Raw genomic sequence first — 72,089 nt, 5'->3', positions numbered from 1 at the left:
AAAATGGGTTCTAAAATAGGCTGCTGAAATAAATACGAATTGGGCCGATACATGTCTAAACGAGAGTATTGGGATCATAGGTATGTCTAAATAATGGCACTGCTCAGTGCCTATTATAGGTGCCTAAAGCCTTTATTTTCTCTGTCTAAATTTGCGGTTTCTAGTCAGCACTTTTGCCGTTCTACAAAATGCCGTTTTGAACTAAAAGAAATGTCTTCCACTCCGCAGGGCCTTGTCCAAGCATCCACCACCTCCTCATTCAAGATATTGTCAAGAAGTACTGGGACGAAAAAATTGCCAGGAAACTACTGGCCTCCAAGCCGGTTCTCAGAACTGAAGATATTGCATGGAGCACGCTGACTAAGGACATTCATTTCTACACGGCATATCATGACCCTGCGCGTGGCCAGAGCGTGCGCGTTATAAGCCTCGTTAGCTGCAAACATGAGAAGACGTGTCGTAAGCAATTCGCTCCCCTAGAATGCGTTTTCAACAAATCAGGAGTGATTCTGGGTTCCACAGGTGCTAAGCTTTATATTATATCGAAAAAGGAATATCCAAAATTATCAACAGCGCTTCTTGTCTGCCGCATAATGAAACGCTGGGTCAAACAAGACGCAAACGAAAAGCTTTTCGTCAACATCAGAAAGGTAGGAGACAATAATGAAGCGAAATTCTGGATCAATGTGACTCAGGTACCAAGGCGGAGCGATGTAAAATGCTGCTCCGTTTGCGTTAAGCCAGTATATGGGGACCAAATGACTCTACACAAGGTGGCGGAATTCATCGCGCACTACAGGGTCGTCGGCGCCCGAACCTTCTTTCTGTATGACCTCGCTATGTCTGCCGAGTTGAAGGCGCTCCTCGCGGTCTTTCAGTCGGCTGGAATCGATGTGACCGTGGTGCACTCCAAACTTCCAGTGAACTCGACGCTTACATTCATGTACGGACAAATGGAGTTTCTCGAGGACTGCATCTACAGGTCCACAGCAAAATCTGAATGGTTCCTGTACGTTGACTACGACGAACTCATCATGCCATTGCGCTTGCCAACGCTTCCAGGCATTTTAAATATCACGGGAACCCGCATGGGATCAGCTCGTGTGGGCAGCATCATTTTCCAAAGCCGGTCGTATTGTCAGGAGTATGGTGCTAACATATCTTCTATTGCGAAAGGAGAAGCACCTTTGGCTACAAGGCTTTACAGCTTGTTTAAAAGCACTGGAATTTGGGGCAAGTACATCGCCCGGGCAAGAAGTATCTCAAAACCTGGAATTCATAAAATCGCAAAACTCTGTTGTGGGGCCCGACAGGTAATGGTATCAACGAGGGAAGCCGTGTCGAACCATTACAGGCGTTGCTGTCACCTCGGATTTATGAAACATTTGCTGCCCTTTGACGTGTGGAAAACGGATGACTTGCGTGAAGAGAAAGCCGTAGCGCGCTTTACAAAGCTGGCGGAGAACGATCTTGCGATGACTATAGTTCGGAGCATCATAAAATAAATATATTCAAAAAGGAGAAGAAAAGAAGCGAGGCTGCGAGTAAAACTTCACTCTACAACAGTTAATAAATGAGGAGACATAAAGTCACAGACACGAAACGTGCTGTTACTTTGCCAGAAATCACAAAGCAAGTGAACAACAACGCTCCAACATGAACCGGTTATAATAGCCTTCAAGCTCAACATTAAAGTCACGTAGCATGTGATGATGCAATGAGGCCGCAGTGCGGGAGTAGCAGCATCCTTTGAAACTGACTGTAGCTCATGAAGAACTGAACATTTCTACAAGCACACAATGCTATTAGAGAAACGCCGCTTACTGCACTTTGCTCGTGTCTACTGGCGAGAATTCGTGTACATAAATGAATCAGAAACAAACATAAGCACCCATATTTAGCCAATTTCTATAATAGCTTAATTGCACACACAAAAAACAAGTCGTCACTAGGTGTTGAAGTGTCAGTAAGCCTAAGAAATGGTAATGAACTACTGAAGAATGAAAATAATCAGGAGTATCCTGATTAAACCACTAAAAGGTGGAACCAGGCGGACTGTTGCTATTCGTACACAGAAGTAAACGTGTACTCTTGAGTAATTAAGAAGATCTAAGGAAAGCTACGGAAGCAATGCTGCCCAGCGTGATTTTTCTACTATATATAAACTTAAGAACACGGACGTGGAACGAATGATGATAGGAGTAACACCTGTAAAGAGGAAACGATTGTCTTCGATTAGGGAGCGAATATAAGTACAATACGTCCCATCAAAGTCTTCTGTAAAAGAAGGAAGTGGGCTTCGGCCGGGCAGGTATAGCAATAAACAAGGAACCTGTGTGCAGGCAGAATAACGAAATAACGAAATAACGAAACGCAGATTAACGAAAGTCCGAACCATGTGCGCTCTGCCGGAGAAACCTCGCAAGGTTAATTAACACTAGGTTCATAACAGTGCGTTCGCATAATAGTAGCATGTTCACAACTGAGCAATTTCCTCCAGGACATAAATTATCGAAAATTTTACCGATGTTCAAAAAATTAAATAGGACGGATCGAGCAAACTTCTAAACGATATCCATCTTACCAGTACTGGGGAACGTCGAAGGAAAAACAATACTCTTTCACTTACATCCAATTTAGTCTGAACGGACCACACGCACAAGAGCATTACGGTTACAGAAAAGCAAGGCAGGCCACAATGCCCGCTCTGCTCACATAGTTGGAAAAATAAAAGAAAAAATTTTGAAAACAACTTACAATGGCAGTGTTAACCATCATCATCATCAACATCATCATCATCATCACCTATCTACGCCAACTGCAGGACACAAGCCTCTCCCATTAATCTCCAAATACTCCGGTCCTGTGCTAACTGCGACCAATTTATCCCGCAAACTCTTTGATCTCATCTGCCCATCTAACTTTCCGCCGCCCCCTGCCACGCTTGCCTTATCTAGGGATCCACTCTGTAACCCTTAATGACTAACGGTTATCTTGCCTTCGCTTTACATGCCCTGCCCACGTTCATTTCTTCGTCTTAATTTCTACTAATATGTCCTTAACACGCGCTTGTTCCCTGGCCCGCTCTGCTATCTTCTTGTCCCTTAATTTTACATCTAACATATTCCGTTCCATTGCTCGCGTAGTTGTCCTCAATTAACGTGAACGCTCTTAATGAGCCTCGAAGTTTCTGCCCCGTAGGCGAGTACCGGTAAGATGCAGCTGTCATACACTTGCTACTTCAGGGACAATGCTAGGCTGCCATTCATTATCTCAGAATGCTTGCCGAATGCACTCTACCCCATTCTTATCCTTCTAATTATCTTTGCCTCATGGTTGGGATCCGGGGTCACAACTTGGCCTAAGTAGATATATTCTTTTACCCCTTCCACTACCTCGCCCCCTACCCTAAACTTCTGTGCTGTCCCGAGGTTAATGATCATTACTTCAGTTTTCTCCGTATTAATTTTTAGGCACACCGTTATACCCTGTTTGTCCAGTGCGGTAAGCATGCTTTGCAATTCGTCCCACGAGTTACTCAGCAAAGCAACATCATGAGCAAATCTGAGGTTACTGAGGTATTCTCCATTAACCCTTACTCCCACCTGTTGCCAATGTAATGTTCGAATACTTCTTGTAAACATGCTGTGAATAACATTCGAGAGATTGTGTCTTCTTGTCTGATGCCCTTCGTTATAGGTAGTTCACTGCTCTGCTTGTGGAGGACGGTGGTAGCTGTTAACCCATTGTAATTATGCTCTAGTATTTTTATATAATGCTCGTCTACACCGTGGTTCCGTAATGCCTGAATGACTGCTGAGGTTTCTACCGAGTAAATTGCTTTCTAATGATCTATAGGGGTTCAGTATACTCCGTGAACTTCTCTATCACCTGTATCACCTGACTTTTCGTGTGAATAAGGTCCATTCTTGAATAGCCTTTACGAAACCCTGCTTGTTCATTAGGTTGACTGAAATTTAAGGTGGCAGAAATTGTGTTAGTGGTCACCTTGGTGTGTACCTCGTAGACGACTGACAGTAAGCTTACCGGCTTGTAATTTTTTAGGTCCTTCACGCAACGTTCTTATGGATTATGATTATGTTCTCGTTCTTCCAAGAGTCTGGTGCACTCGCGGTCATTAGGCATTGCGTGTACAGGTTTGTCAGTTTTACTAGTACAATCCACCTCTTTCACAACGCCACTCCGCACGCGCATGGCCCTGGCGGAGGAGGCCGGAAACAGTCTGGCAGGTGTCGGCCGGTCTACTTCGCGCTGATTCCACTGCTGTCTGCGGCTGTAACATAGCCCGTGTAGTGAAAGCATGCGGCCGGGTTGACCCCCATTGAGAAAACAAAATGCAGTACGTTTTACAGATGCAACTATTGGCCAAACCATAACATGAAGGGTGAAATTTTTGTTTCCGTCGACACTCACCAACACCGAAACAAAAGTGAACAAATATGAGCTCTCCGCAACAGCACCATGCATGAATGCCTTATTCTGCGTCCCGTCGAAGTCCCACCAGGCATTCACACCACCTGTGACGATAATCTGCTGGCACGCCAATTCCAGCTATCACCTTGTCCTATTACTCCATCGACGATACGAACACACCGGCCGGCCGAAATTTGCCGTAGTACCAAAGGCTCGTTGAGCAAGGCGGACATATACGCAATTAGATTCGAGCCACAACGAATGTGCCTCCATTTTGTTAATTCGTAGAGCGTAATAAACTTCGTAAGCTCAACGAAGCGAACGTACCTTCACACTATGTATGCTATCCGTATGTCGTGGCTAGCGACGCTTCGCTGACTTCACTTAACCGAAGCTCCATATGCGTACACGCCAACACACTTGTAGAAAATGTAAGGCGTGTTAGGTCCAGAAGAAGGATTACTGAACTTCATCTAGGAAATGCAGAATCAAAATCAACCAATGTTTCTGTCGTAAAGCGCCAAACAGAAGTACGAAGAGCACATTTTTTTCGACTGGTGGACTCGCGATCTGCTTGCGAGCTAAAATTTGCTATCGTATTTCCTGGCTTAATGAGTAACGTAGACTAAGAGGCGCTTAGGGGACAAGTGTTATTCAAAGAATGATGATCAATCTCTGTCCCAGCAATGGTATAAAAAACGTTTTCTGAGAGGTGCAAAAATATAAGCTAAACCTCAGCTTTGTGTCCGCGGCATTCGAGAACGCACGCTTGCTGTGCCGTGGCCGAGTAGCCTAGAGCTTCAGAAACACCAGCCTGCTCGAATGCGGTAGTTCGAATCCTCTTGGCGACCTCTTTTCTTTTTTTTTTGTCCTGGGATGCTTGCGAAAAGTGATGTATTTTTTTCTTGTTATAATCTGCATGCAGCCCTCGACTGCTGGAAAATGTAGTCATCCAAATGACGAAGAGCTTCCGATTTCCAAAAAAATGATGTTCCGTGCACCACATTTTTCGCCCTGATATTGCTGCTGTTTAAAAGGAATGAACCAATACTAACTCTTCAAACTGACAGTTCTTCTAAGGAACAAAATCTAACCATGAGACTACGATGAACAAGTGCGCTTACAAATAAAAATGCACCCTAAAAAGCAATTTTCTGAGATACGTCGGGACTTCGGTTGATTTGGACTTCGCTTTCTTCGGTTAAAACGCCTACAAAAGTAATCTGCACATGCATTTATGCTGGTTATGGTAAGGAGCAGAAAAAAAAACAACTGTGGAATTGAACAAATCTGCAGCCGTGTATAATATTTTGCATCGGTGATATCCACGTACCAGCTTCGTATAAATGCCCCACTAAGGGCCTGCGTTTATGCTGCTGTCTTACAGATACTAATGTCCCCCTCCCATCTCTTTTAAGCGCTACAAAAGAAATGTGAGAACATCGCTTCAATAACCTCAGATAGCCACCTTCTAGCACTGACACTTGCGGAACTGCTCAAAAAAAAAAACAAGAGTTGCACGCTTGTTGGGATGTTCCCCACGTTGAAAACGTATTTCTTCCTGCATAGTTATCCATTTTGGAGCTTTTGGTTGGCAATACAATTCACGTGAAACAAATAAACACCAGCGACGCAGCCCTGATTCCCCTTCCGCTGCAGTGGCAGCCCTCTAGCACCCCTGCCAAATTGCTTCTCGGCGGCGCCACCAGAGGCCGCCACAGCGCAATGAAAAAGACGGATATGCCCGCCATACTTCAAGAGGTCTGCTGTTATTTGGTCCCTACCAGGTGCTTTGCCCCCTTTCACTTTTTTCAAAGCCCGCCTTGCTTCTTCCGTCGTTACTGGTGGGATATCTATCTCCTGTGAACTACTTTCTCGTTCGGCATTATCCTGGATGTCCTGTCTAATGTACAGATCCTTAAAGAACTCCTCGGCTACTATGACTATTTTATCCCTATTTGGGATGACATTGCCTTGCTTGTCTTTAAGCGCTTACATTTGATTTTTTCGCCATGCCAAGGCGCCTCTTCAGTGCTTTCAGGCGGCCTCCCTTCTTTACAGCATATTCCATCCTCTCAATATTATAATTTGGTATGTCAGCTGTCTTACGCTTATTGATATCTTTCGAAAGCTCTGCCAGTTCTATTCTGTCAGCTGCGGTGGAGATTGTCATGCTTTGGCGTTTCCTAATTAGACCTTTCGTCTCCTGGGAAAGTTTACCAGTATTCTGTCTAGCCGTGGTGCCCCCGAATTCTACTGCACACTCCGCATTGACGCGCGTATATAGATTCGTCTACGTCGTTCGCCTTGCTAAGCCACAAAGTAATATTACAAGATTAGAAAAATGAGGTACACGTGGGCCACCGGTTGAACTGATTAAATATTACCTACTATGCTTCGAGCAATATGCCTTCGTCAATGGCTTTTCCACACAAAGACTAACCACACGTAATGGCTTATAACAGTGGTCGAATCGAGGCCCTTTCCTTTACCAATGCCACATCAATGATTTGCCTTTTATTTGGAAGAACAACGTGTTCTATACGCAGATGACACCAGAATTTTCCTGACAGACAAAAATAAATGAGACCTTTATAAAAAGCTTACGCCGTCCTAGCCAGATTAACCCAAATGGCTAAAACACAAGATCCTTGTGAACGTAACTAAGGTTAACAATATTCTATGTTATGCGAAGAACACAATATAAAAAATAATTTAGTCGTGAATCTTGGTAGTATTGCCTTCGAAAATGTGAAACGTGAAAGTCCCTAGGTGTATAGTCAGACAAAATGTTTTATTGGGACGAGCACTTTGAAGAAATTTCACGTAAAATTTACCAAGAATGCTTTGTGAATTAAGCAATGTGTTACTATGAAAACTGATTACATTGTCTCACAGCGTACTGCATTCAAATATTATATATGCATTCAGTGCATACAATCTGAAATATCTCTCCACTCCTGTCCCTATAAAATACTGAAAACACAGCTCTCCGAGCAATACTGTTCATGCAGATACAAAAATAAATTGAAGGCGCACATAAAATGCTCAATTTCCTGCTGTTAAAAACTTGCATCACATATGCCCTCAGTCTTTTGTATAACGTTATTCCCAACATCAGCTACTGTCCTTCCATTAGAGTTACTCAGCGCACTACTGAACAACTGGAATACGAACTAATCACTACTAAATATAGCTGTCAGGGGAAATAGGCAAAAAATACCCCATGGTGGCATGGCCCACCATAGACGACAACGACGAGGGAGTGGCTGACGGGCAGCCTTGGGTCCTTGGTGCCTGCGATGGAACAAGACGCTTTTCCGGCGGCACGCCGAAGAGCATTGGTTTGCACAATTTGCACTGGCGCCTTTCCTGGGATCAGCCATTCGGCCCCGTCGGCTTGTCGGTCTTCCGCGACTCCTCGCTGCGTCTTCTGAGGCTCCTACGACTGCACATCGGTACCGTTAGGGGATGCTTTGGCCTTGGCTGAAGTTCTTCCATTTGGGCGAAATTGTTGCAATCCTGTAGTGGTGGGGGATATTAGGGCTTTTGCCCTAGGTTCCTCTGGGACCAGCATGGCGTCTTGGTCCACCAGCTTGTTTGCAAGCAGCTTACCCTTAGAAGCATTCAAGCGGCATGGCGTGGAAAGCATTCCGGTAGCACTTGTCCCGCAAGGTGGCGGTGTAATCCGCGCAAAAAATTCCAGGCTCCTTCAAGAGCAGCTGAAACTAGTGAGCAAGCATTACATGGCTATCTCGAAAGTAAGGCAATATGGCAGGGTGGGGCTGTTGTTCCAATCCGAGGACTTAGATTATGTCGCGGACCTGCTGCGGTGCACATCGTTCCCCTCGGTTACTGAGAACGCCTTCATTCCGCCGAACCTAGTCTGTGTGAAGGGTATTGTTGGGTACGTCGATCGACCACAGTACCCTGAAGAAGTCCTCGAAAAGTTCAAAACGGCAGTCTACCGCCGTAGCATAGTGGAGAATAGCAGGCGGATTCCTACGGCGTCCATTATCATGACTTTTGCAGGACTAAAATGTCCCTCTGAGGTGATGCATGGCCACTGGTGCATAGGGTAGACCCTTTGGAGCCAAGGCCGCTGCAGTACCGGAAGTGTTGGAGATTTAGCCGGACATTACGAGGATGTAAGTCAAATCTCAGGTGCAAAAAGTGTGAAGACAGTCACGACGCGCTATCGCGCCGATCCGGCAACGATCTCTGCTGTCTCTGTAAGCAAGCCCACGAAGCTACCTATTCGAACTGCCCGGCTAGGTCTCATGAATGTTCCAATTAGGGATAATGGGAAAAAATCGCTTCTCTAGGCTTCAGGCTTCGACTCTGTTGAAACGTCGTACCAAGGGTTATGCGGCAGCACTTCACAAAACAAGTGCCGCTGCTGATGCAACCTTTCCAACCACACTTACTCCAGTAATTGAAACACTTGTCACGCAGATAATGCAGCAACTGGTCGCTCCCCTTACTGAGACCCTTGTCACGCTGCCTCATATCAGAAGCCTTCTGGCGACAAAGTTAGGATGCTCACTACCGGTTGTTTCTATTGACCACCAAGCCAAATGTTCTACATCTGAACCAGATATTGTAACTCAATCTGAAACACATGATAGCCAGGCTATTGCAGGCTGCTTCTCCAAGAATAAACCAGTATCAGATTCAGACTTAAATAGCGACGAGCAGGTCGCTCCTGAGGGAGTTTGGGTTGTATATAATGACGAGGTTGAAACAGGTGCCGCAGCTGTTTTAATGGACGTGAGTGACGTATCTACAACTAATATTCTCCCCAGAAAACAGAAGAGGCGCATCTCCCCTACAGATTAAGCTAAGGTGGCACGTTGCAAACCAGCCAGCAAAAAGGTGTCTACTACGACTGCCACTAATGGTACTTATGTACTCGGGGCAACTGTCGCGTCAACAGTACACGAATTAGTATAGCATCTCTGAAGGTTGTTCAGTGGAAGTGCCTCTCCAATAATTCTTATTTTGTTGATCTCAAGTGTCTAGTTGCCAATTATAGTTCGGATGTTGTCTTTCCACATCAGTCATGGCTTACTACTGACAATTTTTTTTTCTTTGAGAAACTATCGGGTCTTTAGGTTAGACCGAAGTAGTAGAAGGGGCGGTATACTAACCATGGTTTATTCAAAACTTTGTCACAGAGCATTTACCTCGTTGAAGCTTATGTCACCCAGTGACGAAGTACTCGCGGTAGACTTGGTTCTCCCTGGGAGTCCTCCGATCTTCCTCGTCACTTTGTACTTGCCGGTAGGCTACGGTCGAGTAGCTAAACTGGGCAGTTTCATCTCCAATAATTTGTATTGTTGCCGGTGCCTTCAATGCTCAACACGTTTCTGGGGGCTTCAGAACGGACTCTCGTGGTTTAGAGCTCTGGCACTGGCTGGAGGGGCATGGCCTTTGCTGTTATAATTCCTAGGCAATTACATCTTTGTGTACGGGTTCTCGATCGGCCTTGGACTTAACCTTCTCCACAGGCAATGTACAAGTTGCGTCCTGGGGTACATTACCCTGCGGTTCAAACAGTGATCGTTTTCCTCTCGAGTTTACAGTAGGTATCCCCTTAAATAGAATTGAGGTTAGTAAGCAAAAATTTATTAACCTTCACATTTATCCAGGGGCATTGCGGGATTGCTTTACATCAATGGAGACCACCGATTCCGCTGTAGATTCTCAGCAAACAATAGATTCGTTGCACGCAGTAGCAAAAACGCTGAATTCACAGGCAACTGGTCCGCACAGACAAATGTCTTTAAATGATGGAATAATGATTGTAGCCGAGATTATCGCTATAGAGAAACACTCTGAGGTCTCTCCTGCCCCATCAGTGTCCGGTAAATAGGATAGACTACAAGTACATGACAGCAGTGTTCAAACGTGCAGTTGCTGAAGCTAAAATGGATCACATTATAAAACTCCAGGACTTTAGTTCGAATTCTAAAAATACAGCAGCGCTTTATAAGTTCATGGCAAGCGATGGGGCGGTTTTTCTCAAGCAGTTACAGTCCTCAGGTCTTTACTTCTGCTGAGGAGGCCCAGTTTCTTGAGCGTTCCGCTAGAGGACTTGCGGTTCAGTTTTCTTCTGTTGGAGTAAATATCGCCTAAGCAATCCTATAGAAAGGCCTTGTCCATCACACGATCTGCGGCGCGGGGGCTTGACGGCGTGACTGTTGGGGCTAATAAATTTTTGCCAGAGGAATTCGAACCGGTTCTATTGAACGTAATAAATTCAACCCTGAAATTTTGTGGTATTCCAAAAAATTGGAAAGTGTCCAAGATAATATTGCGCCAGAAAAAGCCAGGTCAAGCTTTCGATGTAAACAACTTAAGGCCGATTTCTCTTATTTCAAAAATGGTAAAATTACCAGAGCGAAGAGTTTTTAAACGGTTACCTTCTTTCATGCAAGACCGGCAAGCACTTAGTACTGCTCAAATCGGTTTAAGGCGGGGATGTTCTTTTTGAAACGCTCACGTCGACTTGGAGGCGAGTATTAGCTTAGCACAAAGAGGAAAAATGGTGTCGGCATTAGTGACCTTAGATGCAGCTAAAGCTCATGACAGTGAAAGAAACTGGACCGCATAAACCTCCCTGCATAACTTTGTGCTTGAATTATGGAGTTTGTGGCCGATCGGGAATTCTTTTGTACAAACGGAAGGCTATTTTCACGAAGATTTTTACAAATTAGAGGTGTGCCTCAAGGATCGATTTGATCGCCTACACTTTTCAACATCCGTAATAGCGACATTCCTCTACTCCCAGGTGTAACAATCTACGCTGATGCTGATGATATAGCGTTCTTTACGGCCGCCTTCAACATTCACTCATTATATGAACGTTAGCAGGCCTATGTATCTGTGTTGGACACATGGCTTGGCAGCATTCATTTAACGCTGAATGTGTCAAAGAGTGCTCTACTTGTCTTTCCGGTTGCAGGACCAGTTTCAGTTTCTCTAGGTTAAAAAAGTAAGTCCTTTCGCAGGTAGAATCACTGAAGTGTCTTAGTATTACATACGCTTCTATTCTTGATTGGCATACACATAATAATGCATCAGTCAGTAAAGCGGAGAGAGCATTTGATCGCATGAAAAGGCTATGTGGAAAAACAAGCAGGAATGCGTCGGGACACAGTTTTGCTGTTCTACCGATCCTACGTCCAGGCAGTCATGGCGTTTGTCTGCGTCTTGTTTTGCCATTGCCCTATTTACAAACTGCGACAGTTATACCTGTTGAAGAGCCGCATCCTTCGATTTTGCCTTAGCCTCAGACGGTTCACATCGAAGCGGGTATTGTACTGAGAGACACGCATTCCTGAACTCGGGCTCCGATTTCTCTTTCTTACATTAAAAATGTACTTCGCATGTACAAAGCCCCCTCTGGAGCTCCTAAGCCTGTATTTATTTGTGATCCGAGTTCTTTGCCACACTTTCCTTTCGTTCTCCATCGGGTTCGACCTCCCTCGAAGAATACGCCAATGCCCTTGCAATAGTGCACACTACCACCACGCCAGCATATATCTTCTCCGACTGTTAGTCAGCCATTCGTAATTTTGGTAACCACGAGACCCACCCCCACACCACTGAATTCGTCACTCCTATACTTGCATCGAATCCTCGGCCACGCTTCACACTGGTTTGGGTTCCTGCCTACCCTGGTATGAGCGGAAACGCCTTAGCAAACCCGCTCATCCGAGCACCTTTCCCGGGTCCGCCCATGTCCTGGCCAACCTTGTACCACCCGCCGACTGTTCCTACTCAACACCGCGCTTCCCGCCTTTGCCAATCACACACCCAATGCCTATCACGCACCCTGTACCCACCCCCAGTTGCCGTCTAACTCGCGAGGCTGCGTGCCTCATTCGGCCTGCTCAAACCTCTTCACTCCCCTCCCATCACATTCTTCACCGCATCTATCGGCGCCCTGGCCATCCTTCCTGTCCCACCTGCTCTTCGTACCCATCCATCCCTCATTCTTATTGGGACTGCACCCCGCCATCTCTTGACCCAACCCTCGCCTCCATCACCTCCTGGGAGCTCTGGCTGTCTCCCCCGCCGACAGTAAACATCCAGGCTGCCCAGGAAGCTCTCTGCAAACACGCGCACCAAATCCGCACGGGTATTCTGGAGTACTACGTGGATCCAGTGAATTGATTTTTCAAAGTAGGGCCTGGACTTAGGCCCTGCGGAAAATACGTTTGTTCTCTCGCTCTCTCTCTCTCTCTCTCTCTCTCTCTCTCTCTCTCTCTCTCTCTCTCTCTCTCTCTCTCTCTCTCTCTCTCTCTCTCTCTCTCTCTCTCTCTCTCTCTCTCTCTCTCTCTCTCTCTCTCTCTCTCTCTCTCTCTCTCTCTCTCTCTCTCTCTCTCTCTCGTTTTAACTTCTCCCTGGCCGAAATGCATTTCCCCTCAAGTGCAATTTGTTCAAACATGCCTTGATTGCATTTCGGTTAAGTTGTAACAAGTTGTCTCAGTATCCCCTATTAAGCGAGAAACGGAGTTTTTCTTTCAAAGCCCCTTTACTTCGGCAGCAAAACTTCTCCCACGATATCTATTAACCGCTCTTTTAAATGAGTATCTATCCAAGTTTCCTGCTTTTTCTGTGATTTACATTGATGCATCTCAAAACGGCGAGAAAGCTGGTATGGGTATTTTTTCACAATCTCTATTTTGGAGTTATTTGCTAAGATTCCCGTACTACACACCCATTTTTTATAACAAAATTTTTAGCAATAGCTCTTGCTCTCTGTAAAGTACCGCAGCATGTCTCAGAAGTCATCATACCATCCGATTCGATGTCAGTTATATCGGTATTAAAGGAACACTGAAGCGATATGTAAACATTGCGGGATTACTAGCGCAAATTGTAGTCCGGAGTCCCCAGGCCATGTTTTGACCACTCTGGGCGCGTTTACGCGATTTTATTTAGTAGAAAAATTAATTCGAAAATGCTGTCCTCCTCTCTTTACGCTCGCCCATTTTCTGTGGCGTTTTCGTGTGACGTCGGAAGCAGCCAAGCTCGCAATTGGCTGCGCTACTGCACGGCTCCCCTGCCTTCAGACAGAAACAGTCGGCCCAGCGTTTCGTCCACCGGCCGCCGACGGGTCGTCGAAATTCGTTCGCTCAATTGAAACGAAGCCAGGACACGTTTGTGAATGGAAGAATGTGCCTTTCTTTACTTGGTTAGTTTGTACACTTTATTTGGTTAGTTTGTACACTGCATCTAGCTGCAAGTCAAGGTCGCTTCACACAAGCGCTCGACAAGCGCGCTACGACACTTCGATGACTGGTACGCCAGTAGGAAAATATAAGTCATCTTGAAGGCGGGAGAAGAGTCAGCCAAGTCAATATAGGTACTAAGGAAATAAAATCAACTGATATTTTTCCGTACAGCGTCAAACTAGGGTGCGAGAACACATTTTGTTCGCCCAGCGGCCAGCAGCACGACTACGCATCTGCGAACGCTTTTCCGTGTAAGAAATGCAATGCTAGACGTGAGATATTGTGGAAACTTGGGGGATGCTTACTGCACGAGCGCAAAGCAACAACTAGTCACCTAAGCGGCTTAAAATGCTAAAACTAAATAAAAGTGTAAACTAGTTATACATTATATACCTTGTATTCCTTAGGTCGGCAGCGCTCGCCCGTTGCCGAATGGTTTGGAGCGCTACGTATGTCAGCGCCAGTGTTTTGCAAGTCACAAGTTCGAATCCCCGCGGGTACGTCCTTTTTTTTTTTAAAGTGAACTTTTTCGTTTTCCGCTGATGTTTTCTATACTGAGTTCACCTTTTTTGGGGCGCAACGTTCATTGCTGCACGAACTAGTTCACAGAACGCACGCAGGCTGGCACTGGCGCGCTGGCGAGTTCTCGTTGGCGTGCTGTTGCCAGAAGCACCGACTGCTTGCGGCAGTGGGCACTGGCCAGAACCAACAGACCCTTGGCCTGGGGCGAACACGCTTTTTACAATACAGGCATGAGTGAGGCAAGCTCTAAATATAGGGGGAAAGCGCATGGCATTTGAGTGTCTGCGGGGACGCGGAAGGAATTCATGCACTGCGTAGGCCTCGGCTAGTGAATGCTACGATTTTAAGCCGTCCTGGGAGGCTTATCTTATGCATTTTACAGCCGACAACATGGCAGAAGCGTGGTACGATGATTACTGAGATATTGAGAATGCCCATCCAACAACGCCATTGGTTGTGTTTTACAGTACCGAAACCAAAACTTGTTTGATTGCTAACCTTGGGCATCGTCCAATCACGGTGCCCCCTCGTCCCAACGTCACAGCCATAGTTGGTGCGGCCGCCGCAAACCGCGCATGGTAGTTTTTCTTCTTTCGCGCTTTGTAAAATAATTACCGATTTGTGGACCGGATAAACGATGAAAAGTGTGATAATTTGAGCCAGTCTACGCAGTGCAAGCAAAAACGGGAGCTTGACGAATTCACTTCAGTGTCCCTTTATTTTCCTCTTCGGGCTCTCCCTTGTACCGCCCATTATTGTTTTTCGTTCCAAGGCACGCGAAGGAGGTACGTTTGGCATGGGTCCCTGGACGTACACATCAGAGAGAACGAGCTAGCGGATGATTTAGCTAATGTCGCTGTTACAGCTCCAATTCAATTCAGAATACCTAGTCTGCTCTTTTTGCATCTTCAAGATTACGACGTTCTTGGCATTTAGACGCTACTCGTTCAGACGCACTCCTGTCCTTTCACGAGTATCAACATTTAACTTTCGGGTGTAATGTTCATTTGTGTGGTTCTCGGCAGTGTGAAGTCGCCTTCTTCAGCGAGCTGCGGTGCAGGATTCCAAGCCTAAATTTCTGTCCCTTTAGAACAGCTTTCACCTACGGGACTATATATGCGGTGCCGGGTCCCTGAAACAATCGAACATTTTTTTCTCGCCTGTCGCCAATTCTCGGCAGCTAGACACCTTCAGGGCCCAATTGAGCGTTCCGGGTTGACTTTATCGGTTCTACTTATATGAAAAACGACAGTCTTTCTCGGGCTACTTAAAACCAGAAATTCTGGTCTGTCTGTATGTCTGTTTGTCTGCCTGTCCGTCGGTCGGTCTGTGACTCAGTTCAACCACCCGGCCAAAGTAAAACAATGCCGGCGCAATGGTCTTATATAGTCACAGCTAAATCTACCCGTCTAAGTCCACTGTAATGTTCATACTTGTCAACATTGTTGAAGAAGAACAAGACATCGCGCAAATATAAGGCAACAAATCAATACAGAAGTGATATTTACACTGTTCCTTTATAAAAAATCATACATGCTTGGTTTTTGCGAAATTAAATACTTCATCAACTGTAGAAAAAAGAATTCACTCCGCCGTCGCCTGCTGTCGCCAGCGGCACTATAGCTTTAAGAAATCAACCGGCAACAGCTAGGAAAGGTTCCACTAGATAGGTTCCACGTTCTGCTTGCAACGCACGTGAAGTAGAGAAACGCGGTTCTATAAACGTTGAAGTACGGCGCCTCGATTCACGAGCGTCGTCGCCGTACGGCAGCGTTGGCATCGAGACACCCCGCCTCAAGCAGTGGAACGCGGTAACTTTAAAATGATTTAAAGGAGCCATGAAGAGAAAATACAAGTTGGGTTTATTAGAAAGACTGCTTAGTCCCGATAACAATGATACCAATATCATCGCAATCTTCGAAAAAATAACGGAGATATTAACGAAAACGTGTGAAGCCGTGGCGACCCCCTAGCCAATTTCCCGCAACTTTTCTGTGACGTCACGGAACCTTGTTTGTGCAATTGGCGCCCCCCTAACTGACCTGTCGCGACGACACATGACTGGACGTCTGTAATGGGGTCTCTAGTTCCATTTTACCGCAACACTTGAATGCTAACGTGCAGTTAACGGACTGAAAATTATGTTTTATTGTTGGCCCGTATGACGTCAATCTCGCTCATACCACGTCACTGTGGCGCGAAATTTGAAAGTTATTAAATACTTCTTGCTTTTTTTTCGTTAAAAAAACATCTTTTGGGGCTGCAATGCAGCTGAGTGAGATACTGTATCCTAGTTCTTTCAAATTAAACGAAGTTGTATTTTCTCTTCATGGCTCCTTTAAGCAAACCTTTGGAGTCCTTAACTTGGGAGGAGTGCGACGCGAGAGGAACAACATGAGCGGTGAGCGGGAAAGCGTAGGGAGGCATTTACTTGCTAGACGTCGATAAAGACTATCGTCTTTTGTCGACATTTGCAACCAAAGGAGCAGATACGCGGCCAATTTTTATCTATATGCGAAATAAATTTGGGTACGAAAAAAGGGATATATATAATTCTATTCAAACTTTTCTTTCTGCTTCAGATATTTTGAATTGCAGGAGGGTAAGAATTATGGGTAATTTGGGTTTTAATCATAACAAAGTTACGTTTTACGTTACTCCTTCCGCCACGTAGCATCTTGTGTGGAGTGTGTGGAGTCATCGCCACCCTCGCCCTAACTTCACACCATCTCGGCGTGGACGCTATCGTTGAGGGCAGCCGGGCCCTTTAGATGCTTACACATACTTTGCATGTCCATTATCATCATCTCTTCATCGATTTCATTTTTTTATACATCTGGTGTAGCAAGCTAGGCGCCTTGGCCAGGCTAACCTCACTAGTATCATTAAAGACTATTCTCTCTCTCTTTGCATTTCCCCATGCACGCAGGACAAAACCGCATGTTCAACCACGTTCGCCGTACCTGACATTAGAAGTATCTATGGATTATTTTTCTCCTCCCATGCTGCACCTCCCCCTTTCTAGAATAAGCTCTTAGGCAACATCACCGCAGCACCATCGCCCAAAAACACAGCTCAATAACAAAGTTTCTCTTATTTCACCGGTTTTCTAAATTTTACAAGTGCTTGCATAACCAGTTTCACTTTGTTCAGTTCTTTTCATATGTGTTTCGCAATACGGTTTCGTGCTTTTTTTTCGCTCTGTTCTTTTAGCCACTCTTATTTCTTTCCTTTTTTATGCGCCGAGGATGTTTCACCCTCATTTATGACTGCCATTTGTCGTGTTATAGTTCCTGCATTTATTACGAATCTTTCTAAGGAATTTCCATGACAGGTAACAGAGAGACAGAGAGAGAGACGGAGGCAAGGGAGCCTGAAAAGCAAGATAAAGTTTGAGGAGTGACTTCGTGATATCGAGGACGAAAAATGTGCCGCGAGAGTGTTGAACTACCTGTATATAAGGCGCATGGACACGCGGTGGAGACGGAGGACCAGACAGCTGGTCAAGCGGTACGGAAAGTTGTTAGGGGAAAGAGCTGTATGTGATCAACAATAGCCGTGAAGGAGAATGACCCCGCGGTCTACGCTAAAAAGACGACGCTCTCAAGACCAAGCGGTAGCTGCTGGGGTAGAAGAAGGGGAGGTGTGGCAAGAGGCACAGGTACAGACCAAGCGAGACCGGTCTTGGAACAAGACAAGGCCGATTGAACGTGGCATGGTGCTGTGGAAACCTGCGTACGACACCTGATCTACATACCACAGCGACGCAAGGCCGTCGCCAGCCATCACCAGTGTTCCGGGCGTCACCGCCAAGGCCCTGGGCGTCGTCGACAGTGAGAGGAAGGCCTGGGTTACCGGCTACTTGGCTCCGGCGTGCCGATCGGCGCGTCACCGGGCGCGAGGCGGGGTCGAGCCCTTCGACTCAGCCAGCTGAGCTTCTCTCCGGCGTCACAATATGTGGTGACGAGTCAACCACGACTGCACAAACACCAATACGAGGGCGACGTCGGCGACCTGCGTCCACATCACACTGACCGTGACCATGACCGTGTTCTGTTCTCGGGACGTTTATACGGGGACGTTCGCGGAACTTTTAGTTCTGGGCATGTTTGGAGAGTGTAACCTTCTGTTTGGTTGATATGTGTCGTGTAACTTCATGTAAATATGTCTCCTCGTTCGCACAAAAAGCATTCCGTTTCCGTCACGTGACCCGGCCCAATCATTACAGTGTGTACACAGCCGTTAAAAAGCAGGTACAAGCACCACAGACGACAAAGTGAGCACAGAAAATGGAAGCGGAAAAAACCATGGAGACTTATAGGACAAAGAAAATACAAATCAGCAAGGAAGGTTTCTGTGGTAATAACAGAGGCGGTGCATTGCTATTTGAAACACGGGCGAGATGTCTGAGAACGCGGGTATACACGTGACGGGTATCTGCAGGCAACGGGATGAAGCATGTGTATGCTGCGGCAGAGGTCGGGAAATGATAGACAATATTGCCAGGGACTGCACAAAGATACGACCACCGCGGGGATATGGGGACACGACGTTAGCGAAGGCTTTGGGGTTTGGAGTGAGGCGGAGACTCAACTTGAGGGCCGTAGTGGTGACGAAGAGGCGGCTGGAGCGGTGGTGAGAAAAGTATGGAAGAGATGGGTATGCAGGGGAGAATCATAGAATCATACGGAAGAGAATTTAGAACCGGGGAGGATAAAAGGGGGGAGGGAGCGATGGGAGTTGAAGCAGGGGTGAAGGGGAGGTTGGGGGAGGCAAATCTATTAGGTTACTTAAGAGTAGGGCAAGTAAGTGAAATAAAGCATGCTAGTCGGTTGCCGAAAACCGACGTCCTGATACAAAGGGAACGCCACTATTCATCATCATCATCAGTACCCGGCTTGCACTCACGGGGGAGGGGAACCTGGCTACGACATTCCTGAAGTTGAGCAAGAACAACAGCCGAAAGGGACCTTCGTGTAAGTGTTCAGCGCGAAGGAAGACCCTAAAAAACATTAGGGCAGCCTGCACTCACGCGCAAGACTTGAATGGCGAAGCTGTTGCGGGTGATCATCGACGGACACAAAGTTGAGTTTTAGTATTGTTGTGATGTGCAAGTTGACGAGCGGCATGGTATTTCAATGACCTTATTCACGTTGACCAAGACCGTAGTGTGCTCGTAGTTCTTGCGAACGTTTTTGCGCGTCACTCCTCAAGCGTGGCTTAGCGTCTCTAGCGGACGCTTTGCACGCCGAGCCTCTCCAAGCACGGCATCTTCTACGGCAGTTCAAACTATCCGCAGGTGGGCCATGTGGAGTCAATGATCCCCCCTGCAGCTTCGACATTTAGGTCGCGGCTCTCCTACGGCACATACGCATGCGCCCGACGACACGAGGACGAACAAACAAGGGGCTTACGGTATAGCAGAAGAACGGAAAGTTGGGCTAGTTGGTATGTGTTCATTTTGGTGGAATGCAGAAGCGCTCTGGATGGTATATATTTGTAGGTTTTAAGTGCGAATGCACTTTATAAGCCACCCCAAACCATCCATCGCCGGCGGCGGCGGCGGCGGCGTCGGCGTCCGCAGTGCTCCTCTATATTTAAAAAAAAAACAGCATCCGGCGCCAGGTTTCGATCCGAGGACTTTGGGCCGCAGCCCGACGCTCTACCAACCAAGCCACGGACGCGACGGTGATATCAGTGTTAGTGACGCGCCTTATATCTTTAACGCATTCAAACTACGTCGTCAGCGGCGTGCGTTGGCGACTCACCGGCGTTATAGCGGCTTGATAACTGCGTGGTGTACACGTGATACTACAAACCCGATGGAAGAGATGGAAGAGAAGGCGGCGAGGCGGTGGGCTGCGGGGGCCGAGCGCAAGCGCCGCAAGCGGGCCGACAACCGTGCATTCGCACTTTCACATTCTCCCCCTCGGGGAAATGCGGGGGAATTTTTTCAATAAACGAGTAGTTGCGAGTAAGCGCCGTGCTGTCTACTTCTTCCTTCGTCCTTGTTTTTTGAGCGCTTCTGTATTCCACCAAAATGCTTACGGTATAACGTTTTTCTTGTTCCGAGCAAGTGTCGCCACGATGCGACGAACACTGGAATTTCTTTTTTCTTTTTGCAAATATTCGCCAATCTCACAAAGTGGGTAGGCTTACCTTAAAGAAAGTACGCTCGACGCACGCGTGCATGAGCGCTCGGCATTTTCTTGGTATTTTTAAACTGTGGACCCCTTACGGAAACGATTTGCTCAGCAGTTTTGCTGTTATTATAGGCGGATTGAGTCTAAAATTTTGTTTAGGTCAGCTCAACTCTTGGGCTTGTCGGATACGGGGCTAAAGACAAGAGAGATTCATTGGGGTGTGCTTACGCTTGCATGCGCTCCTAAAACAATTTTTTAAGATATAGTGCGAGAATTTTCATCCCTAAGCTACTACCAACAAATGACAGCCTTACGCGGGAAGACAGATTCTTTTACGATTTCTAGGGAGAATATCTGCATGCGGGTCGGCGGTACGTGTGAACATCTTTTTCAATTCGGGGGATCCATTATAAATAAGTGTCCCCTATTAGCTTGGTGATCAAAATTTACACAAATGTTTCGTTTACGGGACGCAGTCAGCGCAGCCGTTGCAGTCGTAATCAATAAACTAGGTTTGTTTTAGCCATTCTTTGCTTCTTTTGTTAGGTCCTAAGGGCATCAGTAGCAGAGATGTAAAGTGGAGCCCCGTTATTACGTTTTTCACCGGACCGGGGAAAAAATCTAACAGCCGGTAAAACGTAAGAGTGAGGAAAGCCACGAAAATGTGCTGGAATCTAACCGGCGTCGTTAAATCACCCCCTATCTAGAGCTCCACTCTTGCCATCAGGTCTGTATTAACCTATTACCTCTGTGCTGTGATCGTGCATACATATTTTAATAGGTTTCTGGAGATTCAGTGTGGTATGTTGACGTGCTGCGAACCGGCCTGCCGCTCCGGGTCGCTTCGGCAGCGGCATTTCTTCAAGGCGCCGTTGGATCTTGGCGGGTTGAAGGAGTGGGAAAGCGCGATTCCGCGGCAAAACTTCAAGGTTACGTCACAGACATACGGCTGTGACATTCAATGTGAGCCTTCACACATCGTAAACTGTTACGAACACATCGTGAACGGTCAATCTAAGGATACCGCGAGGCAAGTGGACCCTGAGTGAGAGCGGGGTGCCCCGTATTTCCCCCAACGTGCCATAGCACCTTTCGAAACAAAGATGCCAAAACGTCGTGCAGAAACCAACGGAAAGGAAGTGTTGCGTCTTGCCCAAATGATGGGCCTTTGTGCGACAAAACTAGCGCAAGTGGTGGTCCGGGTGGTGTAGAAAATGCCCAGAGTAGCAAGAAAGGAACAGCAGACGAAACGCCGAGACCGATATCAACTAAGGCCCCTAAAATTACTAAGGTAGCGCCATTCTGTGATCTCGCCGCCTTTCGCCCTCACCAGCGCTCCTTTCCTCCTCCATGTTTTGCTATTTTCTTTTTCTCCGGCCAGCGCCGCCCGCCATTGCCCAACAGAAAAGTCACTTGGTATTTTTCTTCTAGGTCCGCCGCCAGGTCGCCTTGACGATGCCTCGCCGGCTGGGACGATGCGCAACGCCGCCGCTGCGGCACCATTTCTGGCTACCGAGCCACTGAGCTTCAGTGCCGGCTTTATCATAGGCGCTAGCTAATAGCCAAGTAAGAATTAGCTGCTCTTTCCGAACAAATGTCGCATCGGTGTCACTTTATGTTGCTTCTCGGTGCCGATGTGTTGTGCCTTAGGCAGCGCGAATATCCTCAGGGAGGGAAAAAACTTGGTTCCGTCCGGGAAACGCGACGTAGAAAGGAGAAAAGTTTGGTTGCATAGATTTGAACGGGAATACTTCAGGCCGACGCTGCCATTACTCTTCTGCGAGGTAAGTTTCTGAATGCTTGCTCTTGCTCTGTTAAATTCTGCGCAAGCTTTAGCGGTCACTTACGAAGAAATGCGTAGTCCCTCCGCGACCGTCGTCCACCCTTAGTTCTGAGTAGGCATTGCGCGCAGCAGCGAGTTCGTCCCGTCGTGAGCTTTGATTTGAATAAGATGCCGTGTATTTGTCATGTTAGCGCTTACCTTTCAGCATAATTATCAGCGGCATAGCATGTTCAGTCGGTTGTCGTAAAATTTTCGTGACGCGAGAATTGTTCACCTGAATTCGCGCTTGTTTTGGCTGACGGCAGCATGCGTCTGACCATGGAGCGTGTGCGTTCCAGTTGCGTACCGGCCCGCACCGCGGTAGTGGAAGGCCGCGTTCTTTTCCAACTGGCCTAATCTAGAAACGCTGCACGGCACCATTACAACAGAGCGACGGCGCAAACATCACGCACTTAATTCCGGCGCTCGGATGTGAAGCTTCTGTAGTAAGCACAGTGATGATGGTGATAGCACTTTCGACGAATAGTCATCAAGTGACGGCCTCTCCAACTCGCTTGCGGCTTCTTGCAGTCAGTTCAGCAACAAAGCCTGGCCAAGACTCATCAAAAACCAAAATGGCGGTGCCCAAGCCGCTTCGGAGTGTAACGCCCGTTCTACATGGAGCGAATTTCGCCTGCGAATCCGCTGGAACGAACATTCGCACTTGCGAAGTTCGCAATGCCTGGAATTGTCGTCTACATGGGGCCTGGGAACACCGCGATTTTCGCATTTCAGATGCGCCTTGTTTGCAGACTGAATTAAGTTTGCCACCAGCAAAGGTTGTGATTTTATCAAGGGTGGTTTTATTTTACTTTCTTGGCAAGTTGTTTCTGCCTGGTTTGCGGTAAAAATAAGTTTATTTGCGGTTTTATATATGAATCGTCAATTCTTTATCAATATACGCACACACAGCAGAGAAGACAAACGTTTTGGTGTGCCCGCGCTTTTGTCGCGCTCATACAAGCAACGCCATCTGGTTTCCAAGCGTGCAAGTGGTGCCGAGCTGTGCTCCTATTGGCCGCAGGTCCGGCCCCTCTACGCCGCACACGCCGCACGAGCGGCGTTTGCTCGACCGCTTCAAATGTTTGCTCGACCGCGTCAAATGCTCGACCGCTTCAAAAAGGTGGTTTTGCCGCACGAGCGGCGCCGCATCGGCGAATTCGCAGGCGAAATCGCTCCATGTAGTACGGGCTTGAGGTGGCGACGCATCATACGGGAACGGGCCTACAGTTGCGACGTTACAGCGGGGTTCGCAATACATTATATCCCGGGACCGATGACAAAAATAACAGCCAGGAAAACGCAAGTCAGGAACGTAACAACGGGGTCCTACTCTATTTGGTATTGCGTTTTCATTTATACCACACGTGAACTACCCGACCACCGAGTAGAAATGTGAGTATTCAAAACCCAACTGATCGCATGACGAACAGAATTGTCTGTTCCAGTGTTTGATGTTGCCCGCAAATAAAATTCTACCTTTTGCTCTGCGTTCTTGAAGGAGGCTGATACAGAATTACATATATTTCCTTTCTACGATCACCCAGTCATGCGGGGCATTACCTTTGAGGCAAACGGTATTCTGAAACTGATTCAATCGCTCCGTCATAAGGTGTGTATGGCACGAATTCGAAAATCCTAAAAAAATACTAAACACATATCCAGTACGATACTTTCGCTCAATTTCCAGCAGTCGCTATCACCTCGAATGGTGCCGCAGAACTGTAAAGTGGGCAAGATCATTACAGTAGACAAAAAGGTAATCCACCGTAACAAAATAGCTGCCATCCTAGTTCTCTCACTAGGCTATCGTGTAAATTAATGGAACATGTGATGTATTCCAAAATTACAAAATGCTTAACGTCCTCCCACTTCTATCAACATCGCTTTCTTCAAGGCTATAACGCGACACCAGTTAGATTTATTTATTAATGAAATTAGTACTAGCCGGGACATTAACGTACCTGTAGACTCCTTATTTCTAGATTTCCAGAAGGCATTTGATAAGGTCCCACATAACCAGTTATTTCTGAAGTTATCTCCTCTAACCTTTGATGACGAAGTATTCGTTTGGTTGAAAAAACTTTTAACTACACGTAAGCAGTATGTATTCGCCAACTCGCTCTCTTGTAGCCTATCTCCCGCTTGCTATTTGTAATTTACATACACGACTTGCCAACTAATATCCAATCAAATACGTGTAATCGCTGATGACTGCGTCCAATCTACTATAGCCACGATAATACAATTTCCCAGCGTAACCGTAGTTTTATTAAAAAGTGGTGTGGTACAAGGTTTCTCCCACTAAATGTCATTAAAACCTCAGTATTATCATTCCATCGAAGGCCGGTCTACATTTCGCATCGGTATGTAAGTGGTAATTCTAATGCTTCATCGGTAAAAACCTATAAGTATCCAGGTATAACTTCAACCAATGATATCAATTGGAGAACTCACATTACAAACGTGATTAATTATACCAATCGCGTTGTTTGGTATTCGGGCCGAAATTTACGTTTTTGTTCTCCATCCGCTAGAATACGCGTATGCAATCTGATCCCCACCTTTCTAGCTTATCTAATACACTCTGATCTGTGCAAAACCACGGGGCAAAGTTTATTTGTTCTTACCCCTACGATCACACCAGCGTCAATAATCTAGATAGAATACGCGTGTGCAATCCGAGTTCCCCACCTTTCTAGTTTATCTAATACACTCTAACCTGTGCAAAACCACGGGGCAAAGTTTATTTTTTCTTACTACTACTATTACACCAGCGTGACTAATCTAAAAAGGCAAGCTAATCTTCCTCCACTTGAAACATTGCTCAACGTTACGCGGCTATTTTTATAACTTGTACCGCGTCCACCACCCAATGGCTGTTTACCCCTCAAAGACGCTCACGTTTGCCCATTGGAATTCTTTTGTCAAAAAAGCGAAAAGACTGAAATGATCTTCCCGCCGACGCTGTTGTCCACTCCACTCGTAACCGTTTTACAAAGCCATTCAAGAAATTCTGTACCGACTTTCAACCATTGTATTATTTCTGTATGCACAAACCTCATTTAAAACTCTTGCACAGGGAATTTTGAGGTATAATAAATATACTTTGCCTGCTTTTACAAAAGTCCAGCAGTTGCAATGATGCTGATGTTAATACCCCCTTTATTTTTCCAAAAACCAACAAGGAATGAGCAGTGGGAGTCTCTGGGTTCTTCCCTCAGATGGCGGCCTGCAGCTCTCGAGCGAGAACGGCATTTTCGGCCAGTTGGACGACCTTGATCTGTATCTCTGTGAAGGTGAATGACCAGCGATTCTATCGAAGGCACGGCGTTATAGTGACAATTTGTGAGAAAAGTACAACCAAATTTTATTTTTCGTGATCAACAAAATTGGGCTACCTTCTGCGACCATCGCCATAGAACTCTGAGAACTAAGCCCACGTGGCATCTCCTCCGCTGTTATTTAGGCTCCAAACCTACCAAGATCGCCACCCATAATCACGCCCCCCGTCGTCTTCACAAAACTTCTCATTCGAACGATCAGCTTCTACACTGGGTCCACCCCCTTAGCCCAGAGAGCAACACCTCTCCTTTCTGCCACGCTATTACATGCCCCTCTCCTTCCCACTTCATTTTTACTGCAAGCACTTGACCAAACCCCCTCTTGTCTGACTAGAAACACCACTTCAGGCCACCAGAGCACCAACAACAAAATTATCCACAACTTGGGCAATGCCTCTCTAACAGCTTTACTGGATATCTTTAACCTTCAAATTTCCAACGGCACGACCTCTTTCCAATGGCGGCAAGCAGACACACCCCTCATGCTGAACAACAACTAGCCAATCCAGCTCTCAAACTGCACGTCATGTCCCTCAACTCCTGTCTCTGCAAACTATTCCAACGCACAGCTCACACGCACATCCCTACTCACCTTGACATATTTCCCCTCGAGGTCTGCTCCGAGAGATCAAGGAGCACGTCATCGATAACCTGAAGAAAATTCACCCCAGCGCCGTGTTAGCCCTCGACGTTAAGAGTAAGTTTCAAAACGTCCCACAAAGCTATCTTATGAATCCCAGAAACTCAATGCATTGCGTGCACGTACAACTATGTACGGGCCTTTCTTACCAACGGCCCTGCAACCCTTGGCTTTTGAACCACTTAGCTTCTATACACCTCCTGAAGGAACACCACAAGGTTCAGTTAAATCACCTCTCTTCTTCAATCTCGCTCTCCTGAAGCTCCCACTTCTTATTTAAATCATTCCTGGTCTGCACAATCCTCTATACGCTGACGACGTAACTCTTTGGACCCACACCGGATCGCCTGGCCTATAACAAGATACCTTCCAACAAGCCATCGACACCATCCTCGCATATCTCCGACCTCGAGACCTCACTTGCGCCCCCAGAAAGTCGGCACTCATCTTCAGCTACCGCACCAGTGTGCCACCTCCACTTCTCGCACTCGACCCTGCACCAGCAATCAATTCTAGACCAATTCCTGAAGTGCACACCCTTCATATACAGTGGAACCCCGCTGATACGCGCCCCGGACTTACGACGACCCGCTTCTTAAGGCAGATCACCGCGGTTCCGGCAAACTCCACATAGAAACAATGCATTAAAACCCCGATGATATGATGCTCGGCTGCACGCAGTCCGCTTCATACGACGGATTCTGAGGCGGATAAACCAGCGTTTTTCCCATATTTTACACCGCTTCGCCGCCTTGTCCCGACGTTTCTTTATTATGAACCCCTGTTTGACGCTGCTTGGTGTGCAAAGGTCCGCATGCCGGCAAGACAATTTTCTAAACAGACGCATGCAAGCAAGCGGGTACTCGTGAACGGGACTTACACATCGACGGCCCCACGCGCCAGCAGTACCCCAACGCGCCCACCGGGAGATGTCGAAGTTCAAGAGGCAAACTGACCGTGAATTTGAACCTGAATTTGACCATGAATTTGACCGTGAATTTGATTTTGTAATAGATGAAGTTGAGCGCCAAGTTCTGTATTGTTTCAAGTTTATAGAGCGGTTCATTTAATAAGGGCCCAACACTATGCTGAAGTACTCAGGGCCGTATTCTGAGTCCGTCCTCCACTCCATTCGCTCCCTCCAGTCGGCTGAGGGGAGGATTCCGCAATGCTTATGCATGGGGAAATCGATTTCAAGGACCTCCTCCACTGGAGGCTGAGTGGAGGAAGCACTCAGAATACCGGGGTCAGTAATCGATGGTATAAAGGTCTCGAATGCAGGGAGCTTCCCATAAAGAGGCGCTCTGAAGTTCCCGGCGCAAAACAAAAAACCAGCTGCCTGTACGTCATGAAAGTACAAAAAACTGCGCGTAAAAGACAGGACCGTGACAAGTAGACAGGACAAGCGCAGGACAGGACAATGCGGCACCAACTAGCCCAACAACATGCTGTACTATGCCTGTACGTCCTCGAGCAGTCGTTATCAATATGAGCGCGCTTTCTGGAGCCACGTGTAAGCGTTCCGCCAAGATGGCGCCTAAGTGCTAAGAGATGGTACACGTTTTGTACATATGACGTATTAGCCCGGCGTCCTTTCAGCCATATTAATAATTTCATTATGCCCCGATATAGGATGTGTGCTTTTTTTCCGCTATGATGGATCTGCAGTAAGGGACAGGAGAGCCGCTGTACCGGTCTGCACTAGCCCTGATAATTCCTGTTTAGCCTCCTTACCAGGTCAGTATGGGCAGCGAAGTTTGCGGCTAATTTGGACCTATATGAGCAAGGTTATAAGACCTGCATAAGACCGTGGTATAAGACCTGCATGATCCTGGCAGTATCGGACATGTATGATCCCGGCGAACTCCTGTATAAGGAATATAACAACGCGATTGCTTGTGTCGCGTACGGTACCCCAACAGGAGTCATGTGCTCAGACAGCGCTTTTTAAGAGACGTGTGTGTGTGTGTGTGTGTGTGTGTGTGTGTGTGTGTGTGTGTGTGTGCGTGCGTGTGCGTGTGCGTGTGCGTGTGCGTGTGCGTGTGCGTGTGCGTGTGTGTGTGTGTGTGTGTGTGTGTGTGTGTGTGTGTGTGTGTCAAGAGAAAACATCGGAAACCAAAATATTCGGAAAATATTCGGAAACCAAATGTTTTCTTGACTGCCAGCCCTTAGTCTGTCTTAATTGACCGAGCCCCTTATTTCCCATTTCTGATTCGCTACATGCATAGCGAGGGCCTCTGTTATGGCAGTCTCGGCGCCAAAGGTAGCTTAAGAGCGTTCAACGCTGGTCGACAACTCTCGACATGTCGCAAACACTCGAGTCGCGGCCAGGGAGTTAAAAAGGAGTTCCCCTTTACCCCGAGTAGTGCGAGTGGCGCTGGCTACCACCCCCAAGTGCAGGAAACAAAAAAACGCAGTCCGAACGAACAACAACTACATCCACTGCAGAAACTCTGGCCCTGGTATTTGTTTTAAGTGTGAATACACTTTATAAGCGACCCCAAACCATCCACCGCCGGCGGCGGCGTCGGCGTCCGCAGTGCTCCTCTATAAAGAAACAGCATCCGGCGCCAGGTTTCGATCCGCGGATTTTGCGGCCGCAGCGCGACGCTCTACCGATCAAGCCACGGACGCGACGGTGATATCAGTGTTGACGCGCCTTATATCTTTAACGCATTGAAACTACGTCGTCAGCGGCGTGCGTTGGCGACTCAGCGGCGTTATAGCGGCTTGATAACTGCGTGGTGTACACGTGATACTACAAACCCGATGGAAGAGATGGAAGAGAAGGCGGCGAGGCGGTGGGCTGCGGGGGCCGAGCGCAAGAGCCGCAAGCGGGCCGACAACCGTGCATTCGCACTTTCACATTCTCCCCCTCGGGGAAATGCGGGGGAATTTTTTTCTTGGAGAGCCTTTCAGTTTGATCATATGCAAATGTTGTTTCAAATCGTGCGCCATCAGCCGCAAAGGGTTCACACAACATCCCACAGATGGCGACGAGTGTACTGGCCAGTAGGAAGACGCATTGAAACATCCCCTTGGCGAGGGGCACGATCAAATGCAGAGCATTTCCGGGGGCGCACGACGTTAAGTAGTTTGCGTTACGTTAATGTTGTTGCACTTGTGGCAACTGCTGACGAGAGAGCGCTCGTCAGCAGTAATTTCAATGAATCAACGATATAAGGCGCGTTCATAGCGTCCCATTCTGTGTGGGCTTTGTGGCGCAGTGGTTAGAGCACCATGTACATTGCATTCCGCCCGCAGGGTCGAGGGATCAAAACCTGGCGCCGGATTGTATTTCTTTTTTTTATAAAGTAGGGAGGGGTGCGGTGCGGACTACGGACGTCAACGCTGGTGACATCGTGAGTTACTGAAATGCTCTGCATTTAAAATACCTTAATATAAACACCCCAGAAAGTGGAGGGGGGAAATAGCCCGCCGGTAGCGTCCTGTCATCGCACCAGACTCGTATTCTGGAGGTCGTGGGCTCGAATCCTACCCGCGGGCATTTTTTCTACACTTTCTGTCTGTCCGAATTCTTTATCTGTTTCAATGACCTACCACATACTCCCCTTTGCTTGCCGAGGTTTTCTTGACTTCCAACCCGTATTTCTGTCTTATTTCAACGAGCCCCTAATTTCCTTTTATGTTTCGATATATTATATATACATATATATATATATAATAAACGGTTAGGCTAGTGAAGGTTAAAGTAAAAAGGGACGCAGTAAAAAACATAACAAGCTTATTCAAAAACATAACTTTACATGGACGTTTCGGACGGGGACCGTCCTTTATCAAGATTAATACCTGACAGAATGGAAGTGGTTTATATACGGTTCAAGCACTTGAGGCTCCGCGGGCGGTGACATACGTTTAAGATTGCAAGCGAGGAGGAAGAGAGAAAAGGGCATTTAAGCGTGAGAGAGAAAGCCAGCAATAAGGAAACAAACTAGAGAGGCATAAATAAAGAGGCGAGTAAGGGAGAACTAAATTGAGAAAGCAGGAAGCGGGGGGGACAGGCAAACTCACAAGTTATAAAGAACCGAGAGGACACGACAGACAGAAGCTGAGGAGCTTAGGGGACACATAATTGCGTGGTTGACAGGGGTGCCGAGTTGTAAACGCCCGCGTTAAGCGCCGGCGAGCAATATGCAAGGGGTGTCATACGTGCGCGCGCTTTGAAGCCTCCCGTGCGGGGGGCGCGTGTTTTTGTCGGCCCGCAAAGACGATCCTCCATTCACTTCCCACCCACCCCCCTCTTTGATTCACGTCGGTGCCAAAGCCGTAATGTGTCTACGCGTCCGAGAAACCTGGGAAGAAACAGGCTGCCCCCAGTCGCGCCGGCGATAAGAGGGATAAGCTGTCGTAAAGTCGAAGTGGGAGTGATGATGCCTGAGTAGAGTGACATGAATCCCCTTGTATGCAGAGACAGCGAAAAGAGTAAGTCAACAGGGTGGAAAACAGGAATGCCGGTACAACAAATAAAAACAAACCGGCGCACACACGCGCACACAAGCAATAAACACGAACAAACGCCCAAGTGGCCATGGAATCAAGTAAAATGGCCAATTACTCGGCCGATTAACCCAAACAACGAAATCAACCCAGTGGCCGATAAAATTGGCAAAATAAATAGTGACAAGACAGTTTTTTTGATGCGCGAGTACGCGGGGCGAGACAAAACACGATCAATGGTCTCAAGAAGAATGAAGTATTGAAACAATTCTGTGCATGTACATTCTTAAACAATTCTGTGCTTATACATACACACGTGTACACGGACAGCTGCTAAATAACACAATGTCTATATACAATTACGGTGACCAGATTATTCACATAACCACAAGCTACCGACTCTTACGTTGTGTGTATCAGTAAAAAGGGCAGCAAATGTGTGCGTTACGGAGACAAAAACGAAAAATTGCCCTTTTGTTCCTTTATTCCACCTGCAACTGTGTTGAATTTGTGGATTAGAAATGATTCAAACATCTCTTATTTGTGGTGTGTTCTAAACTTCGATTTCAGCACGGTCACCGTGAATTTGTCAAAGGAGCGACCCAGGCAGGTGACGTGTTGGAGACAGGGAGGGGAGGCAGCGTCTTGGTGGGCGACCTGTGCTTAATAATTTGTACTCGCAGTGGTATTTCCGTCTGACCTATGTACTGTGCGCTGCATATAGTGCACTGAAGAAGGTACACAACATTTGGACTGTCACAGTAGAAGGTTCCACGTATTTGAAAGGAGAAGCTAGTGGCAGAGCTTTGAGCAACAAGAGTTTTTGGTATCATGGGGCAAAGCATACAGCGAGATTTGTTGCATGGTGCACAGCCTTTAAATTGGGAAGTTTCAGTTTTTGAAGAAATTATGATTCCTGTGAGCTTTTTTGCTCGTCTGTATACAACGCGGGGCGGTTCAGGGAGGACACGTAGCATTCGATTACTTTCCAGAAGGATGTTGTGATGCTTTCGCAAGATTGTTCTTACGTTCGGAGCGGAGGTCGAATATGTTAGAATCAAGTTGGTTCGAGGTTTATCAGTTTGAACGTTGCTGCTGCTTTTTATTAGTTCGCGTGTGTCCAGTGTTTTCGATTTTTCAATGGCATCGTTTATTACGGGAAGAGGATATTGTTGGCCGGTTAAATTTCTGCGTAGTTGCTCACAGTTGCCTGCAAAGTCTTGAAGGTTGGAACATATTTTTTTTAATCGGATGGACTGCCTGTAAAGAATTCCGGTTTAGCAATGGCGAACATGGCTGCTGTGAAAGTTTAGGTACTGGTGTCTGTCAGTGGGGTTTTAGGGGCGAAGCTCCTTAGGGCGTGGGTCTGTCCATCCTCGACGTATGTATGTAGCCACCTCTAGTTTAGTTCTTGGATTGTTTACTAGATGGCGGGGAGCGTTGTAATAAAATCCGTTCGCTGTTGGCGCGCGCTCGGAGTCGCCCGATGGATAAGGCTGCAGATGTGCGAGCCCGCGAGGCAGAAGCGCTCCGTGAAGTTGCGCGACGCCGCCGCCAAGATCCTGCCGTACGAGAGCGGGAGGCCGAAGCGTGTCGTCTGGCTGCGCGACGATGCCGCCAAGATCCCAGCGTTCGAGAACGAGAGGCCCAAGCGTCACGGCAACGGCGCGAGTACCCTGCCGTACGCGAAGCGGCACGGCTGCGGCGCGAAGAGGATCTCCAAAACGTCAGAGAACGGGAAGCGGCGAGAAAACGCGCGTATCGGCAGGCAGACCGCGATGCAGTGAGAGCTCGTGAGGCGTCTGCAAAACGCATCAGGCGAGCTCAGCGTTACGTTACGTTACGTCTAGACGTTACGTTCGGACACAGATGTAGTGGGCGAACTTTCACTGAAGAGTCACGGTTTTACCGATGATTTCCCCTCAGGAGCTTCGCCCACTCATCATCATTCACCCCGTGGATATGCTGTGAATTTTTTAAAAACGATGTCAGTTCACATCCAGATATTTGCATGGTGACGTCCAAAAAGTTTATGCTACAGGCAGAGTACCAGTAAGAGAATCTGATGTCGCTGTGGACATTGTTGAATGCTTCAATAACCGTACGGAGATGTGGCCTCTCCGTGAGGCCACATCACAAATATGTTGTCAATTAATCTCTTATAGAAGAGCGGTTTTAACGGCTAGTCACCTAGGAACTTGTTTTCCAAATTTCCCATGAAGATGTTGGCATAATTTGGACCAATCTTTGTTCCCATATAGGTGACATTGATTTGCACATAATGGTTATTATTGAACTCCAAGTTATTCTTTTCTAGAATTATTTGCAAGAGTTCTCCAGGCGTCTGACTGTCAAGTGATCGGTTAAGCGGCTCCATTTCCTCATAAGCAAGTGTTACTGAGTTTATGCCATCTTCGTGGGGGATGTTTGTGTATAGCGTGGCTACAATCAGGGTCACTAAACGGCTGTATTCAGGTATACTGAGGTTAATTGTTTGGGCAAGGAAATGGGTGGTGTCTTTAATGTAGGAGGGGAGAGAGCATGGTATGTCCCGTATCAAGCCGTCCACAAAACTGGATATGTATTAGGATACTTCTACACAAACTACGGCAAACAAACAGCCATTTTCGCAGCCATTCAACTATGGAATTCATTACCAATAACAATTAAATTGTCTTATTCTATGCGTTCATTCAACAGTAGTTTAAGATCGTTTTTGCTTAACAATCTTTCCGAATAATAAAGTAGTTAATAATAATAAAACAGTTAATCCTGTTTTTCCAGAGCTAATATTGTATAATTTCTTGTTCTAGTGCTTCCATACTTTATTGGCGTGTTACACTGATCCGTACCTAACTGCGAAATTTTAGTACTTGTACAAAATATTGCTTCTTAATTGCACAGTAATTTAAGACCATGCTTGCTAACTTTTTTTTTCTTTTTTTCTGAATAATACTTTTTGTGCTTCCCCTGTTTATAGTACTCAAACCTTTTTTTTTTTCTGAGATATAATTGCAGACTTTTTTAATAGTGTTTGCATATCCAATTAGCGTGCTAAACTGACCCGTACCTCGACTGCCTACATATTTTTTAACAACATTTTCGCATTTATTAACAGGAGGTCCCCCCGACAGTTTTACTTTGGGACCTCCTTCTGTACTAATAACTACGTGCAATGTGTATGTACCGAAATGTTCAATACTGTGCCTATGCCAGACACGATCGGTCATCCTGGATTGTTTTCTTTGTGGATTTTAGGCAGAGTATAGGACCTCGCAGTTACTGGACATAGTGGTAACAGAGACCGCGCCACCGATTAAGTTATTTTTTGTTCTTTCACAAGGCGGTCCAGATTTTCCTTTATTTAAAGTCAGGAGTTTGGTCGTTCGGCAATAATTTGTAAAAAGAAGTGTTATCGAATTGCCTTTGGGCTTCGGCTATGTAGTCTGATCGGTTCTTATAACCACTATCGCTCCTCCCTTGTCTGCTGGCTTTATTATTATGTCGGTACGGGTGCTCAAAACCTCCAGTGCCTTTTTTTCCCCGCGGAAAAGGTTTTTACGGTAGGGTGTCTGATTCTGATATGATGACACAATGCCACATTGAACTACCCTAATATAGATATCCAGGCATTTGTCTCTTTGCGCCGGAGGTGTCTATTGACGACTAGATGGGATTTTTGCTTCGCCATCCATGTTTCGCGGCTTGTCCAGGAAATATTCACTGAGTCCTAAAGATCTAGCAAAGTTTTCTACGTCTGTGTAGAGCTGAAATTCATTGACGGAGCCTGTAGCAGGGCAAAAGTTGAGGTCTTTGGAAAGACCTCTATGTTCTTCTTCCGATAGTTCTACATCTGAAAAATTAACAATACGGTATTCTTTCTTGTCTATAGTTTGGGGTATGATCGAATGGCCAGCGCACGAAGATGTAGAGGCTGCTTCTGATCAGCTGTCAGAAGTGGAGTGTACGCCGTCACGGCGAAGCTTCTTACGCGTTCTTTTCTGCAGCTCGCGCTGTTTGTTTTGTATAAATATTTCCAAGAGGCGGAGTTCATTTTCTGTTAAAGTATTGTCTCTGGTGAGCTCTTTTTTCCTGATTTTAGAGCGACAGTAAGTAGGGCCGGTTATGTGGCATCACATAGTGCAGTAGCTTTTTAGACGCCTGAGGCAGGGTATCTTTCCATTTTTGTTTAAGTTCAGGTGAGAAGTCGGATGTAGCCGGCTCTAAACGGAGCCGGAGACCCTTTGGAACAACATCAGATTTTTTATAAATGATTTAAGTGTTAACATGACATTCAAACCTAACTTTTTTCAACAACCTTCCTTATTCTCAAAACGATACTGGAAACCGCGTTAACAGAAGGTTCACCTGGGGTGACAGATAGTCAGTTGGACTAGTTGGCCTAGATGACGTCCTTGTACGCCCTTCGGAGGTTGTAGCGCGGTATCATGCCAGTCTGCACAGCACCGACAATCGGAGGTAGGGGTGGTAGTGGTGGAAACTGCTCTGGGTTGGGTACAGTCGTGGAGGGGGTGTTCGTCTGGGGCTTGTCCTGCTGCCGTTCGCGTTCTCCGATAGTCTGGGTGGTCCTGATGTTCGCCGAAAGCGGGGGGGGGGGGGGGGGGGGGGGTCGGTGGTCTCTGTGCTGCCGGCTGCAGTTGTCCTCTTGACGTAGCAACCTGTTCGTTCAGCCAAGTTGGCGGTGCCCTCCTTAGTTCTCGTCGCAGGAGCTGTTGAAGATGGTTTGCCATTATGGCTACACCTTCGAAACTAGGATGCAAACCATCAGCTGCCAACGCACGTACTGGTGGAATCCATTGCAGTTCGTGGTCGAGGTAGAAGACGCCCTTCACCTGGCGACAGTGCTTCCGCAGGAGGTTGTTAAACTTGCCACCCTCCGAGTTGCAGCGGGTGACGAATGGCGGCTTCAGGTTGCGTCGGCACCGATTTTGACTCCGTGAGAGCACGAGGGTCGCGTAGATAGCTCTCGCATTAGGCAGCAGATGTCGAATGGCCACCAACATTTCCTTGTACCTTTCAAACGCAGCGTCGGCCGGGCCCTCGGTGATGTCGTTCGTCCCAACGTGCAGGATCAGGGTGGTCACCATCTGCGGCACGAACTCCAGCAGTTGGGTCAAATCTTCGATGGTTGCGCCTGACTTGGAGATGAACGCCGGCGTTCCCTTGCGTCTGCGGTCAAAATGATTGAAGAGGGGCTTGCACTGAGAGTCGCCGACAACCATAGTGGTTGTCGCGTATTTGGGGTACTTCTTCGTTGCATTTTCCATTGCGGGAGCTTCAAAGGCCATAGTTGAATATATAAAATGAACGGTTAGGTTAGTGAAGGTTAAAAGTAACTTGAAGCGTAGCAGCCCGCAGGTACCCTTCCTTGCCCAAGGCTAGGCCTGTTTACCTGTGTTGTTGTATCACGGCCTTGTACGCGGTAAACGTAGTTCTGCAGTACCTTTCAGTCCTCTCTGAGTGATTGCAGGCGCTTTTGAGAGCCTACCCAGCTGGCTCGCTCGAACCAGTAGTGGGCGTCCTTGCAGCTGGAGCGTCAGTTTTCCGCCACTATTAGATATCTTAGGCCAACAAAGGATATCTGGTAGATATTCAATAGCGGAACAACAAAGCACATGACAAGTTGTGTATAAAGTGTGAAATGCTTTCCGCCTTGCATACTGCCATAGAGGGGACTTCAACGTGTGGTTGTGTTCAAAGTCAACACTAACGGTATTCAGCCTAGAGTATCTTGTTCGCTTGCACTCTTCCGCGTATTTGTATATATGAATATAAACTAATGAAACTTGGCACTGGCAGTTAGTGACTGAAGCTATAGAAGAGAACGAAGAGAACTTTATTCGGATCTCCCGCGAAAATAGCGATTCCTGACATTTCCAAGCAGGCATACACTTTTTCGAGACCGATTGTTCCTCAGCATGCTAAAAATTTTCACGCCGCTCCTTCTGAACTAACCGAACACGCGTGTACTGTGCACAACCGTCATGTTAAACAGTCAAACACTGACCTTTTTATTAGCTTAAGGGCAAAATAATTCGCACCAGCCATAATCCAATTATATCTTCCTCTTATAAAACACCGGTAGCGCGGAATTCTGGAGTAATAGTTTAATCACTTTTAACATGAAGGGCAATAAAGACATGGGTAACAGGCTAAGCGGACCACAAGAAATAAATCCAATATCGAATTACAGGGGGCATTGGAGTATGACAGATTTGTTTCACGTCACCCAACCTGTTACAATGTCAAGATCACTATTCGTTCACTGGTTTGACATCAACTTGGCAAGTGGAGGAACGAAACTTATGGCTGACAACGATGAAAAGTTTTCGACCCTAATACCAAGCACATGTGGGTTAAATACGAAACATCGAGCAGTGCCCCACCGCATATGACGAAGATAGGACTAGTTAAATGCTATAATACGATTGCACGTCCGCACAGTTGAGGCAGCTCGGTGCCCTAATTGAACGACAGTAAGATACCCCTTGAAAAGTCTGAATTTAGTAAATAAAAATCAAATGCAGCGCATTCATGTAGAGCAAAATATATGGACATGAGAAGCTCTTAGAAAACAAGCAGTTCTAGAGCGAAAAAGTCCAGAGTACCACACGCAGGATAGTTGCCTGCACAGCAAGTAAATCAAACGCATTCACAACAGTTTACTACAGCGGGAGGTGAGTTGGATCAGGCACGGTGGAAGATTCATCATCCAAACTGGCTTTTCAGGTGGGATATCCTGGCGTGATTCTTTTCTTTGCAGCGCCCCTCGATGTCTGTAAGGTGCACGTCGTACAAGAGCCATGCGAATCTTTTTCTTAGCTTGAGCTCCTTCAGGTAGATAACCTGCACAAAACGGTTGACGTTGGCGTTAGTTGAGGTACGTGCACATTGAAAACTAACACAAATTCAATCTTTCTGGTGGCTTTTGTCGGCCTGCGGCCACCCAATATGGTGTGAATTATCGACTCGCTTACGAGCCACGACGAAATGAAGACTATAAACTTTTTGTGATGCTCAAACGCCAACGGTTTTTTTCTACCTGTGTGCCTGTCCGTCTGGCCATCTGTCGAATTAGCCTTTCAACCACAAGTTGAAACTGGTCAAAAAGAAATGTAGCTGCGGAGAACCGTTTTAATCAACTAAGACTGCTGGCTATACTACCACACTCTCCCTTTATTTAGCGCAAAGAAAATCGCAGGCACATTTGAGGCAATATGGGCGTGCTGAAATGCCGTCACTCGCATTCTTCTCGTAAAGGATGCACGTTGGGATGTTTTTACGATAGGAAGTAAGTAAAACGCATTACAAACGGTGCAGACACAACCAGTTACCATGATCACGCCACCATGACCGTAGCAGCGGCAAAATGGTAATGTTACCGCCTCCAGGTCGGTCAGCATAGTCCACTCAGAGGTTGAGCAGCAGGCTGCTGCTGCTCTGGCGTTTACTTCAACACCGGAAACAATTATATTCGGCGATTCAAAAACTGCAATCAGAAACATCCCGAAGGGTTGGATCTCTCCTCAGACGCCTAATATACTTCGAAAGTCTGCAAGAACAACATTCACGGGATCAACATTATGTGGGCACAGCACAGTCGGCCGTACCAATGAATGAACATGCTCACTCCGAAGCTCGAGGTCTCGGCTTACGAGGCTACCCTGATACAGCCGAGGTATTGTTTCGCGTGGGGGTGGGGAACGTTTGCTTGCTACATCGATATTTACTGCCCGCTATCGACCGGGCCCCAAGAGGTACCCAACCACGCGCCGTATATAGACAAGTAGCAATCTGTAGCGTGGCGACTATTGCAGAGTAACACCAACCCCAAGACATATAGTCGCGTATGCCTTGAGCTCTGTGACGACATGCGTAAATGACGCTCCGCAAGGCCTAGCAAATTATATGGGCGTGTCCAATGAAAAATCGAAATATTCCGTATTCGTTATTGGGACTTCGGAGCGATGAAATGCCATCTTGCTCAGCTCCGACACGCAGACTCAAATCAATGCAGTCCAAATGGCCGAACAATGGCTCCAAGGCTAAACGACTCCTCCGCCATTACGGAGGAAGGAGAGGCGAATATTCCGCGATCGCCTTCCTTACTCCATTTTGAGCACAAAAAAAAGTTTACCTATCTCTCGCTCTCACTCTCGTTGATTGATTTACTGTGGGGTTTAACGCGCCGACGCAACGCAGGCGATGACGCGCGCCGTAGTGGAGGGCCCTAGATTAATTTTGACCACCTGGGGATTTTTATCGTGCGCCGAAATCTCGTACACACGGGCGTTTTTGCTTTTCGCCTCCATCAGAAAAGCGGCCGCCGCGGCCGGGAATCGAACCCGCGACCTCGTGCTCAGCAGCGCAACGCCTTAGCCACTGAGCCACCACGGCGGGTTCGCTCTCACTCTCTCCAACACGCACGAGACAAGAGCAATCACACAGGAACAGAGTTCCCGCTCGTGCTGTCCAGGCAGGACAAGAAACAAAATATAAAGAAAAAATGCGCCCTGTAACAACAGATGGCGCGCGATCAGTGCGAAGGCGGCAATATTGAATTGCACTGAACAAACCTCCGTTCAGTTCATCACGAGAAGACGGAGGTGTGAGAGGAAGGGCGTCAGCTGGGAGCGCAGAATGTACTGGTAATTACGCCGCAGGAGCGGTAGACGACTATCGTTTTAAATGCAGAGCATTTCTTTAACTCACGATGTCACCCGTTCTAGGCGTCCGTAGTAGTCCGCATCGCTCGCCTCGACATGCCCGGCTCAGACGTTTCGCTATCGGCGCGATCAACATTCGATAGCGCGCCCAGGCACGTTTCAAGGACACTCTTTTAGGACACTCTCTCCCCTTTCTCGGACTCAACGTGCGCCGAGGCTGCCAATTTTACTGCTGACGAGCGCTCTCTCGTCAGCAGTTGCCACAAGTGCAACAACATTAACGTAACGCAAACTACTTAACGTCGTGCGCCCCCGGAAATGCTCTGCATTTGATCGTGTCCCTCGCGAGCGAGGTGTTTCACTGCGTCGCCATGCGAACAGTTTGCCACGCTTTGGTTTCAGTTCCGTATCTCCCCGCCGCGGCCGTGGAGAGAAGGCGGCCGGCCGCGACTCTCGCCACCGCGGCGCTGCGGTTGCGAGTTGCGCTAGGAAAGCGAGCGTCGTCTGCTAGCGGGGAGCGGAACGCGTTCCGCTCGGTATCTCCGGTCTTCGCCACTCTGTGCACTGCAAAAGAAATTGTTTCCGCTGCGCGCGTGCTGCATTTTTCGCGCTAGGAAGAGGGCTGGGTAAATTTTTTTTTAACTTATGAAACCATACGCGTCAGCACGTGTCCAGCAAGTTTAGTTTAAACGTAGAGTAGTTACTGAGTTCATTTTAAATGCAGAGCATTTCTTTAACTCACGATGTCACCCGTTCCAGGCGTCCGTAGTGGTCCGCATCGCTCGCCTCGACATGCCCGGCTCAGACGTTTCGCTATCGGCGCGATCAACATTCGATAGCGCGCCCAGGCACGTTTCAAGGGCACTCTCTCCCCTTTCTCGGACTCAACGTGCGCCGAGTCTGGCAATTTTACTGCTGACGAGCGCTCTCTCGTCAGCAGTTGCCACAAGTGCAACAACATTAAGGTAACGCAAACTACTTAACGTCGTGCGCCCCCGGAAATGCTCTGCAGTTGATCGTGCCCCTCGCGAGGGGGATGTTTCACTGCGTCGCCATGCGGACAGCTTGCCACGCTTTAGTTTCGAGTTCGCCTCATCTTTCGCCGCCGCTCGCTTCTTCGTTCGTGCACCGGCTACGGTTGTCAGAGAAGGCGCTTCAAATCCTACCGCGTTGGTCGCCCCTTTGTAATCTGCACTTACGCTACTATAAGTTTTTTCGAAGACATTTGCACTGAATCAAGCAAAAGCGCGGTCATTTTTTCCCCTGGTGTCACCTGAGCGACCACGAAGTTTAAGCATTTGTCTTTCACTCCATGCTGTTACGTAATTCTACGCCTGCTTAATAGAGTCTTGAACAGTTAAACTAGCCTCCAAACTCTGGACGTCCGCTTGGCTGCCCTTTAATTATCTAGCGCGACACTGGCAGTGGAAAGACAACAGAAAAGCGATGCTGATTTATATGTTCGTGATAGAAAAAATTGTAACCGTCGTGCACTGTGCCAATTCCGCACCTTTACGTGTGTTTTCATTCACCGCGTTCTTATTATGGGTGCAGTGACCTATTTTACAGCAATATATCGTGGGGTAAAACAATTACACCATCTTCCCGTAGGGGAACCCTGAGTAGTATGCAAAGCAGCCATGGGGTCGATTCAAGTGCCCATTAGTTTTCAGTTCGTCATTTCCGTTAGGTTGAGGTACGTTGCTACCGTTAAATTTACCATTTGGTTTCCACGGTAACTACCACACTTTTCACTTACCAGAACTACGAGGGGGGAAATTGCGTTGACCCCACGGCAGTATCGCATACTACTCCGGGTTCCCCTGCGGGAAGATGGTGTAATTTTTTTGGAGGGGGTGGGGGTGTTAGAGTGGAGAGGTATTAAAGAGAGACAGAGAGAGAGAGACGGAGACGTTGTACGTGTATGACTTTGTCTTTATTTAAGAATTATCATCATCATCTTCAACGTAGGTGACGTCGAGCAGTGGTTGGCGTTCCGCTTTGATTATGGCCACCTTATGGTCTGTGGAATGGCTGTTGTAGTGGATGAACCCTAAAGCTGCTGAAGATGAGGTCGATGCACGTTCCCCGGATGGTCGTGCGCTGCTTGTAATCACGGCCCGCCGACGACGATGAAACGTCGAAGGCGCGTGAAGCGTGCTCGTCTCGTGCCGTCCCAGGAAGACACCGGCAGCACTGTCGCTCCAGGAGCCCTTAAAGAGGAGGCGTGCTCGTCTCGTGACGGCTCAGGAAGACACCGACCGGCAATACTGTCGGTCCAGGAGCCATTAAAGGGTAAGACACCACCGGGCGTTCAGCAAACCGAGCATGTGCAATGGGGGTGTGGACGGCGCAACAAAGACAAGGCCCGACCATGAGATGCTTCCCATCTAAAACCCTCAGGTATGATCGTTAACGTTGCAGTTGACGCGGTGACAACGATGGAGCATGACGGGAGAGGCTGAATATAATGGAATCGAACGCGTATCATCTCGCTTGGCTGCACATGTCGTCGAAAGATTATAGTCTTCCGCCCCCCTGCTAAGCAAGTTTCCCTCTTCTCTCCACCGCCCAGCTTACGATGTTCCTCTCCGGTCTCCAGTTTCGGTCCGTTAATGATAAACGCGATGAATACTTGTTGAACTGATTTCAACTTTCCCGCGTTAGCACTGTTGGCACAACTCCTGTTGAGACTTTTTATTAATGTTGCGCCTCCCGCTGAAGCCAGAAGAACGAGGCTTGTTGAAGCAAGCACTTTTGGTATTTTGTGGCTAAAATATTCTTTAACACGGGCTTTTCCAGTCCGCTATCCCCAAGCGTGCAAAGGCTGCTGGATGTACCAGTTATGAATATATGCGTTCCCTCAGGTATCCCGAACGTTTGATTTTTCTGAACTAAGTCGACAAGTATCAAGCCTGCTTCCAAATATAGTTTTTCTGAAATGTTTTGACTATATTAACGCCTCGTTCAAGAGGTCTACTTTTTTCCGGATGCTTGAATCGAGGAATAGACAGACTAACAGGATGAGAGACCAAATTTTTCAAGTTTAAGAAGCCAAAGAAAGTTTGTAGTCGTCGAAAGCGTCTTGAAAAGAGCATCACGGCCCGTTAATGATGAATGACACGGAAGGCCACATAGTTTAATCATGCGTTGTAGTGAGGTATTTGGTGTTTATACGTACACGCCACCACGCAAACATCATCTTACCCGATATGAAAAATGGCGCGGAAGAAAAACTTGTAAAGGCATATAATTTGAAACTCATTGTGAAAGCAAGCATACACAGCAAAGCTATTATACTTGCAACCAATATATTGCACAACGTTTTTGGTGATCCGTGCATATTGCAGGATATAGCTGCCCTAAAGAACATTTCCCATGAGGAGGAGCAGCCGGGGTAACACGCACCCAAACTTGTGGGTAAGTCGTAAATTCTGGTCCTTTTTCTTTTTTTCGCTTCTTTAGGACTTCTTGCCCGAGCCCCTGTGCCGAGCACCGGAAGTATTTTGCCCTTGCTGCTGTATGCACTCTGCCTTTATTATATTCTAGCCCTTCGTGGGCCACCGTGTTTGTTGTAAAAGGCACCGCTTTCTATAAAATTTCGTTACCCCAAACTTTAGGTTTTATAGCTTCATAGGTCCACACCGCTGCAAACTGCTTTGGGTGAGCAGGTGATGGTCGTTACAGAGTTCTTTCCTGGAATACCCAATTCTATTGGGTTAGCAAAGCAGCAAAAGACCTCCGTGCACACAACAACCGTGCACAGCCCGTTCCTTTTATAAGTGTGACATAATTAATAACGAGCAGGGATTGCTCTTAACCATTGTACTGATACCTGGCCTCGGTGTACACCCCCTTCTCGGATACGCGGAGTGTTAACATAGGAGCTGTCAAATAACTTCAGGCCTCCCTGTCTATCGAGCTTCGGGTATTGCCCCTGAAGAAATGTCTTCCTTTCATTCACTCATGCCTAGTAGCGCAGCAGCTCTGAACGGGCTCGGCGTATGGCATGCTTTTCTCCACTTGGGAGCTTATGGATGTATTTATCAAACGGGGCTTGTACCTTCCGACATCTTCTGAAATTGCACCTCAAAAACTGGCCGGCACGCACTCATTTCGGCATAGTAGTGATGCCCACTCTAAGCGCCCTCAGTGGTTATGTAACACTAATACATCCGATCTTAGGGGTGTATAGGCTTTCCCACTCTGGTATTAGACGGCTGATGTGGGGATTCAAGAAGGTTGTTCCAGCTATTCACGTGTGTTTAATGGTGAAGCTAACCCTGAAGACGTCAGGTGCACAGCAGAGCTGCTGCAATCTTTTATTCCCATACTACCACCCCAAAAGTCCCGCAAAATACTGAAGAGCACTAGAATAACTGCAAAACATTCAGTTTTGTGCGGTGTGTACAAACACATCAGTGCTTTCTGACACAAACGTCAAGTTATTGTACAAGATATGTCAGCCACAATTCATCTTAGGCCTTGAACCGATCTAATCTTCGCCTCTGTATATAGTTTCAGACAGGGACATAAACCAGAAATGATTTTTTTCTTCGAAATTTTTTTCTAGGAAGTGCATAAACGAGAAGTATTCTGAATCCCCCATCCACTCGAGCCTCTAGTCTAGAAGCCCCTTGAAAGCGATTTTCGCATGTAAAAGCATTGCGGTATCCCCCACTCAGTCGAGTCTAGGAACAACATGTTGTGGAGGGCAGAGTGTTCCTTAAGGCAAAGCTCCGCCTTTCCGATAGCCCATAACCTCAGCAGAAAAATATTTCTGGCAAGGGCCCTTGTTTCTGTCGAACGCCTGCCCCAATATTTTCTCCTGCAGCGTCAGTTAGGGAAGTGCAGATAGTGTCGGAACTGGTACACTTACCGTTAATTTCTTAATATAACTGTGTTCCCTTTGCTCCAGCGAGATCAACGCGTTCCTACAATCGCGTTGCTGCCCATTAGCACGCCACTTTTCTTAATCAGGTAAAAAACAACAAATTTCGGCTTAGAGAAATCATAATCCTTCTGACAAAAATATGTTACAGTGTGACGCTTGACTGTGCCTTAAAGCTGCGGTATGGAGGCATTACGTCTTTGGGGCTGCAGTTTTTACTTGCAAAAATTTTGTTAACTTTAAAAACTAGCGTCCAAGGTAGGGCGAAGGACGACAACCTGTGCAACTTACCTTCTCGTCTATTGTTGCCTTTGTCTCGGCAAGGAAAACAAATTTGTGGTCTTGTGTATCCGGCCACACGTACCCGGCGACCACCGAATTCTTAGACTTCTTGGGCCTCCCAGCACTTTTGCTGCATATCTGAAACAGCAACGGGGTGGCTGAGCGTTTTGTATGAATCGCGCACGCGTGCGACAAAGTCCCCGTATGCATGCAATTTCAATAAATGCACAAATGATGAGCCTGTCTTGCGTGCGTCTGTCTGAGATACCCAAGGAAGCATCGCAGTTTTGTCTATATGATCACGGGTAAAAGTGGATTATTTATTGTTTTTCCTAACATGTCACCATCAGACTCACCTTGCGGTGACACTTACAAAGCATTGTATATTACAATTCTGCGGGAAATAGCTTCGCTGTAAACTTGTATTACTGTGCTCGCCGTAAGGGCCTCCGCAAAGGTTTCAAAGTTCACGCACCGACTTCTGACCTGCCTTGGTAGTTCGGTATAACATTGATTGATTGATTGATTGATTGAATGACTGATTGATTGATTGATTGATTGAATGGTTGATTGATTGATTGATTGGTTGGTTTATTTGATTGATTGATTGATTGATTGATTGATTGATTGATTGATTGATTGATTGATTGATTGATTGATTGATTGATTGATTGATTGATTGATTGATTGATTGATTGATTGATTGATTGATTGATTGATTGATTGATTCATCCTTCTCTTTCACTCAATGCTCTACTTAGTTGTTTAAACACCCCTGCTGGTATGCGCTAGTCTGTGAGTAACACTGCTTTAGCTTTCACGGCACGCTCCCAGATGGCTGACTGTTGAACCTCGAAGTCCTGTCGGACTAAAATTATTTTTGCTCACCTAAGTGCGGATTGTGAATGCTCCAGAAAATAAATTAAGGTGGCCAAACTGACTCATATTTATGGGTAATGTTGGAGTGATTTGTACACAGTCACAAGAGTACGCAGGCTCGTTCAATTGCAAACGATGATAGCACTAACCGCCCTGAAGTCATGAGCCGTAAGCATAGTCTAATTCGTGTCCCTCATAACCGTCTCTTACTCACAACTGGGATTCTTTTCGGGCAGGATCTGCTGTTCTCGCCTGATATACGGACGCGCAAAATTCAACCTCGGACGACGAAGATTCTATCGCCGACCGCTCCGCCACTCCTCATATACCCGACCTAGTTAATCGCTATCAGCCAGAGCCAAACCTTGTGCACCTACCTGAATGCATGCATGAGAGTTGTGTGTTGCAAAGGGGACAGAGTGGCTATCGCACTCGGCTACAGAGCGTTAGCACCACGAATGGCTCTAACCTTTGCTCAATCGTGCAAAAAAAATTAAATCTATTTCCACACAGTGGGAAATGTACTGAAACAGCTGTTTTTTCCTGACGGCTCGAACGTCAGCGGGCAGTCGCCCGACAACGACAGCGCCGTCGTCGCGCAAATTTTACGGTGCGTTCGATAAAAGGAGTCGTCAGCAGAGGGATGCTCCTTCCCATGTCCCTCCCCTAGCGGGAGGTAGAAGAACCCACCAATGCGACACCACTCCACCCTCTATCGATGGGGATTGGAGCCGGTTTCTGCGAGGCCGCTGGCCGGTTTGGGAATTTGCTCTTGCACCTGCGCGACTCACGCCGAACAGCAGGCGGGCGAAAGTGCTTTGCCTACAACAGCTGTTTATCGACAAGATTTAGGGGAAATCCCTAAGGGGGAGTAAGTTTCTACGAAGGAAAGGTCAATTGTGCAATAAGGCCGACGTGAAACTTTCCTTCGTAGAAACTTGGAAAATTCGCTATCGCGCTACAAATTGCTAGCCACCTGGTTAGATCAGTTGATAGAGCGGCTGCTCCAGTTAAGCTGTGGTGCCGGATTCGAATCCTGGACCAGAACGAATTTTTCTTCAACTGCGAAGTTTCTGACAAAGCTGTTCAGCTTTCTTTGTAGCCGTACAGTTGCATTGAGGTGGATGTCAAACTTTCCTTCCTACCTACAACAGCTAGGTGGTTAAAAACACTGCTCCTACTTGCATAAACACCGGTTTTATGTCCTCAGACCTGTAAATACTTTGTTCTCTGGACCAATAAAGCCTGGTAACATGTGTCTTAAAATATGCCTTTACTGCATCCTTTTATGTACCCGCGCTGGTCCGCAATTTTATAACAAATAAACACGCCTTAACTCACTTCACATGGGTTCTCTGAAGTCCAGCTTTCTACAAAGGCGGCACACAGAACTGTTCCGTGAAAATGCCAGACGAGAATGCGCAGTACTTACAATGTCGGCGCTGGTTGCTCCTGCAGATACACAGGGCTGATACTGAATGCTATCTGAGTCGACGGCATTGTCCTTGAGGATGTACGTGTTGACGGCCATCTCCATCGACAGACCAACGATAACATCCCTCCTCGAAATCGGGAAGTTTTCCGTAACAAATGACGACAAACGTTCCTGCGATTTACGTACCGGGATATATGTTCAACACTACGTAATATCAGACCCTTGACCAGAATGCGCGCGCGTTTTGAAAGGGAATTGCGGTAAAGGCGTGACATGATCTGCTTTTTTGACCGAGTTTGTCGTCGCTGCAGTAATTTATAGGCAGATTGATGCCGGAAAGGCATGGAAACGACTCGTGCCATGTCCTGTTATTGTTTGCGTGCACGATCAGTGATCTGTTCGGTTATTGATCTGGCGTCTATAATTTAAAACTGATCGATTGTACACATCTCTCCCCAATGATTCGTGGACGGCGCGAGATTTCGTAATGAATAATTCTTAATTTAGCTCGTAAAACAGCGGCTGTGTCATTAATTTGGATAAGAATCACAAAGGTACAAATATCGATGCAGTTATACGTACGTGACGTACTTGGTGTTGAAGTGTTAATATTGGGAGGAACGCAAAATTATGCGTGTTCTACGATGAAGAGACCAATTTTACATTATGCTTATTTGTTATCACAGTGGCATCAAACGCGCTTGTGTTTAGTTATGTGCGCACCAAAGCCACGTGCATCGGAGGTGCATATAGGTAACGCGGTCGGTGTACCGTAAATGATATTGTGCTAATAAAAACTATAACAGAATTGCTTCTTTCAAGTCGCCGTAAAAATAACGCTGCTTCTTCTTCGTTATCAAGAATATGTTTGTTTTACTTTATATTCCTACATATTGCTTTTTGCATGTGCATTGTTTAAGCACTGCATTTCAGTAACACTGCCATCATATCACGAATGCCCTTAGTACCTTGCTGTTACGCACTATTTTTAATGTGATCTTACTTAGTCACTCTACATACAGTTCACCACGAGCAATAGCGAAGCGCGTATGCGTAAACCTCGTGTTTCAGAGTGCTGCACTTTTGGAGGGGGCGAAGCACTTTCATTATTGTATTTGCTCAATTCTCTACGGAAGGCACTTTTAATCTATAGCTACTCTGAGGCGCTCCTATTGTATGGTAAATTCTCCATTCTCGAAAAATGTTCCTTCACAGCTGCCACGTGAGTTGTGATTCTAAGAACACCGATATAAATTATGACAGGCTATATCACTTCCCGGATTGTCCTGCGCCATTATATAATATACACCGTGTTTGAGTGTCATTTTAATGGTACTGGAAACAATGCCTGTACAGAGAAAATTTTGTTTTGCATACGACTGTCATACTTAGAGCTCTCCACTTTATTCCCACTCTTTGAATGTATATCTGCGGAGCAACTCAATGAAGTCGTAGTTCAAACACCAAACTAGTTTTTCTAGTATTTATACGTGTAGTGAACTATTCGCACTACTAATTTGGTTTGAGAACCACCATATATGAAAATAATTTGTTTTTATTTCCTTTCACACTCAAAATGTTTATGAATGGAAAGTCGTGATTGCTTCTGTGCGAATTCAAGTGCCTAAGCAAGTGCAAGATGTACACAGTCTCACTGACACGCTCATGCGTGTGAGGCTGAGGTACCAATTTTTACAAACATGCAAAGGTTAGAGTCCAGAAAAATGATCAGACACCCCTCCTAAGCACGCCGTTCCAAATACACTGACATTAGAAGAGTGCGGATTTTCAGTGGAACAGCACTAAACACCCTAATGCATAGCGCAACAGGTGATGCCCTATCGGCCTGCAATCTGGATTGGCCACTAGTGCACAAATGTAGGGGTATGGAAACACTCGCTTTCTCCGTACGTAGTCTTGTTCAGCATTTCCGCAACATTATCCCAACTGTGACCCCGCTAAGAACTTCGATACATGGCATTTATTTTGGAAGGAGGCATTGCAGCCCATTCTTCGAAACATCGGCTTATACCACTTTTTTCACCTCCTATTTATATACATAAGGCACTTATCACAAATTTGACACTAAGTCTTCTTTTTCAAATCAAAACAATGTTGCAATAATGATCTCCTCTTCTCCCTAATGACAGTGACATGTAATCGTGACTTACACTAAACCTGAGATTGTCATACGTGCATTCGCTGTACCCACTGGCTTTACCGTTCAACACGACACCAATCCAGAAATGTGTTGCCGAATTTCAACAGCGCGATGAACTGTAACTTCTTGAATTACATAATACAATAACTTACATTACAACCTTTTCCTTTAAGTCACATACGAGCACAGATGACGTGATAGGCAAATGAACACATTTTCATTGCAAGACCATAACATCCAATACGAGGTGCTGACATGAGCAGTCCATTCAAGAAAACACAAGTGGCACATGGAGTCGCATAGAACATCGCAGCTATTAGCCTCAAATTGCATCGGAATGATGCCTGGTGCAATAGGGCTCAGTGAGATGGCTATTAAATTGGCTTTTTGCCTGATTAGTTCGTGAATTCTTCATGGTCAGCATTTAGAAATCAAACAAAATCACCAAACAACGACACATATGGCTGCAGGCCACGTACGTCTGCAGGGCAATTCAAAGTTTATGTGCAAGTGGTTTCCACTCATCAGGCACAACTCTACAAATTAGATGCCAAGAGAAAAGGTTACAATACCCCATTTTGTACAGCAGCTTACTACCCTAGAAGCCGTTTAGAAAATTTTCTGTACTGCGGTAAAGTAGTGCCCCTCGTTGACACTGGTCGCTGAAAGTTTGAGACAGTCCGATAGCGCCCGCGCAGGGCACCTTGAGTAATCTTGGTGACGGTATTGGCGACACCGCAAACCCCGAGCCTCCATACTCACGCTGTATCCTACCGTGGCTAGGAGTTTTAAGGTGAAAAGTAGAAACCACAAACGGTGGCCATCGGAGCCGTGGTCAAGCTCCGGCGGATGGGCTCCCTGTCTGTTTACCAGGCAGGGAACTCCAGGACCTCTCTCAGCATCCGGGTAAACCGAGCGAAGGAAGTACCCCCATTCCCTGCTTTTTTAAGTGCGAATGCACTTTATAAGCGACCCCAAACCATCCACCGCCGGCGGCGGCGTCGGCGTCGGCAGTGCTCCTCTATAAAGAAACAGCATCCGGCGCCAGGTTTCGATCCGCGGACTTTGCGGCCGCAGCGCGACGCTCTACCGACCAAGCCACGGACGCGACGTGATATCAGCGTTAGTGACGCGCCTTATATCTTTAACGCATTCAAACTACGTCGTCAGCGGCGTGCGTTGGCGACTCAGCGGCGTTATAGCGGCTTGATAACTGCGTGGTGTACACGTGATACTACAAACCCGATGGAAGAGATGGAAGAGAAGGCGGCGAGGCGGTGGGCTGCGGGGGCCGAGCGCAAGCGCCGCAAGCGGGCCGACAACCGTGCATTCGCACTTTCACATTCTCCCCCTCGGGGAAATGCGGGGGAATTTTTTTCATGCTGCATGGTTCTTTCAAAGTTTTCTAAACCCACTGATCGGACCCCCAAAAGGGGCCGCACCGAAGCGAACTTTCCCCCATTGCCTCCCCTATCGTTCCAAATCCTGACAACTTTCCCCGGTTTTTGATCATTGCATCCGAAAACAATACAAAGCCAGTGACATCTACATCCGTTTTCTTAATAGCTAAGTGCATTGAACGTGTTGTAGGAAAACACCACAAATCCAAGAAACTAACCTCTGGATAAATTCTTGTAGAAGTAAACAACCCGGCACAATCAAAAAAGCTCTTTGAACAAACCTTCATTGGCGACCTGTAGTTTTCCATCAAATATGCCGCCTCGTTTTACTGCCAAGCAGTATATGTGAAACACTACACCTCCCCCAGTTTTCATCCCGGTGAAGCCAGTATACTCGGCGCCACTTGAGGGCTCCTCAGCGACACCGGCTACCCCTCTTTTGCAACAGTTATTCCCCTCGCAACAAGCGATGACTGCTGCACAAATTGCGCAATCGATTGAAAACGGCGGGAGCGCCGTTATCGGATTATTGCGGAGAATCAATGCAAGGCGAACGGGCGTAAACGTGACCGAAAGCCGCCACCGCCGAACATGTAGCTGTGGCTGCAGGCGCCTCTAATTTCGCCTTCAGAAGTAACTGCTAATCCCTCCAGCCCGTTTGAAGAAAAACTTGCCAGGTTGAAACGCCGGCGTGAGACCGGAATTTTTTTACAACTTCAGAGCCTTTCCGAGCGACAATTTCGCCGGTGTATTTCACGCCTGCGTTCATCACTGGTGGCCGGTTTATGCGTGCATGGTTTGGGGATGGAAGGAAAGGGGCATCCACGCACAGCTGGGCTTCATGCCACTACCGATTGCATGCTTATGCTGCTGGTTGCAGATATAAACGTGGAAGTCTCGTTGCTCGATGCGTTCTGTCTGTCAGCCGTCCTCCGGAATCGAGGTTTGAGTTTGGGTTGGTGTGTTTCACAGTCAGTAAGAGGCCTACGAGGGGCAGGGAAACGGACAGCTACAGTTCCGCCCAGTATGATACAGCTTGAGGCCTTTCAGGTTTCAACTCGCTATGGTCTTGGGCCCTTGAAAGAAAATACGTAAACAGTGGAAGTGTGTTCTACGTTGATGTGGCAGGAGCGTCGCCCGTAGGGTTCTTCACTGCCGCTGTACTTCACAGGAACAGATAGTCCATGAGCTATCCTGCCCCGTTCCTTACTCCACGCAAGCTAAGGCGATAGGAGTAAGCCTCGAACCCGAAGTCAATGACTAAAATCACGGACTCTCCATCTCTCTGTGGAAGCTATTTTGCGGGCTAGGTACCGCCCTTGGACTACAGTATTTTAAAACGGGAGTGCAGCTCGTACACCCCGCACCTAAAGAAACTGTGTGGTTTTGGTACCGCGCACGCGGCTGCCCGAGCGTGTGCGTATACCAACCGGGCGCCTCACTCATGCTGTCTCCGCTGGGAGATTAGGAAACCGCTTCTGTGGTTTAGAGAAATCGTCACCGCGATGACGGCCAGCGTTCCCCAGCCTCTGCAAATGGCCTGAGCAAAGCCGATGAGAAAATACTACGGCGCCTGCAGACGAACACATTTGTGTGTCCTGCAGTAGAAAATCATTTCGACCCTAAATCAGATGGCCGGTGTCTGCACTTTGGGGAGGTTTCCGATACCCTGCACGTGGTGAGGGCATGTCAGCAATCCTGCTCTATCCCCCAACCCTTCCCCAACCAGATAAGCATGGCAGGCAGCCCTGCTCAGTTTATCGGGCAGGGGTACCAAAGGGCTTTAGCTAAGCGCGCGAGAGCGGCGGCCTCGATCAAGGGGTCCCCGGAATAGGGACTGCACCTGTGCGTAGGGCCCCAGTCCCTAATTGTCTTTTCCTTTCACTCCGTCTCCTCCTGTATGACTGACGCATGTCATTCGCTTGGAGGCACAAAAGTGGGGATTGAAGAAGCGTCGGCCGCACACTGGAGCGAATGGGCGTAAAAACCACAGAAAGATGCTGCCGCCGCCGTTACCGCTTCAATTTCCAGCTGGTCGAGTACAACTGCAAATTTACCAGGATGAACAGCAACTTGACTGCTTGGAACTCCGAAGGTTAGCCAGCATTACTTATTCAGCAAAAGGCGTCCATAGCGACATTTTCGCCGGTGCCTTTACTTCTAAGCACGAGAACATAGATTGTTGCAAGTTTATGAGTGCACGGGTTAGGAGTGGTGCGATGCGCTGGCGTGCATGTGCAGCCATATCTTTCATGCCCTTACTAATGTATGTCCATAGTGTTGGTCGGAGGTATAACAGTGGATGTCAAACGGCCTGATGCGACCACTGTCCTCACCGATGTCATCAGCGGTCGAGCGGATTTGGTTGGTGTGTTACAAAATATCATGGTGCCTAAGACGCCGGAGAGAAACGGACAGCTCCATCTTTGTCTGCTCTATCAAAGCAGGGGCGCCTCCCAGTGTCATTCATCTAATATGCTCAACTGGATATGCTCAACTGGATATATGCTCAACTGGAAACAACACGTTTTGTTTCGTGCACTCCTTGGAGTGCGTCGAGCTTCGCGGGTCATCCTCATGCGGAAGGGCACTGATTTTCTCTTGCTGTTGCTCAATAATATGTATACGTATGTAGCGTGCACACAGTTTCAGCAGTATGGAGCAGCATTACTGATATTATTTCAAGTATAAACGTTTGTCCCGGCGACCAAACCAAGTGGCAGGCAGACAGAGACATGCCAAAAAACTTTCTTTTGGGTTTCCCACGAAGGAGAATAGTTGTAAAGCAAGTTATTCTGGCCTCCCTACTTATATTCCTGTAAATGTATCCCTTCTGAACAGTTAGGGAAGCTACAGTTATGCTGTCAGCCATTACACTGAAATGTGCTCCCGGGCTAGCCTGAAACCACTCTCATTACTGGTAAGATATTGGAAAGAAATTGCCTCCAATATTCCTGACAAAATGCCAAGCTATTTGAACTATGAATCCGGGCCTATTGAACTGCTGTAATGTCATTTTGATTACTAATCACACCGCATGAGCCATCAGCAAAGCTTCAGTACGAAACGAAACTTAACGCTCATTTCTTATCAAAAGTTGTGCAAAAAATAAATACACCGAAAAGCCCATGCTGCGTCCACGCACTTTACAGCGTTATGTATGTCTTAAGGCAAGACACCTACAATATTTGACCGAGGATGTCGCTTTACAACCTGGCAAAAATTAATTCACTAAAACCACGCGGTACTCGACTCGGGACCATAAGAAGAAGCCCGGGCAGCGCGCTGAAGTCAATGGAAGTTTGCTAAAGGTCTGCAAAATACATCCGCGGGTTACGCAATGCGGAAGAAAAATGTTTGAAAACGTATATCGGCATATCGCCTTGCATCAATAATATCCCAGTATTATTCTATTTCCGCGTACCTCAGCGTTCAACATCCATTCCTCTATAGTGCGTGCGCCCAAAACCGTATTCTATCCCATATGATTGCATGGAAGCGTCAAGGAATTATGTTAAGTCACTTCAGGTACCTAGCCTATCAGAATAAACCAGAGTTCTTGATAGTTACTAGGCTAACCAATAAATGGCGATGGTTTATCATACTAACACTTCTACAATCTCAAGGAATTACTCGAACAAATTATACTTTTCAAAGCATTTCTGTGCCTAAAGTAAGGATGCCAATTTGAGATTTGCCGAGAATGTTACAACTTTTTCGTTTGATTTTATGCCGAGCTATTTTACAACTCTTCTTCTGCGGGAGATTTTCGTACGGCATAAGAAAAATTTTTCAAAGGTACAACATTGCACCCATTTCGACAAACCTTCGAGATGAAACCGGTGCTGGAGCCCCATTATCTACCGCCTAACATTAGGGGTTCTCCCAGGTTACACAGAACTCGGCAAGTCCACAGCAGGTGTTCAGCGTCAGCTCCTGACGCAGTACGCACACAATAAGGGCAGGTGACTGCAAAGAGCGCATCGTAGCGACAATTCCAAGCGTCTGTAGCTGCTGGGAAATAATGAACTGCTGGGGATAACGCCACCCCAACTCGAAGCACCCGCAGCAGGACCTTCTCCCAGCAAGTGAGCCAACTGCGAAGGGGAGTTTCTAGCGATGGAAATAGAGCACGCGAGGCTGGACAACCAACCATTGCGTCGCAGCCGCCAACTCAGGGACATGAAGGACGGCGGCTGGGGGCTGGTGAAGGCCACAGCCAGAGCTACCTTGTCAGAGGGATGTTGTCAGTCACCTCATGGTACAGCCAGCGTGGCGTCGCAGCACAAAGGCTGGCATCATGTCAGGCGACTTGCCTATTAAACAGAACCGTATTTTCAAAATAAAATTTTCTTTGTTCTCTCGGGGATAAAAAGTCCCCTGCTATAGACAAATCGCTGAGGTTGCAACTCACCAGGGATGGGTACTCGACATCACCCGTCTTCGGCGACTGATGTGCAAATGGCGGCATGGCGACGCAGCCTTTATCGTGCTCGACGGTACTGGTGGAGCTGATGATGATCACTATGTCCGCAAATGAGTGCCTGCGCACAAATACGAACAAGTCAGGGCTAATATTTGTACCTTCACGAAGCAAACGTCATTCCTACCCTCATGAGCTTTCTCTTCAACCTAGTTTAGTAGCCTTGAGGAGAATCTAGGTCCTCCAAAATTTGTAAAACCCGACAAAGTTATCGAAAGGTCGCATTCGCCTTCAATACGCGCCGTCATTTGGAACAAGGTGCCCCCGACATTTCATGACCACTACGCGACCCTGCAGAAGGCGCGAAGCAATAGTTTTGGATCCCATTCATGGCCTCTACACCACGGTTATGAGAACCATTTTGTTTAATGCCCTTTTCAGCGCTAGCATCATTCCTTCCCCCTGTAACCTTGGCTTTAAATAAGGCAGGAACGCATGACGTCGCTTCGTACCATCTTTTTGACATCTGGGCATACAGCTTGGCGCATCAGCCGCGCAGTCAGCATCTTAACGTCCCCGCATTGCCTTTTTGCCGGGCTCATGCTGGCTTATGGGAACCATACGTCGGTACACTGGCTCAGATAGCCCTACTTCAGCGCCCGGGGCCATAGAAGCTTTTAAATACTAGGTCTAGTCTTTGTGTATGTTGCTAAGGTGCGAATGTAATTCATAGACCCGTGGTCTTCTTGTCATAAAACCGCATCGTCCACAGCACTCTCATACCGCGTTACGCTGGTGCCTAATCCCCTGCATATTCCGAAAGGCGCGCATTCGCCTCATAGTTCCCTCTGATATCACCCCCAATAGCGCTGTGCTATCACGGACGCGTTAGAACGGGGCAAGGACATTGCTTGCATTTCTACATTCTCATATTCTTGCTGTCTTGTTTCATTTAGAATAAGCCAAGTCTCCCACTACGCCCGAATTCCCCTTTCGAAAAATTACACCATCTCCCCGAAGGGAACTATGTGGTGATGCAATGCGTGGGGGTTCCGTGTAGGTTCCACACCGGAGCAGAACCGGCGCAGGCGGTGTCTCACAGCAGACTGAACGCCGCGCAGTGCGCGCACCTGCTTTTATAGAGCTGGAGGAGAGAAGAATGGAGGAGAGATGCGCATGCGCAGTGGGGGTGTGGACGGCGCCACAAGGGAGGGACATAGCCCCGACCATGAGATGGCTCCTGGACCGACAGTGTCGCCGGTGTCTTCCTGGGCCGGCACGAGACAAGCACGCTTCCCCTTTAAGGGCTATTGAGCGACAGTGTTGCCGGTATCTTCCTGAGCCGGCACGAGACGAGCCGAGCGGCGAGGAGGAGAGCGGCGTTATAAGAGCTGGCGTGGAGAGGGGGACGGGGGGAGGAGAGGTGCGGACGCCGGACGCCGACGGACGACGGATGGCGGACTAAGAGATGCTTTGTATCTAAAATTTCGCTTCTGCTTCTATCAGACCACCTTCCCGGGACGTATAAACGAGCCTATATAGACACGGAAGCCGCGCAGATGTGCTGATCCAGCAATGCTACCCGAACAGAGTAGGACTGAAGGCGCCCTTCTGCCGCTGTGCGCCTGAGAGAAGTTGTATCATGTCCGAATTCGCCACGATGTGGCTGCCGACGAGCAACCAAGGAAATAAAACAGAGATTTTTTAGATTATTGTTATCCGTGCATTGAACTTGCTATAATTTGGGAGGCGTGTACTGGGTGCACATGTTGCCAGTCTGTGGAAAGTACTGCCGCTGTGTAGTTCCGATTGTTATAGCTATTTCTGCACAAAACTCCATGACTTGCAGTAGCGGAGATACTCTAGCTTCCGAGCTTCCGTTCACTCCTCGCGCCGCACCCATTGTTGAGGTCTTCCTCCGGGCTCTGCCACGTTCCCGGTACGCCCCTGCTTCTTCAGCGTGACATCCATACCCGTAACAGGAAATTTGTACCATAACATATTCCGCATCCGCTAGGAGACTAATCCGCTCAATTCCAGATTTTCATAAAAGGGGACCGAAGGAGAGTAGTGTAAGGCTTCGACCCAAACGACCGACGTGGATGACGTCAGCGGGAGCGCAAGTGGAGAACGACAAAAAAAAATTCCGAGCGTAAAACATCCTAAAAGTCGGTATGGAGTAAAGGATGATCAGCGAGGATCCCACGAGTCGACTAAGAGATGATAGGACAACAAAATATTTTATTTCCCCAAAGCGTTTGTTCCCAGATAGTCACTGAGCCGAGTGAGGTCACCGGTCCGAGCGTGCAGAACTTAGAGGGACAATCCGAGCTCCTACGTCTTCTTCCTCGAGGCCAACACTGCCGATCATTCGTGAAATCAGACCATGATAGTGGTTTGCCATGGGCACATGAGCTCGTTCGCCTGCTATGGCGCCTTTTGCTCATTACACTTATTAATTTGTCTATTTATTGGTTTGCTTGTTTTGTTTGTTTCCACACAGTGTGATCCGATCAGATAATCTTGCAGGAAGGATAAAATCATAAAATATGCAATATTACACAACACAGGCCTCCATACAACATTTCATTCACCACTATGGCGGTTTGTGCAAGCAAGCGAACTGTTTCGGTATATTCTAATCCCCACGTAACCATAAAATTGGGAGGTAAAGGGACAAGAGGAATGCGATTATGTTTCGTAAGTAGATTTTACAGGTAAATATTTATAACCGAAAGGTATAGGCGCTTCTCGTACAAATACGAGAAAAAATTTCATCCGTTCAGCTGTTATGCACGGAGGCAATTTTTTTTATTCGATTATGACTAGTAAAAACCATCAAAGTTTTAAAGTAGTCAGTGCGGCATTGGATATGCTCAATCTGTTAGCGAGAGCGTTTGTCACATTATTCAGTTTTATGTTGTTGATATATACTTTGAACTATCTATCATTAACTGCTTGCTAACTAAGTAGTAGAAGGGATTCTGCAGTGCTTGTTTCGCACGCTGTTTCAGGGTTAAAAGACATGTCTTTGTTCGGAGTTCTGCGCTCAAATCAGTTGCCCTGTATTTGTTATAAACTTAATTGCTTTCCTATTTACAATTTATAGTTCACAAGGTTGTTCGTAGAAAGAAACCAAGTCTCGTTTGCGAACTACCGAGTTGCCTTTATATATGTTTTAGCCGATCTTCTTCCTCCTTGGAGTCGCTGGCCAATTGTTCTCAAAAAATCTCGGCGTATGGCGACCGATGTGGGGTTGGTGAGCGTTGAATACGACCTTACGTCATGTGTTACATTTCGGCCAATACATTAGGCCTTATTATTGACTATCAGACCAATATTATGTACGGCGTAGCAAAACATTTGATATTTATCGTTTTAAGATGATTGTTACAGCAGAACATTTCGTTGCGCTAATGGTCGTGTGCTGCAGTTGGAGTACCAAGCTGTGACTGACTTCAGGGCGTGGTTAAGTAAATGATCTCGCGGGGAATTGATCTCTACAAATAATACATCCTCCGAAAAAACACTAACTCTTACTCTGGCCTCTGCAGATAAATCATTCATAAACACTAAAACAAAGTAGGCGCCAGAACACGGCCGTATTCCTGGTAAACCGGACGTGAGTATGGGTACTTGATAATCTTGAGTGCATTGCGATCTGTCAGCAAAGTATTATCTGATCCGGTAGGAAATCGGCCTTCTATGCTTTCTGCTAACTTTGCTAGCAGTTTTTGTTCGGTACCCGATTCACGCTCTTCAGAAATGGAGCTTGACATAGCCTGTTTTCTTCTTTCTGTCAAGGCTTAAAGGGGCCATGCAGAAAAAACACAAGTTTTAATCGACCACATTTAGGGGAAATCCCCAAGATGGAGTACGTTTTTGTGAAGTAATATTTGACATACACCTCACTTCAGAAGTGCGGCTACATAGAAAAGCTGTACAGCTTTCCTTTCGTTGCCACACGGCAGCGTTGAGGTGGATGTCAGATATTCCTTCCCAAAAACACAAGTTTCGTTCATTCGAAAGATTTTGTCGCTACAATCATACTGACACCACTTTTAATGCACACTTCGATCAAATATGCTGTATAATTAGGAAAAAAGAGAATATCCATCCGACACACCACCTCATTTCCCGCAACAGAACCTATGATGTCATATATACACAGCTGTGCGATTGGCTGAAGCCACCAAAACCAAACGAAAATTAGGCACGGCTTATCAGCTTGCCGAACGAGCTATTTCCACTTAAAGTCATGTTACTGCAGTAAGAATGTTGCGGTAAGCAATGAAAGGTACGAAAATACACGTAAGCATAGAAGAACCGATGCGCACTGCTGTTAATACTGGGCACACTATGCTTGTTTTAGCTGCACTGCAGCCCCGAGCATTGGAGTTGTCTGACACGGCACTGGCCGATTGGCGTAAGCGACGTTGTCTTACGTGATTCTGTTTGTCGACGATACCCCATGCTTTACGAACCGATTGCATTCAACGGTAACAAAAACAAGCCAGGTGCAAACACGGACAGCGGTCCATGACCGAGTATGGTAGCGCCATATGCGAGAACTTACGGCAAGCAAGGCTGAAAAGCCGAATGACGCAGTGGAAGTTCATTTGAATGCGCGCCCTTGTGACTTCATTGCTTTCGTCACGAAAACACAATTTCGCGGGAGAATCAAAATTTTATTTCAAAGTGAGAATTTCTCTGGGGGCACTATAAGCGCTGGGGGCACTATAAAACAAAAAATCTTTCGAATAAAACAAATGCATTTGTCCGCAAGGCCCCTTCAAGGAAAGACGGGAATCAATTCGAAAACGACATCCAAGGGAAACATTAATAAAATATTGCGTTTGCAAAAAAGAATTTTACAACACATAGCAAATGTTGACGGGATATTCCCCACTGGAAATTTATTTTTACAATATAATATTATTCGATTTGAACACAACTTCGAATTTCGCATACTGCAATCAGTGTATTTTTGCGGAAGTGAACATCAAACTTTCTTACACACTTTAGCCTCTCTTACGCCCTGCGGCACTTAAGTTATGATCAGAAATAGTGAATTATGGTTTATCCCCTACTTTCGAACGCAATATAAGTTACAGTCGCTAAAACATAATTTACCCGTGACACTTAAGAAATTCAAAAATACAGCCTTTAATTCTCAAAAAAAAGTTACTGGAGTATTTTATTAACGTCAGTATAAATATTTGATTTACAGAATGAATGTAGGTGGTGACAACGTATGCAAGATACAAATTCTTATGAGGGCGAAGAATGTGTACACGTAAAATTTCTCGTGTTTTTGAATGGTTTCTTTTGTGGTCGTGTGTATGAATGTGACTGAAATTGTGTTATGATTCCGGTACGTGTATACTCCATGTCCTGCGAAGTTCTACACGCGACTTATTTCTGCAATTTCTATTTTTGCCTGCGGACCTTTTGCAATTTCTATACGATAATCGTATCCTTTGTAAAAGTTGTATTATTTATATCATTTGTACAACTTGCATTACGTTTGTTTTTTCATAGCCTAAAGGGCTACTTTTTGCGGTTTTGTTGTTTGTTGTTTTTGTTGTACATTGTTGTTGTTATGTACAACAGCTCCTAGGCCTAGTCAAGCTGCAACTCGCAGCTTATAGGACAGGAGGCCATCCAGCTGTTGATCTGGAGAATAAATGAATAAATGAAATGAAATGAAACGAAGTTGGGTTAGAGGCGACAGTTCACGACGGGAACTGCCTTTAGTGGTACAAAACTGACCTGATAGTTGTAGAACAAATTACGTGCTTAAGAACGATGTGTACAAACCGTTTTCACGATTTGCTTGTTGGGGATATGGTCTAAGTTGGAAACACGTTTAACTGCGACTTGCGTGAACGGAGATTGCTTTTGGCATTTTTTTAACCCACAGGTAGCGAACTAGTTCAATGCCATTTGGTAAATATTATGCATCAATATTTTGCTATTCATTCAACACATCTTTTAAGAAATACATTCGATATGTCATCGGTTCCGCTCCCTTTTTAGAAGCTTTTCCGATGAGAAAATACGAGAGCGTTTCTAGATGCTCTCAACGAGGAAACGCGCCCATCGGTATGTCGTGCTTGCTGTGTTGCGTTTTCAATGCATACCATACACCTGTAGGATTAATATATTTAAGTACAGGCAAAAGAAATCAGGAGGTATTGACAGCAAACTCCCAGTCTTTTACTTTTGATACCTTTACTATCATACCTGAGGCTTCTGTGTTTAAATGGCGTTATCATATCTCCCACACTGCCAATTCGTTAGCGTCAGGGGAACAAAAGAGGTGAGTGTTTATTCCTTCGAGTGCTAAGAGCCCCAGTAGGGAATAACAAGGCCGCGGTATCCGGGAACGACACCGACTAAAGCGGAGCTGGACTTGATTAAATTCCAGGGTAATAACTCGTCCCACTCCAGCCTTGCATGCCTGAGCTACTAGCCATGATGCACAGCTTGGTCTGTGAGCGTGCGCTAGTCTCACACGCTCTCTTATTCACCACACTTGTGCGCGGCGGTGTCACTGAGCCCCCAAGGCTATCAAATATTTTTCATGGCATTCTGGGATGAACAACTAGACAACCAAGCCCCACCCCGCCGACGCATCTTTCCTTGGACGTGTTGCCGTCTCGGAGCAGGTACACAATATACATGTGCATCTGACCGACGAAGTCAAAATGCCGGCCGTTCAAGCCTTTTGCGGTAGTGCTCTCTGATTTTGCCATTGGTGTTTGCAAGTGTGTGCGCTCAACATAAGGGGGTACGGGAGGCTCTTGTGTACATCCGCATTCGCTCATGTTTTGACTGCGCTCGTGCGCAAAGTGAAACAATTAAACGAAATGACAACATAAATATACCGTACAGTATGGTCTGAGGCATCCTATTCTATAATGTTCACCAGCTATTTAACACTACGTGACACCTTAAGGCCCCCATATGTTTATTATCCATTTCCATGTCCCTGCTTGGGTATTTACATTAGAAAGAATGCAAAGCAGTTCCACTGATCGTGAAAGCTGTCAAGCGCACAGCTGTGATTCACAAGAGGGGCTGTGGTGCCTCTCTGTACTAGTTTCAGCACCAGCCTGGCGTTGATGCAGAAAGTAGTCAAGAGAGGGCGCCGCCGTGCTTGAACAGGTAAATAAGAAGTACTGTGTTGTGTCTTCATTCTTTTTGGTAATTAACACATTGATTGATGATTTTATCCCTTATTTTATATTACTGTGCCCTTATTTGCGGCCTAGGAAGGGTGGCCCCCATGGCAACAACGCCGTGCAAAGACCACCTACAGTGCCACATACCTCAACGGCGTAATGGGATGAACACCGGCTTCAGAACACGAGGGCCTAAGGTTTCATCCCGAATAGGCGAAGTGGCGATCATGTCCAAGCCTCTGCTTGAGTGCGTGACGCCGGTCCAGCTAAGACGACCATCTTCCCTTAAGTGTTATGCACTTAAACGTTTAGGCAAGCTCCACCTAGCGCTCAAACATTCGAGGTTAGGGATGGAACAAATCGCCCTGCGAAAGTGGATGGTGGCTACTATACCCCTTTTAAGAATCTCGGTATGTTCATAATTTATTAAGCTATTACTGCCCCGGTGAGGGCTATATTTGTACTCATGACACTCTGATTTACTATTGTAGGCCATCTTTCCTTCCCACTCTGTCTCTTTAAAGAAGTACTGGCATGAAATTTTCGTGTTACGTTTTTTTCACTGCTAGGGGGGCCTACCTGCCCACAAATCATGTAATGGCGCATTAAACAGTTCATTACAGCGTTGTTATTTACAGGCTCGTTAATTCGTGTCAGTTTCGGTTCGACAAAACGAGCACCGAGGCAGCCGCCATGGCATGGCGGAAGTCGCGACGTCAACGTTCGTGTCGCACCAATCCCGGTGTGGACGCGTGCGCGTCCATACCGACCGTGGTCTCCACCACCATCTCCACGCGCCCGCGGAGCATGAAGACAGTCCCGAAGTCGTGACGTGATACAGACGACGGAGCAGCGCGCGCCTACCTCAGCCAGCACGTTTGCCGTTTGGCACGTCATGGGAGCCCTGACGTCGTCAGTTTGGGGCCAGGAACAGATGGCATCGTGCTGATGGCGCTGTTAAAGGGTACGTGTTCTGTGTGTTCCCGTGTGCGCAAGGATTAAAATGGATTTAAAATGTTAGACTGGAGGGCTACTGTTGACACATGCAGGCAGATAGTTCCATATACAGAAGAAACCTTTTATGTTGTTATCTCAGCTTTGAAGTCTCGTTTCAGTACTCTTTTGGGTCAGCGGTATCGAAACAAGCCCAGTGATTCACTTACTCAGCGGCTTGCTTGTACAGCGTATTAAAAAGGTTGCGACTGGAGGCGTTGCCGTAGTCATTTAGGCCCATGGCGATGATCGTCTTCAGTGAAGTACCAATCTGCCTACGTTTCAGTTCCTGCGGACAAAAAAGTAGCCATTTGAGAAATGTACACCAAAAAGCCTATGGGCACCGCCCCATCACTCGTTGGCTCAATAGACTGTACTATAAAGCAAGGTGCATTTCTTATGGTAAAGACCTAAATGCAGCTACATTTCTTTGCCACACCCTTTCTCAATCACCTCGTGACAGTGAACATGCTCTCTGGCCAATCCAGCCAGTCCAGTCTGTGTAGGCATTAAAACATATTCTTGCTTGGCAGAATATTTGGAAAATATTTTTTCTTGAGCTACCTAAACGCAAACATTTTGGTCTTTCTTTCGATGTGTACCTCCGTCCTTATGTCATTCCATTCCAACGTCACGCAAGAAAAAAAGCGTAGAGTAATTCAGACGCATGTCTACTGATGAGTACGCATTCTTACGCCACATATGTCCATTCTGAGTTGTTTACAGCCAGATTCAGCTAACACATTTTAGTGTTTTCGCTTTTTCCTTCCGGCAGTGGTATATGCACTTTTATAATCCCAGAAATCGGCTGAAAATGTCAAGCAGTGCCTGGTTGCAAAGCTACTTTATGATTTTAGGCAGTTCAATCAATCAATCAATCAATCAATCAATTTATTAATATCTCCAAATGATACATGGGGGTTATATACAGAAGGAGGTCCCAAGGTCAAAGACTGTAGCGGGACCTCCTGCCAAGAATAACTTAAAATACACTGAATAATAGCAGCAAATGAAAAGAGGGATGTGTACAAGAATGATGTAAAGCAGAGTCAATAAGTTAATTACATGGTAGCAATAACTATACACTATCAATTTAGAAAAGAAAAGCACTGAAAAACAAAGCATCAGGAACAATCTTGGTTACGTCTGAGACAGGGACATCAGGTAGCACTTTAATTCTTTTTTGAATTTGTGGAATGTGTTCGAAGACTTAATGGTGGGTGGCATAGAATTCCATAGACAAATAGCCGAGAAGTGCGCTGTCTGTTTGCCGTAGTTAGTTTTTACTCTCGGTAAAATGAAATTGTGCTTAAAAGCAAACCAAGTGGTGTTAGTATTAACAAGACTAGCGGCCAAAAAAGAGAAACACGGAAACTCATTGCGAAGCACCTTAAACAAAAAAATACCTAGGTTATAACTCACCAGTTTGGAAACAGACAAAATACTATTTGAACAAAGCAATGAATGAGCATTCGCGCCATACGTGCTTGACGAGATTATTCGAATAGCTTGATTTTGTATTATTTGTAATGGGTTCAGGTGAGTGTCGTATGTATTGCCCCAGCATGAGATGCAGTATGTAATATGTGGATGAATAAATGAATAGTATAGTGATATTAGCGTTGAATGACTGAAGAAAGATCTTGCTTTAATGAGGATGCGCAAGCCGTAAGCCATTTTTCTCTTTACGTTAGCAATATGATGATGATACTTCAAGTTGGAGTCAAGTAGGACGCCTAAAAATGAGGAGTATTCACTAGCGAAAATTAGCTGATTGTCAATGGTAACAGATGGTGTGGATGCTATGGCCCTTTGGTGGGAATGGAAGACAACAAACTTTGTTTTAGAAGCATTAATTTTTAACTTATTAAGATTACACCACTGTAACACGTTACGAAGATCTACATTTAGTTTAGACGTTATATAGAGACAAAACAGTACTGTCATAGTTGTAGAGGGTGGTATCGTCTGCATATAATAGACATTTTGAAGAGGCAAGGCAATTCGGTAAATCGTTAATGTATAACAAAAAAAGTAGTGGCCCCAATATGGAACCTTGGGGTACGCCAATGTTAGTTGTTCTAGGTTGCGAGTAGACGTCACTTACGGAAACAACCTGAATTCTATCTCGTAAGTAATTTTTAATGAGTAATAATGGAGGACCACAAATTCCAAGCAATTCAAGTTTAGTAAAAAGGATAGAGTGATTGATAGTATCAAATGCTTTAGACAGATCGATAAAAACTGAACCAGCGTAGAAGCCTTCGTCAATAAATGATTTTAGCTTGTCGGTAAGGGAAACCAGGGCCAGATCAGTGGAATAACCAGGACGGAAACCAAATTGGCATGAAGAAAGAATATTAAATTTATTTAAATAGTTTGTTAGACGAGCTGCAATTAGTTTTTCAATTATTTTACTGAAAAATGGCAATATGCATATGGGCCTGTAGTTAGGAAGCAATGATCGATCACCGTTCTTAAAGACTGGAATAATTTTTCCCTGCTTAAGTTCCTCCGGAAACACGCCGTTTTTAAACATTAGATTAATTAAATGAGAAAGTGCCTCCGAAATGAGATGAGCGACCATTTGTATTTGGCTGGGGTGAATATTGTCAAGCCCGGTGCTGGTTATTTTTTGGTTGTGTATGGTATTAAAAATTTCGTGGGGTGTTGTAGGTGAAAGGAAGAATGAATGCGGTAGCCTTGCGTAGTTAGGCTCATAACTGAAAATATCACTTTGATCATGACTGAAAAAGAAATTGCAGAAAGCGTTAGCCATATGAATGGGTTGAACGTACTCGATACCATTGTGCGATATTTTGGAGACATGATCGTGACGCATGCGTCTATTTAAGAAAGAATTTATGATTTCCCATTTTTTCCTTAAATTATGGCCAGCTTCTGTTAATTTATGTTCGTAATACTTTCTTTTGGCGGTCTTCAGTTGCGCAGAAATGTCGTTAGCTAGTTTTTTATACCGAGCAAGTAACTTGATGTTGAAAGGCCGTTTTTTTTTGTTTTTTTGTAAAGATTATCTCGCCTGCGCATGGCCGATAGGAGTGTATCGGTCATCCAGGGATTGTGTGCAAATGGAAATTGCCTTTTACATTTTCGGGTACAGGAGTTAGAAAGCAGGCATGATGAAATTATCAGTAAAAACTGGGAATAGGCTTTCTGCGTGTCATCTGTGTGCATAACTTCAGACCAATCTACTTTTGCGATCGCTTCAACGAACTTTTCTTTGTCCAAGATATTTTTTACAAAAGCAGACGAACGTTGGGGCTGGGTACCGTTAAATTTGATAAAAATGGGGCAGTGATCAGTAATATCGATGTCAAGAACACCAGCTAGAGGCGGAGTAAGTAGATTAGACAGGGCGTGATCAATAAGAGAACCACCGCCGGTACTGGCATGACGAGTTGGAATATTAATAAGACACTCAAATCCGAAGCTGTGAATTGTATTTGTATAGTTAATACATCCGGAAGATGTGTTATCAAGTAAATTTATGTTAATGTCACCCAAGATAACCACATTTTTGTTTTCCAAGCACACACTGTTCAATGACTGTTGAAGAGCTAGGCAAAATTCAGGAATCGATGTTGATGGGGAACGATAAATGCAGCCACAGATAAAAGATTTGCCATCAATATTTAGAAAAGAAGGATCGAACTCAATAAAGACAGATTCACAGTTGGTCACCGAGATGTCTAAATCATACCTTCGCTTATAGGACATATTAGAAGACACAAATAAAGCTACACCACCGTGGTTACTTGTTAACCTGTGACAATATTCGGGTGAATAGGAAGGGAAGCAGTACAGGTCCTTATCGTCGTCCGATAGCCAAGATTCAGTAATTGCGATGATAGAAAAATGGTTATCAAAGGATGAAAGTAGATTTTGAATTTCGTCGAAATGTTTTCGCAGACTTCTTGCGTTGAAATGTATTATAGATTGAGAGTCGCTAGAAAGAAACGATCTTAATTCATTAGCCAAGAATAATGGGGATGTCTGAGGCATGATAATGATCTACATAGGTTACGTCTGGTGCAGTCACTTTACGCGATTTTTGACAGGTCGGATTCTTTGCGGATTCGAAGAACTTTACTGTCAGTAGTCTTCCTCGCCTTGATCTGGCAGTTGTCCGTCCATAGAAACAGCCATTTCTTTTCCTTCTTTAGAGTTAGTGCCTTAGCGAACAATGACTTGTTACCTGAAGTCAAGTGATCATTAATGTAGACCGGGGTGTCTGGTGATGCCACAACACCAATATCACCGAGACAAAGTCTCGCCTTGCGTGCTTGGCTAATGAACTCGGATTTCTTGGTTCGGGAACAAAATCTAGCAATGATATTTTTCTGGTTTTCCGAACGCGTCGGGACCCGATGAACAACGTCGATGTCAAGGGGTTCTAGAGGGCACTCAATCTTTTCCCCAATGGTTTGCATTATTGCGATGCAATCTTCGCCCTGAGTGCAAGGAACACCCTTTATTTCCACGTTGTTCATCCTCGAGTACTGTTCCAGGTCAGCTACCTTTTCAGTCAGAGCCGAGTTTTCCGACTTCAGTGCCTTGTTGTCGGCGACCAATGAAGCGTTCTCACTGCGCAGATCTTCAACAAGCGAGTTCATATGCTCAAGGCTCGACACTAACTCATCAACTTGCTTCTTGAGCTCGAGGATATCAACGCCGGAAGTTTGCATTTTTAGCAAGAACCTACCCAAAACAGCTTCCGCTGTTCGCTCAGTTTCAGCGTCAAGTCTTTGTTGCATGTCGGCAACCATCTTTGCAAGCTCCGCGTTCGTGGGCATATCGCAACGGCAACGACAAGAACAGTGCAAGTGGCAGCAATTACAGCAATAAAATACAAGGAACGCGAGGTTCTCTGGCAATTAGACACTAACCTGCGCAGACAGAGAAGAAAATTCAGGCGACTGTTTCGAGTGCTGTCACTGCTGCCAATGAAGCGCGGCACCCGATGCTGGCTTGTTTATAGCTGTCATCGCTGAAGGCAGTGCCTCCAAGCGATGGCTGGTGATGATGGAGCAGAAGGATCCGGGGATCGCTGATCAGCCTGGTCGAAGCTCACACGTGCCGACGATCAAGGCCTGTGGAAGGCCCCAGATGATCACACGGCAAAAGGCAAGGCTCCTGTAGAAACAGCGGCCGGCAAAGGGGCTGCGCAGACAGAGAAGAAAATTCAGGCGACTGTTTCGAGTGCTGTCACTGCTGCCAATGAAGCGCGGCACCCGATGCTGGCTTGTTTATAGCTGTCATCGCTGAAGGCAGTGCCTCCAAGCGGTGGCTGGTGATGATGGAGCAGAAGGATCCGGGGATCGCTGATCAGCCTGGTCGAAGCTCACACGTGCCGACGATCAAGGCCTGTGGAAGGCCCCAGATGATCACACGGCAAAAGGCAAGGCTCCTGTAGAAACAGCGGCCGGCAAAGGGGCTGCGCAGACAGAGAAGAAAATTCAGGCGACTGTTTCGAGTGCTGTCACTGCTGCCAATGAAGCGCGGCACCCGATGCTGGCTTGTTTATAGCTGTCATCGCTGAAGGCAGTGCCTCCAAGCGGTGGCTGGTGATGATGGAGCAGAAGGATCCGGGGATCGCTGATCAGCCTGGTCGAAGCTCACACGTGCCGACGATCAAGGCCTGTGGAAGGCCCCAGATGATCACACGGCAAAAGGCAAGGCTCCTGTAGAAACAGCGGCCGGCAAAGGGGCTGCGCAGACAGAGAAGAAAATTCAGGCGACTGTTTCGAGTGCTGTCACTGCTGCCATTGCCTTTGCGCACGTTCTTCTAAGTTCTGTGGTAGTTCTGCTTACCACAAGACCATTCGCGAACAGTCTACAACAGTTTCAGTTTGGTTTCTGCATAGCGAAAGTCATATTTAGCGCTACTACGCAGTTACCCAACTTCAAGGCTCCTGCCATGGCGCCTGGAGCGTCCGTGACTGATCCTCGAACAAAGCACGCCCGCTCCTGATTTACCCCTACCCTAACCCGATTTCTACTATAAGAACTTCAGAGGCAAGTCAAAAGCTCACACCCAGTCGCCAGATATCTCTTCCGCCAAGGACAGCTCTTCAAACCGGCCTTACACTGCCAGCTGTTCGCCTTCCAGTTTCGTTTCCATGCGAGGGTATCCCCGGCTGTCTAATGTTGCTGCTTAGTTGAACTGTCTATTCGGACGGAGTCTCCGATACGTTTTTGTACTGTTTCATTTTAAAACTGTCAGGTGGCGCTGCAATAGAGGAGGCTCATTGTGCTGATCTTTTTCAGCACATTGCGCAACTGCTACTCGGCCAAAGACCGCAGGGCACGATTCTAGCGCATCGTACCTCATTTTTACGAGCAAGGCTACAATTGCGAGTAAGAAGATGATAATAAAGCTCAGCTATATGTTTTGAGAGATAACCGACCGTGAACGTCAACAAGCGTCAACCACGGCGTTACGTTTTTAACTTCAAGCATGTTTTTTTTTTTTTTTCGCATCGCGTGCTTGTCCGAAATATTGTGCTCGCTGTAAATGCAAAGTCAGTCATTGACAAGATGTTTTTACGTTATTTGGGGGCAAATTGATGCCTCTGATAATGTCAAACCACCAGATTTACTCTAAGGAACCACCCGAAATTGCACATTTTGAATTAGAGGTTGGGCTTCACCGCATGACACGGGCACTGTGCGTGCTAACATATTTTATTTATATCTGACAAACTGTTCGGCGCAAGTCGACATTTTTTCTAGGGCGTGTTTTTAAAATGTTTCCCTACAAAATGTATATTCTAATTTTTTTTCTACTACTGGTGGTTTGATATACACAACTCTTTTTTTTTTTGTCCTTTTTTTCGGCAACTTGACAAAAAGTTTGATTTTTGTACTTTTTCTCACAACTACGATGTACAAAATATTTGAAAACTGGTGTTATTGGAAAGGCCGTTAAATAATCTGCATTTTTTGTTGCTGCATTTAGTGCCTAACCAATTTTTTTAGCAGGAAAAAAATGTTTTTGGTACCCCTAAAAATTGGTGAATTTTCCGGCGGTAGCTAAAAAAAGGCGGTACGTCAAAGTGTGATGGCATGTTCCGCGCTGTTGGTGCATGGTGTATAAGGTGTGGAACCAATTTTTTAACCCTTCTTTGCCACGAGTAGCCGTACTGTAGCTTTCCCACTTTAGTTGCTCCGGCTAATTGTGATCGCATATCCAACTTAGAGCCATCTCTCCTAGTAGAAACGAACACATAGTCCGGCGCGCTGTTGTGGGACGACCAATCACAACGATGACACGCTCAGTCGGGCAAGTCATAGAGTTGCATACTAATATACGCTAGAGGGGACACTAGCGCTAGTGTCTATGCGAGCCGCTGAATAGCGGCTTCAACCCCCATTATGCGGCCATGCCTGGAGGATGCGTGATTTTCGAACTTAGCTTTACCCAGCAGTTGCCTTGGCTTGACTCAAAGTACTTTTTTTCAATACAAAAACTATAACTAATGTTGATTAGAGTATCAATGATTATTCGTGAAAAAAAAAATTGTTTGTCCTGTTAATTTTTTTATTGCAGTTCAGGAGAATTCTATCAGACCGATTCAGACGGGAAGATATTCGGAGAGTGTCGATCAGACGGAAGATATTCGGAGAGTGTATACACGGTGAGCTTAGCGGAGCCGACGATTAGGCTGATTAGGAGGCAAAGCGTGTTTTTTTTTTTTTTTTTTTCATGTGAGTTGATGGCGTACGGCTGAAGCAGGGCGGCTGTACTGTAATCGACAAGTTTGCGTGGTCCCGGGCGGTGACAGCGATTGTGCGTGCGTCTTGTTCACACCAATAATTACGGGCAGCTGATTACCTGCGGAAGGGGGCAGCCTAGTATATTACGGTTGCATTGGCGGAATCTTTCTATGCATGCGACCTACCCTCGCTTGTTTCCCCGCTTTCTACAGGGATAAGGTGGTGACCACGATCAACTTGGTGCTGACCCACTCGTCGGACGAAGCTTCCGCGATATTGTTTTGCGAAGAAAAATTAGACGACTGTACCCATATACTTACTGCTGGTAAAGGTTTTTTTTTTTTTTTAGCTTAGCAGCTACCGCGTTCGTGTCGTTTGCAGCAGCCCGGAATGTCGGCTGCTGAAGGATGTGAGAAAGCAGACGTGGAGCTGGTTTGCAGTTTCAAGACAAGACTGTTTATTTTCTAGAGATTCGAACGCCGAGAGCGTCCCCGACAAGGGAAAGAAGGGGATCCCCCGCGTCCTTCAAAAGAGAGGGAAAAGGCTCCCCAAGCGGGCAGACGGCAACGGCACCAGGACTAACGCCAGGAGTTGGCCGGACAACAAGTTAAGCTTTCCGCCTAAAAGCGACCTTTGAATAGGACGGGGTAATGACCCCCATTAAAGGCGTACTGTCGACGAGCCGGCGGCAGACCGGAGAGAAAGGAAAAGCCCCGTCTCGCAAGAGCCGCTTGAGCTGGGGGGCCGAACGGCTTCCGCTACAAAGGCTCCCCCCTAGATTGCGGAGCTTTTAAAGAAAGGCAGCAGCAGAATGGCGAAAGGTCAGAGTCCACTGGTTATCACTGAAAACGTACGTGAGAGGCTGCAGGAACAGAAACCTCAATATGAGCAGGCTTGGTGTGGTCGACGGTGACGACTTCTCATTTGCCCCGCACGTCGATTGTGATGGTCTTGTTATTACATCCCAAAACTTTGAAAGCGCCGTCGTACGGCGGAGTGAGGGGCGGCTTTGTTGCGGCGTGTCCCACGAAAGCATGTGTATCCGATTCCATGCCGGCAAAAGTGAAAACCTTTCTGTTGCGGGCGATGCGAGGTGCTGTTGACCTGAGTTGCGCAAGCCATGCGCGCAGTTTCGTGATATGGTCAGAGGCTGCTGGGGCAGAAAGTGTCTGGTCGGAGAAGAATTCTCCCGGGAGGCGGACTGTTGAGCCGTACGCAATTTCCGCTGCGCTGAATTCTAAATCTTCCTTCACCGCTGAGCGTAGGCCAAGAAGAACAAGCGGGAGCTTCTCCACTCAGTGCTGGCGATCGAGTTTCGCTGCAAGTGCAGCTTTGAGTTACCTGTGCAAGTGCTCAACCCTTCCGTTGCTGGCGGGGGGGTAGCTGGTTGTATGCTGCAGCCACGT

The 72,089-nt window shown here is 46.6% G+C and overlaps 1 protein-coding gene across 1 annotated transcript; it reads right to left on the bottom strand.

The window, feature by feature from the left end:
- Positions 1-36,536: 36,536 nt before the first annotated feature.
- Positions 36,537-68,712, bottom strand: LOC144149290 (uncharacterized). Its single transcript, XM_077680856.1, has 6 exons — positions 67,854-68,712; positions 63,117-63,235; positions 54,758-54,887; positions 46,780-46,953; positions 44,478-44,606; positions 36,537-37,475 (listed from the first exon to the last, which is right to left on the bottom strand). The coding sequence occupies exons 2-6, from the start codon at positions 63,185-63,187 to the stop codon at positions 37,338-37,340; spliced, it is 642 nt and encodes a 213-aa protein (XP_077536982.1). The 5' UTR covers positions 63,188-63,235; positions 67,854-68,712; the 3' UTR covers positions 36,537-37,337.
- Positions 68,713-72,089: the final 3,377 nt, after the last annotated feature.

Source organism: Haemaphysalis longicornis, unplaced genomic scaffold (genome assembly GCF_048455015.1).
Source record: "Haemaphysalis longicornis isolate Haplotype H1 unplaced genomic scaffold, Haemaphysalis longicornis Haplotype H1 scaffold_8, whole genome shotgun sequence".
Lineage (NCBI taxonomy): Eukaryota > Metazoa > Arthropoda > Arachnida > Ixodida > Ixodidae > Haemaphysalis > Haemaphysalis longicornis.
This window is presented reverse-complemented; position numbering and strand designations above follow the sequence as displayed.

Excerpts from the sequence above, each read along its gene's own strand:
- LOC144149290 (XM_077680856.1), bottom strand. The coding sequence starts at position 63,187 with ATGGGCCTAAATGACTACGGCAACGCCTCCAGTCGCAACCTTTTTAAT. Across the intron at positions 44,607-46,779 it reads GAGCAACCAGCGCCGACATT|ATATGCAGCAAAAGTGCTGG; the intron begins GTAAGTACTGCG and ends TTGCTGTTTCAG. Across the intron at positions 37,476-44,477 it reads AGGCAACAATAGACGAGAAG|GTTATCTACCTGAAGGAGCT; the intron begins GTAAGTTGCACA and ends CGTTTTGTGCAG.